This window comes from Microcebus murinus, chromosome 8 (assembly GCF_040939455.1).
Source record: "Microcebus murinus isolate Inina chromosome 8, M.murinus_Inina_mat1.0, whole genome shotgun sequence".
NCBI lineage: Eukaryota > Metazoa > Chordata > Mammalia > Primates > Cheirogaleidae > Microcebus > Microcebus murinus.
The window spans coordinates 55,433,869-55,504,934 of NC_134111.1; the positions used below are offsets into that span (position 1 = coordinate 55,433,869).

A 71,066-nucleotide genomic window follows, 5' to 3' on the forward strand; every position below is an offset into this window, starting at 1 on the left:
AAAATATATAAATGATTCTCCACCAATCCTTTTTATTGTGAAAGCACAAACATCACAGTCTCCAATATCTGTGAGAAGACAGGCAAGGAAGCACTTGGGAGACTCCAAGTGCTTGGAGTCTCCACTGACTTATTTTTTCTGGGGACACTTCTCAACCAGGATTTTCCTACCCATAAAATGGGGCTATGTAGTTTGCTCGCCAAAGAACCACAGCGCTGAATGGGACCACCGCTGTTGTCTGGCTCCCTCCACGTAGGCAGCCAAACATCAGCATGGTACAGAGGAAGGCCTGGGGACAATGCAGTTTAAGGACTCTCAGCTCTGGTTTTCTAATTGTGCAACCTGGAGCAAATCATTTAAAATTGCTGAACTGCTTTTATTTCTTTTCTTTTTTAAATTTTTGTCTCTAAAATGAGAGTTTGAATAAAATAATTTTTAAGGTCTCTTTGCTTTTTATGATTTTCTTACATTCAGAGCACATGGTTCTTATAAATAAGACTCTTATATAGCCTTTCTCTTTGACAAGCTCAATGTGCATCATACCTGAAGACCTGTGACTTCATTGTTATATTCTTCCAATAAAACTGCATTTCCTACTGATTGCTCAGCAGTGCCATTCTAGCATATTGAATGACATCATTTCTACAATTAACCCAATGATATCCCTTTGCTTTGAACTCTCCTCTTTCTAAGTAGTGGGAATAGCCAATTCACTGTTTGGAAAACAAGATGATGAGCCAGGAAAAAGAAGAGGAAAGAACAATGACTTCCCAGTTCCACTATTAACTTCCTGCTGGGCAAGACAGACCACAGTTACCACATCTATAGAGAAAAATTTACCAATTATCTTCCCTACATCATAAGACTATTGAGAGCATCATATAAGTTAATATATGTGTGAAGAATAAACTCTGCAAAAATGTAAATTTTGATGTTACAATAATGAGTGATGCTTCCAACAGCTTCTAAAAGAGTACATGTGACAAGCCATATACCTGGCATATATATATTCTACAATCTCCCAGTTGACTGTCTAAACATAGCCCCAGACCCATGAGGTCTATGCACTGGATGAGCTCCCTGCCTTTAGTGTCCATAATGAGTATGGTACAAACATTTCACATCATTGAACCATGAAGGGCACAGAGTACTTTTCCGAAGTTTTTTTCTAGGAATAATTGTGAAGGATCATCTTCCAGGTGAATAGCTGTGACCTTGTATTTCCAGCACAAATATAACTGTATTTTATATACTGTTGCTAGTGAAGATGTAATTTCAAGGAGAACGACTTATTACTCTGTGCATGGTTGGGGGAACAATAGCCCCTGCTTGACCCAATGATCTGTGTATAATCTGCCCCTGGGCAACAATTTGAAGACAAAAAAGTAAGAAGCAATTTGGCTTCCCATTTTCTTTTACCTAAGAAATCCATGCTGCAGACCAGAAATTTGCCATAATTTGTACAGTTTTGTTGTTTTTAACTGGCTGGCTCTGTACAGTGTAAAACAATGGAAACATCCACGGCAATAAGCCACAGCATCAGGATCAAATCTTAAAACAGTGGACTCTTCTAGATCTAGAGCAAAATGTATTTTCAATCTCATAGAGACAATAATGCCTGTCACCCTGTTTCACAGATTAAAAGAATAGGAACAGTAAAACTTCCATCATGTCCTATGACTATGCTAATCATGATGGCATCATGTCAAACTACTAACCTGAGATTTTAAAGTAAATTTTAAAAGGGTCAATGGACACTTACAGGTTCATCCAACAGAGGAGAATAATTGAAGGCTTATTTTGATGCCTGATTCTGGGTTTGGAAATTGAAGGTAGAACAATATACCTAGAATAAATTTGTATACACTAAACCACAAGTACCATTGAGATGTAATGACAAACAAAACTGGTATCAGCATTAAAAGCTTCAAAAAATTAATCAGAAACATATTTTAAGCAAAAAAGAAAGAAAACAGATATGGATAGGTTTTTGGAAATGAAGTTTACCAAATGATCAAGCACTGAAGATGCAGGGCTTGATGCTATGATGCTACTAAATGCTATTAAACACTGGGTGGCGCCTTTAAAGAATAGGTATTGATTTCCTACAGTCACTTATCATACACCATAGACAGCGATTATTACAAAACACCAAACATGCTTTTCAGATGGATGAAGCACACTCCAGTCTTCTGATGGTGTCAATTAATTCTTGTGAGGAATCATTTTAAATTCTCTCCAGTGAGAGAGCTTTGTTATTGTGTTTTAGTTTTATTCAAACCCCCTTTCAAAAACTGTGTCTAATAGACTTTCAAAGCATCTCTGGGTAGCTCTAACTTACATAACCTCATTTTTCAAAACTGTTCATTACTTTCTCCCCCTCTTAACACGCTCTGACTCCAGCTCGGGCCTTCCCTTGGGGGACCTCGCTTTCTGCATTGGTAATATAGTAGTGCCTACCTTTGAGACTTTTTCTCAATTCTAAATGGAGAGTGCAGAATATGAAAGGGGTGGGGAAATACTCCTTTGTTGAGTGGCAATGGAATCAGAATCTGCCAGTGAAAATAGCCTACAATCATATCTAGCCAGGATATTATCCAGGCCACATGTGGGTGTATTAAAAGAAAATAATGGCAAATTACAAAAAGAAATGGTTTCATTTCTACCTCCAATACAGGAAAAAAGAAAAGGAAAAAATAAATATCCAAGTCTATTTTTTAATTTTATATGTTCTTAAAAATAGAAATTACAAATTATGTCACAAAGTTATCTTATATTTGAAAATTCTCCAACAAGAAATACAATGCAGCTTCGTTTACACAGCATACTCCATAATTTTGCTAAACACAGAAAAAACCCTTTAAGCAGGCTGCAGGGTAATTTATACCGGAACACTTCATTTTACCACCTAGTACAAATGAACACTATTTGCAAATTCTGACTTGAGGCACAATGTTTTAAAGCAAAAGAAGCACCAAAGTTAGACTGATCCTCACCTCCTTTTTATCCTCAGGAAGTAAAAATATACATAAACAACCATAAATTTAAAAATGTTTTGTCAGTAAAAACAAGAAATGGAATAAAATAAAAATATTAAATTATCTACCTCATAGTTGTATATGTACAAAGCCATCATTGTTTATTAATGATTCCTAACTCTTTTATCTGTTGGCTATTTTTAATTGTTCCTACAGGCATAAAGCTCAAGCTTGGTAGATTCTTTTATTTGTATAAATGTAGGGGGTTTATGTACAGTTTTGCTACATGTATATATTGTGTAATTGTGAAGTCTGGGCTTTTAGTGTAACTGTCACCTGAATGGTATACATTGTACCCTTTGTACCCATTAAGTAATTTCTCATCCTTCACCCCACACACCATCCCACCCTTCTGTGTCTCCAGTGTCTATTATACCATATTCTATGTTCTTATGTACACTTAAAAGTGAGAACACGCAGTATTTGACTTTCTGAGTTTGAGTTACTTCACTTAAGATAATGATCTTCAGTTCCACCCATGTTGCTGCAAAAAGCATGATTTCATCCTTTTTTATAGGTCACAGATATTTATGGAAGGCTGAAATGGTACTAGGCAATGTCATTTAGAAATATGATGTTTTACTTAGTCACTTATTACTCCCCCCAAAATGGATTAAGCATGTAGAATCTCAAACTTTATTTAACCATCTATACATGTGCATCAGGTACAGCATGATCTAAGTGTTCATGAGCCCCTGAAGTGAAGACACACAACAAGAGGAAATAATGAAAATCCATCAAGTGTGCCCATGTGCCATGTCAGTACAGACAGGTGCAGACGATTTCTGGCTCTGCCTGTACAAGCTGAGTGATCCAAACACATTCTTAAAATCTCTCACATTCTGTTTTCCAGTCCATAAAATGAGAATGATAATAATTTCCACAAGCTTGTTGTGGGGATTAAATGAGATGATGTATGCAAAGAGCCTATCACAGAGTATACACTTAATAAATGTTTCCATTATTTTCTCATTTAAGAAGGAAAACAAACACTGAGAGATATGGCATGCTGTTTTGATGCCTATGATTTGCTTTAAATTCTTTAGCAAAAACAATGTGAAATTATGAGTGTGTGTGCAGGTGGGTAGGTTTAATATGCCCCTTGGTTGCCCTACCAAGATTTATACTCCAGGGGTAATCAGAAAGCTACACTCCAAATGTGGCTACTACAAGTGCTCCAGAGATCTTTATTTGCCTTCAAAAGCATGGGGCTTTGCTAATGTTAGAAATGGATTTCATTGGTGAAATTAATAGCTTGTTAATCAGCACAATGGATACTAGATATTGACTCTAATTACTGTAATTGGTGGTATTCAAGATATAAGTATTAGTTATAATATTCTAGAGATACCCTCCACACCCTTGCATTAATAGAATACAAAAATGTAGCAAGTTCCAAACTTGTATCCGTAGAGATGGACCCTTGGGCTGGGTCAAAGGATGCCCACACCAGAACAACCAGATCCTGCTTCTGAAATATTGCAAGCAGTGCTTAGATGACCTCAAACAAAAGAGCTTAGATTTCACAAAGCTTACTGAACAGAGTGTATGAATTGTTTGACCCAACTTGCTAATAATACATTTTTCTTTTAGTGAAAGTTTATGTGTGGCAGGATTTGGTCTGAGATCTACTTTTGTTAAAACCAAATAAGAAGGTTATAGGAAAGTAGCCAACTCTCATCTAATTCAAATTATTGGCAGCTATTATGATGTACCTAGGAGATATTGTGAATAACCTTGAAGCTATGTGACCAAATTGGCTTAGGTCGATCTGCATCATGCTAGTCTTTTTTCTAATTGAAAAATTATATTGGTTATAAAAAATTACATTGAAAATTACACCAATGGTTGATTAATTCCCTGTGGAATTCATGCATACACAGAATAAATCAAATGGGTGTAAATAAAGTAAAATTAAAAATAGAGGGAGTGCAATTTTTAAAAATTACAATATTGAAGCTGACAAAAGTTCCATGAGTTGATAATGTTGCTATTGGCATTGTAAATTCATACAATTTTCTGGAGAGGAAAATGGTGACATTTATCAAGAGCCTTAAAAACAAATGTTCCACCAATAAGCTCATGGAAAGATGATCAATATCATCATTCATCAGAGTAAGACAAATCAAAACCACATAAGATACTCATACTTTTGATAAGATAATCAAAACTCATAAGATACCACTGTATACCCACTAGAATGGCTATAATAAGAAAAGCAGACAATAACAAGTATTGCCAAAGGAAATGGAGAAATTGGAACCCTCATGCACTGCTGGTGGGAATTTAAAATAGTGCAGCTGTTTTGCAAAACAGTGTGGCAGTTCCTCAAAAGGTTAAACATTAGAGTTACTATGTGACTTAGCAATTCCACTCTTAGGTATATATCCAAGAGAAATGAAAGCATACATTGACACAAAAAGTTGTACATGGATGTTTGTAGCAGCATTATTCATAGTAGTCAAGAAGTGGAAACAACAAATTCCCATCAACTGATAAATGGATAAACAAAATGTTGTCTGTTCATACAATGTAATATTATTCATACAGTGGAATATTATTTGACCATAAAAAGAAATGAAGGGCTGATACATGCTACAAAAATGCATGAATCTTGAAAACAATTATGTTAAGTGAAAGAAGCCAGTCACCAAGGATCACATATTGTATGAATGTATTTATATGAATTGTCCCAAATAGGTATATGCATAGAGACAGAAAGTAGACTGGTGGTTGTCTAGGACTAGGAAACTGGGGGAAATGGGGAGTGACTGCTAATAAGGTGTCTTTTGGGGTGATGAAAATGTTCTAAAATTGAGTGTGGTAACAGTTACACAGCTCTGCAAATATATTTAAACCTATTGAATTATAAATGGGTGAATTGTATGGCATGTGAATTATATCCCAATAAAACTGTTAAAAAATTAATGTTTAAATCTCTTGACCCAGTAATCCTAAGCATTAGTTTAAACCATATGAAATTATAAATTTTGGATGATTTTTCATCTGCAAAACAGCAATTTAATAGTTCAACCTAATAGCTATCCTAAGATGTGGTCCAAGATTTATTTATAAAGATGTTCATTAATTATAATCTTATAATAACATGATTTTGGAAACAACCTAAATGCTAAGAAACAAAATGATTTTAAAAACTATTATATGATTACATGGTAGCAAATAATGCAAACATATAAATTGTATCTTTGAAGAATTGTTTAAAACATGATAACATTCATGATGCAAATTTTGCAAACATATCTCTATAGATAAAAATAAATATGGGTAAATATACCAAGAATTTTAATAGCATTATCTCTGAAAGTTAGGATTATGGGTGACATTACTTTTTCCTTTTTTATACTTTTCACATTTTCTATAATAAACTCATATTACCTTTATAATTAGGAAGTAATCTTATGATCAAAGGAAAGGAGAAAAAATCCAAGAAAAACAGATATATCCAATTAAAAGATAGCCAAATATATTCTACTTTTTGTCAAAAAAAGAATTCGATTTAAGTTTTCAAAATTCTAATTCATTCAGCATTCTATGATGAAAAGAAACAACCTTGATATTTTATTCAGATAATAACACTAAGCTACTTATTCAAAGAAGATAGTTATGTCTTAATTTGAAATCTCCAGTAAATAAGAATCCACCACACTGTTCTCCTTCTTTAATAACAGTTCTTCCAGCCACCAAGTTTATTTGTTTCTAATCACAATTGCAAATCATCCTCTCTTGTGTGAGCCCTACATAAATCAGAGATAGAGTTTATAATAGACAGTTCTTTGTCATTTTGCACTTTTAGAAGTGGCTTCACTAAAAGACTATTTTTTTTATTTTGGCATATTATGGGGGTACAGATTTTAAGGTTTCAATAAATGCCCTTTCCCCCTCTTCCCCCACAAGTCTGAGTCTCCAGCATGACTATTTTGAGTCCTGCCAGCTATTAAGAGCCATGGATGCATCAGTCCCTTAATATCAGAAGACACTGAATTCTCCTCACCCCGTGATCATTTCCTCCCTGGCATGCAGAGTCCTGTCTGTTAAGCACTATAATGCATATCTACAGCTTGGCCATGTCAGGTTAGGATCATCCAATCTCAAATTCCCCAATCCAGGCAATGATAAATTGATATTGTTATTATAACTTAATACTCATAAGAAGATACAACACAAAGATACTTGGGGTAAACATAATAATAAAGACAACACTTTCTTATGCTTCAAGTTTATTACATAAAGCAGCCTAGGGGGACCCACACCTTATATGAACACCTGGAGTAAGAGGACAAAAGAAAGAGATTCTGTGGATGAGTCAGACACGATTTATCATAGTTATTAATATTTGAGTGAGAGCTCAGGATCAAATCTTGCTTCCTAGTGAAAGATCCTATTTTACTGTAAGCCCTTTTGGTATTATCTAGATCTAATTAAGCACACCCATACAAATAAAAGCTATAGAAAACAAGTGAATTATATAAGTTATAAAAATTATGTATCTAATCACTATTTGAAACTATTTTCTATACTTACATGGTTACTTTGTTTATTGTCTGTCTTTACCACTAGAATGTAAGCTCTGAGAGGGCAGGAATTTTTGTCTGTCCAATTCATCAGTTTAACCTCAGTACTTGGACCCATGCCTCAAATATAGCAGTGTCTACTAGGTGGAAATTCAATAAACAGTTAGTGAATGAATGGTTCTTCCACACAATGGAACACTATATAGCCACTAAAAATGATGTACAGATCAATGACACTCAAAATTTTCCACATTTAGCACCATAATGGTTACAGCTCTGTAACTGATTGAGGTCATTTATTTTATGTTTCTGATCTACCTTACTAGATCCTGCATAGTATATGGAAAGAGATGGAAAGAAGGATATCGCACCTGAGCACTTATTGTTTCCTTGGTAACTCTTAGAAACATAAAAATAGAAGCTGGGGAGGCAGGAAATTACAAATGCCAGTATATTAGCCATCAGAGGACATCAGAATTTTTGCAAGGAGCCTGTAAATCTATATGCATACCAAGCATTATCTGCATCTGGAATAAAAAAATACATTATGTAAGTATTGGTCTTCATTTTGTTCAATTATTGTGTTATTAATTTTTTTAATTCCTGAATATTTGATCATTATGTATTTTCTCAATGAATAGTCATTTGGGGACATCTGAAAAAAAAAGGTTGAACTATAAAATATTAGGAAATACTGTTAAGGACAAACAATAATCAGTTTTGGAATAATTCCTACTTAGGTCTGAGATCACAGAATTTGACTTAAGCCTTGAAAGAAGGGTGAAGAGGAGAAGAGTTCTATGCAATTAGATAAGGACACAAGCAAAGGTCTGGGGATGATTAGCCCAAGACAAAAGTATGGGCAGAGTAGACCAGTTTTTGCTGAGTGTTAAGTCCTAATCGGGACCCTAGCAAACAGACTTGCCTTCTTATGCCAAAGTTAGACTCTGCCTGAAGAAAAGGCAGAGAATACAGCCAAGAGTCCACAACAATACTGATCCAACAGAAAAAAAAAAATTCTCTGAAGCCTAACCTGAGTTCTGACAGGTACTGTGTTGGTAATAGCTTTCTCAAAATTCCTCATTGTTTTTGAACCTCTCAGTCACATATAGCCCAGTGAACACATAGAATATGAACAAATTTGTCTCTGAAACTCTTGTAGTTTCACAGTGACTATATGGAATGTGAGTAATAGCTATTAAAAGGCAAATAGTGCAGTGACTAGATCATTTAAATATAGACAAAATATTGTAATTAATGAGTTATGGGATTCGATCCAAATTTTTCCAGGACAGAAATCTTATTGATCAAATATAATTTGAAATCTTGAGCCATCTGCCGACTTTTAACATCGTTTTGCTAAACACTGATTTTTAATTATAATGTTATTCCAACAGGTTTGAAACTCTAATTTAGTTGAAATATAGGCAGAAAAGAAAAAAAAATTAAATGAGAACACAAAGGGCATTTCTTAAGTTAATTCACTTCTCTCTTAGCATTTGAGTATCTTAAAGACAGTGGAGTATTAATAGAAAACACATAGACTTGTCTGGCACAATTGTAACACTACTATCCATGTATATAACAAGATTTTAAAAAATCATAATTTTGAAAAGTGCCTTTTGTAGAAACTAGCTATTCATAAGATGACAGAAGAAATTTGTCTATCTTTGCTTCCATTAAGTTGATTATTTTAAACTGACTAGTTGTTTAGGGGTTGGCTATCATGTGGAAGTGCAGCTTGCAGCCATGTCTAAAGGCATTCAATTTTAAAAAATTAATCCTATGCCAGTCAAATCCTATGCAAGTCACACGAGTGCGAGCTGCATTCAGTCTTCTGGGGCCACCAATTTGTGACCCCTATCAGCAACCCCCTTCCTTACTCACTACAGTGAACTTTAATACCTTTTGCACTCTTGACATCTCATGAATCCTAAACATTAGCCGCAGGAAATCAGAAACAGTTTAGAAATGTAAGCCCAAGAGCTTATGAAATCCTCTCTGCTATCTGGCTTAGAGTCAGCCTGTTGCTGATAAGAAAACTCCAGCTTCTGCAGAGACTTGTTAGCATCATCTGTGCACCATCCTCAACACCAGTTGGCAGGGCAGCGTCACCAGTAACAAGCTCATGGAACACAGCCAGTCCCCTGGCAGCCAAGCTCGGCTGGCTGCATCCCAGCTCTACAGGGTGGTTGAACACGTCGGCACGAAGGAGAGCAGCAGGGTGGCCCAACTCCAAATTATGAGCTGAAGAGAGGTGACCAAGGCTAAAGAAGCCTGTAGAGATTAGCCAAAGCAGAAGTTCAAGCCACACTGCTTATATGTTGGCTGGGCTGTTGGAAAGTAACTGCAATAGACATGCTGTACTTTATGCAACACCAATTTATGAAATGGCACCTTTGGGGCCGAGATATAGGCAACCTGGCAGGGAGGATAAGAGCCTGTGCTTGTTTCCATTTCCCAGGTTTCACACTGGTGTGCCTATACATCTTAATAGATCATAAACGTCTGTTCCTATCCAGGTCTCATGATTTTATTCTGCAAAGTAATACCTCCCTTTACTCGCCCAGTAATAACAAAGTAATGAATTAATTTGTAATGCAAAGAGTCTAGTTATACCACCCAAGTCAACCAGCTTATACGTATCACTGAAAAACAGGAACATTTGTTTGAAACCCATGAAGTAAACCAGAAAACTCTAATCATCTTTCCTGCATGGTCTGCCTTTGTGTGTAGTTCCAACGTGAATTACCAAACCAGTGATTTGTCAGTATGGAACTTAAATTATTAATATGTGCATATGGCAGCCTATATTTCACACAAAACCCTCACCACTGCTGATAAAATTTTTGCTAACTATCCAAGAACTTTAAAAAACATGATGATTTAAAGTCATAAAAGGGAAGTTTTCGGGCAGAGGCTGAATGATTATCTGTCAGGATTCCTGCACTGGATAAGGGTAGGGGTGTTGGGAAATGGATTTGATGATCCTTCTTGTCTCTTCTATTACATGATATATATACATATATATTACATGATATATTACAGCTGTTACATGATATAAACAGACATTACAATCATCACAGGATATAGCACAGCCAGCGAATTATAAGTACAGAATTTTCAAGAAACGCAGTACGATCCTATGCACAATTATGTTAGATACATAAAGAGCCCAGAAATGAATATATCACATTTAATTTTTAATTTATTCAGACAAATAATTTACTGATTTTCATATTGCAAAATGTCTTGAAATTATACCAAAGCTAATTTATAGTCTCCAGAAGTTGACATTTTAAGATATCAGGACATACAAATCATATTATGCTAATGTGCAATAAATTTACCACTACCCATATGAATGATGACATGGCAGTTATGTGCATAAAGCAAAATAACAAATAAGGCTCCGATTACTTTAGTCTGGCTTTGAAATATATGGTGAGATTTCATGAGGCTCATTTGTTGATAATAAGTGCTACCCTAAGCACTTTACATCTATTCTCTATTTTACTCCTCATAATTACACTATGATTATGATGGAGATTCTGGGGCTTAGAGAGAATCAGCAACTTGCTCAAGGTCACTCAGCTAAAAAAGCAGCAATTACTCAAATCTGCCTAGGAGGCTTTCTGACTCCAGAGCCTCTCATCTAATACACAGGATATGGCTTCCTTTGGTTTCCTTCTTTCCTTACTTGTAGGCAACATTGAAATTACTTCTGTTACTGGAGTTATTTATTTATTGTTGTTACTGGAGTTTATACTGTTGCATGGGGAGAAAGTTGTCCGAAGTCTGCCTGGCTGAGTGAGGAAAACAAATTTGAGCTTTAAAATGTGAATTGAAAAAAGTTGGCAGAGCTCTGAGGAAATAGGTATACGTATGCTGCTACCATTGTAGGTGGGTTCAATATTTTCAAAACCTATCTGGTAATATGGAATGAGAGCTATAAAACTTTTCTTGCACTTTGATTTGGTAATTCCAGTCTGTGGAATACACCCCAAGGTAATAACAAAAAAGAAAAAGGTAATTTGTTCAAGATTTTCATTCAGAGGCTATTTGTATTAGTAAAAAAAACTGGGAAAAAACAAATTCGCAGTAATATGACAATGACTGAGCAAATCGGGCTATGTAGGAAAAGGAAAAGAAAAGAAAAAAACTTTATAATCCCCCCAAATGGCAAATGTAGAATACATTCACACGTGGACATATATGTAAGAAATAATTTTATGTTAAGTAGGATACAAATTAGTACGTAAGAGGATAATCTTATACAATCAAGTATACAGTAGGTTCATTAGTAATAATGCAAGACAATTATGAATTTATAAAGAAGTATATCCCACTTTTCACTGGTAAAACCCAACACTGGAAGAGTACCTGGCCTATAGATTGTGTTTAATAAAAACCTTTTTTTTAAATGAGGACTAACAGAGGCTATTTCTTCAGATCTTGTTATAACAAAGAAGTCGGCCATTATCACTTGCATTTGGCAGACTCAAAGAGGAGTGGGCAAGTTTTATGGTGAAAAAAACAGAAGACTTTAGATACGCTCTGACTGGAGGCTTTGGCTTGAGGAAGCTGAAGGCAGACTAATTAGAAGTAGGGCATCTTAGGTAATTAGTTTAGGGAACATGTTTGACTTTCTCTGGTTGGCCCTGAGTTGAAAGCATGCAAGGGTGGCAGGCAGGGTAGGGGCAAAAAAAATAGGGAAGTGGCAGTCATTGACCAAATCCTGACTATTCTGGGCTGGTTGCTGCAGAGATTGTGACTTGGCTTTCGGGGCTGGCTGCTGAAGAGAATGTGGGTGTGGGTGAGAGCTCTATTAATATCATCATGTATGGTCTAGTCACCATCCATTTGTAGATCCAATCACTCACTATGGTTACCAGTTTACTATAAAAGGTTATAACTCAGGAACAACTAGATAGAGGATGCATAGGGCAAGGTATGGGGGAGGGGTGCAGAGCTTCTGTTCCCTCTCTGGATGTACCACCCTTTTAAAACCACCACCATGTACTCATTCAGCAACCCAGAAACTCCACTTAATAAAAACTTATGGACTACCTGCCTAGTTTCTTATATTTTGCAAAGTTTTTTTGTTTGTGATCTTATTTAATTCTCCTTCCATTTAATGATGGATAATTTAATCGACAAGTGAGGGAACTTTGAGTCAGAGATTAAGTGGTGCACACAAAGCAGCTGCTTGGCTCAGGCACTCAGTCCCAGGCTCTGTTTCTCATAGAGCTAAACATGGATTCTGCTCAAGAAAGGAACAAAGCCTTGTGCAAACCTTCCCTCTAAATCATTCAGAACTCATGAAACCCTATCTCGTAAGTATAAATCCATTGAGAAAAGTCCAGAAAACAAGTCTAACATAAATGGAACCAAAGATGAGAACTAAATATGTAAAGAGATCCCTTTAAACGAAGGCAGCAGAGCAAAGGCAGGACTACCGTCAGTGTATAAACTAAACTGTTTGGGGGATGCCAAGGGTATGTAGTGGTTACATTTGGAAAGACACAAAACCCAAATCCTTCTATCTAAATCCTTATTAAAAGGCACATTATCTCAAGACTCTCATCTTGTGACACAAAATGCACAAAGTCAAACTTTTGCTTTATCTGTACATTCCATGGAAATATTCTTACAGTGAATGAGGTGGCCTACACTTACATTCATTACTAAACTTCCTCTCCTTCTCACCTGGTTCAGTCTGATGAAAGCCTATACTCGCATCAGAGATCGGATCAAATACCACCTCAAATACCACCTCTTTCAAGAAGCTTCTTCATGCCAAGTGAGAATCACCCTTTCTTTCTCAGGCCCTCATAGCATGTCTTGGAACAACATTTTTTTTATTACTTCATATTATGGGGGTACAAATATTGTTAGGGTTATATATCTTGTCCCTGCCCTTCCTCCCCTCCCCACTATGTCAGAGCTTCTAGTGTGTCCAGCATCTTGATGATTCCTGCCTCCTGCTTTGTGTAGCTCCTAGATGGCATAAATCACAAGTGTGATTTATCTTTGTGCTTCCTATGATCTCAACATGCACTGTAATAGCTTGTTGAATTGGTAAGAGATCATCTGAGGTCCTGTCATGCTCTATGAGTTTATAAACTTTTACTGAGATTTGGGCTGTTCCAATTCACTGTAGAAATGACCTCAATCAAGGACTCTCTTCACTTAAAAACCTTCTTGTTTCCTTACAATCATATTTTATGTTGACCTTCTGTACCAGAACATTTGCATTAATTTAATGCATTAGTAATTAGTATTGGCAAATAGCAAACCAACATTCAGAAGGTTAAATTATGAAGTGTTTTTTTAATCAAATAGGAATATGAGAGTCATCAAACTTAAACTAATTTGAGATTTGCTTTTACCACCAAGTTTATAAATATTCAACCAGATTTTATCCAATATGAAGGTAAGAGCTTCAAAGCCAAACTTCAATCCTTTGTGTACTCTCTTTTTTAATATAAGCTGGTGAATAAACTACTGGTGAAAGAACTTAAATTTTCAGAGCAAAAAGTACATTACTTCTACCGAGGTCAACTGCTCTTCAGAGACAAAAGTAATGCTCTTTTTATTAGCAATTTGGAATAACAATTAAATAACATTTAGTTTATTGAGATTTTTATATAAGAACTGAGAAAACAATTCTTCATTGAAGTTATAAAAGCACAAGAGAAAGTGCTGAGTTTCTGAAACGCAGTAATCTTTCTATATTCCCTATCTTCCCTTAGGCCATGTATGGTGGTGGTGTGATCGTCAATTAAAAAGCTTACTTATAAGGGAGATAAAGACCAGGGAATAACAAGAATACCACTGAGGCTTGTAATGAAAAGCAAGCTAAGAAAGAGATGAAGTAATTATTTTAAATTACACTACATTCTATGAAATATCAAAAAACTCCAATTACATCTTGTATAACACGAGAAAAAGCTCTTTGATCCGTGAATGGGCTAATCCAGCAGCTATTCACATAATTCCTGTCTTCAGGGAGAATAGCAATCAATGATCAAGAAGGAAAGTACAACTCACAAAAGGCATGAAATCTTACTTTTTCATCATCTTCAGTGAATGGAGCACCTTCAGGAATCTTATTTATCGCTTGGGCCACGCCAATAATCTCACCATCACTGCTTCGGATGGGCATGCACAATAATGATTTTGTCTTGTATCCAGTGAGCTTGTCAATTTCATCATTGAATCTTCGATCCTAAAAATAAGCAAACAGAGCATTAACTACATGTGAATTGTTGTCAGGGAGAAGGAGAGAGAGAAGTGTATTTTTGTGTATGATACTTTATCACTGGGAACTTTCCCCATGAATTGTTAATCACAATAACAAGTTTGAATTCATGTTTAATTCACTAAAAGAACATAAATGATAATAAATCACCACCATTGTTGTTAGCCACGATCAATGAAGGGAGAGACTTTAAACCCAACTACAACATATCAAAACTGGCGAAAGGGCAAATGTGTTTAAGGAAAGCCCACTGTGAGCTGTTTACTAAAATATGTTATTTCACAAAGACAACTGGATATGAAATATCACATAAGAAAAATACATAAGAGATATGTATTAAACACTGTGGGAAAATATTCAGAAAAGAACTACTTTATTTCTGGTCAAAATGATCCCATGACAAAAGAATCTATGAGTTTATTGTGATGTTTCAAAATACTCCCAAAAAGGGCAGAAAGAGGAGATAAAAGGCTTCTCTATAGAATTCCAGCTAAAAAAAAGTGATAAAATATGGAATGATAATAATACAGAATGATAAAATTATATAACATGTATTTTGCAACTACCAATATAATTATGTTTACAAGGAAGGGTCATCAGTGGATGCTAATACCACTGGGTGGAATGTTGTTGCTAAACAGAATATTCACATAGTCTCAAAGTGCCACCCCCACAGATTCCTTATTACAAAGGTAAAGGTGTCTTTGTAATGAAGAGACCTGGTGGACACCACCTTAACCAAGTAATCAAACTCAGCATCACCATTAATAAGACAAAATAACATCGTGTGTGATGCAATTGGAAGGACATATCACCAAGAACATGGACTGTTTTTGTCCAATATGTAACATGAATCTAATCATTCAGGAAAAGAAGATTAAGAAACATACAGATTATTGGTCATTTTGTCAGAAACTTAACCTGGTCTCTTCATAAATGTCAATATTGTGAGAGACAAAAATATTTTAAATAAAAATAAAATCAAGCTATAAGAGTTGCACTGGCTTAAAGAAGACTTAAAGATACCATCTATATAATACTACCAATATTTAAAAATAATACTAAATATTATTTATGGATTCAAATATGTAGTAAAAGTATAAAAGCATGCACGGGATACTAAACACTAAATTTATTACCTGTGGACAGGAAAGGAGGAAATGGCTCAGGGAGAAGTATAGAGGAGGCTTCAACTCTAACAATAAAGTTTTACTCCTTTAAAAAGAAAACAACTAAGGAGTGAGATGGCAGTTCTCTGGAGGCTGAGTGTCTCACAGTGCCCAGAGAGGCTGATCTCTGCTGCTCTGAACCCCAATGGTCACACCTGCCCATATCTCAGCATTTCTCCAGGCCTGGCCCACCCCAGGACGGTATGCAATGCCACACATTCACCTGCCACCCAGCTGCCGTTCTGCTTCCAAGGCTGCCTCACTCTGCTAGATGAGTAAGAAAGTTGTCAGTATTTTGCTCCTGGGCCTGCTGTGATAGACTACACCCTGACTACAGCCCTCACTCTCTGTAGTCAGGGGCCTTGAACAAGTTGTTACAGACTACGTCCATGGACACTCACCATAGAAACAGCCAGTGCAGGCGAATTTGGCACTCTTGGCTTTAACCTTAACTGGGCTTTGTTATTTCAACTACCATGGTGAGGGCATCTGCAAAGCTGCTGCCATGCTATGGAAACTCTGAGTTTCTAGACTTACTACCTTAAGAACCGGTCATACACCTCTTTGCCTCTGCTCTGCCATGCTATTCAATTGACCATGAGGAGGAAATAAGATATGTTCATTGTTAAGATAAACCTCTTCTAATCCCATAATTACTCTCAGAACTTAATCTTTAAGGAAATGTTTGAGAGGAGCTGTATCCAAGAAATAGTGAGACTGAATTCCATTTTCTTATAAGTTAATGGGATTGTCTCCCAGCCTCTCACAAGACTCACAGTATAACTAAACATTATAGATGAGCTCTTGCCTTTTAATTTCCCAATCTCTTAAAGAGAATTCAGCTTTATTCTCTTGATACATGATCAAATGTCTTCTATATTTGTCCTGGTAATGATGGACAAAGACAGAGACTGTTAACTCTTAAGTAATGATTTTGGGCTGGGCAAGATGGATCCTTATAATCCCAGGGCTTTGGGAGGCCAAGGTGGGAGGATTATTTTTCAGCATATTATGGGGGTACAACTGTTTAGGTTACATATATTGCCTTTGCCCCACCTGAGTCACAGCTTCAACCGTGTCCATCCCCCAGACGGTGCGCACCGCACCCATTAGGTGTGAATATACCTATCCCCAAATCCCCCCTCCCACCTGCCCAACACCCAAAGAATGTTACTACTATATGTGCACTTAAGTGTTGATCAGTTAATATCAATTTGATCGCGAGTACATGTAGTACTTGTTTTTCCATTCTTGTGATACTTCATTTAGTAGAATGGGCTCCAGCTTTATCCAGGATAATCAAGGGGTGCTAGATCACCACTGGTTTTTGTGGCTGAGTAGAACTCCATAGTATACATACACCACATTTTATTAATCCACTCATGTATTTATGGGCACTTGAGTTGTTTCCACATTTTTGTAATTGTGAATTGTGCTGTTATAAACATTCTAGTGCAGATGTCTTTTTTATAGAATGTCTTTTTGCATTTGGGTAGATGCCCAGTAATAGAATTGTAGATCAAATGGTAGCTCTATTGTAGCTCTTTGAGATATCACCATAATACTTTCCACAGAGGTTGCACTAGTTTTCAGTCCCACTAGTAGTGTATGAGTGTTCCTATCTCCCTGCATCCATGCCAACATTTATTGTTTTGGGACTTCATGATAAAGGCCATTCTCACTGGAGGTATTGTTTGAGGCCAGGAGTTTAGGGCCAACCTGGGTAACATAGCAAGACCTCATTTCTACAGATAATAAAAACTTTAAAAAATTAGCCAGGCATGAAGGCATGGACCAGTAGTCCTAGCTACTCAGGAGACTAAGGTGGGAAGATCCACCGAGCCCAGGAGTTCCAGCCTGGGTGACAGAGTGAGACCTTTCTCTAAAAAAATAAAAATAAAAATTTAAATAAAAAGACTTTGCAGAAAATTAGACAGTGTTTAAATTTTTTTTAATTTGCCTTTCTGTTCAGTTGATACCAGCTACTGAAGGGTCCATGTCCTAGGGAAACTTTAAAATTAGAAAACATTCATATTTCACATTACTAATTTCTAAATCCTAGGAAGAAGAGCTTGGAAAGCTTCTGAATATAGAGAAGTTCCGTTTAGGGAAGAGGTACTCCTTATAGAAGCATCAAAATATTATAAATTCGAAACTGAGACTTAAACCTCAAATACGATTATTTTATTTGTCTTAAAATAATCTGTCTACAAATATAAAAGTGTAAAAATTTTTTTATTGTGAGAATCTCTAACATAAAAATGTAGTCTATGAAAATAAATTTTTTAAAAATTGAAATGCTAGTTAATAAAAATGGTATAAGTCATGAGGATGTTCTGGGATAACAAAAAGGCAATGGAGGTAAAGAGAAGAGGATAAATATGTTGGAAATTGTGTCTACAGTACTTCCTGATGAATTGGTTGGAGAAGGGAGAATAGACAAAGAAGAATGAGCCTCAGATTTTAATGTGAGAAACTGTGGATGGGAATACTGGGCATGGAAGAGATTGAGATGGAAGGGAAAAATCTATCAATGAAGAGAATGAAGAGGGTTGATAAATCAATTAATTTAACAAGGTGAGGTGCATACTTTGACCAAAATCAGTGATTCTCCACCTTGACTGCATGTAAGAATTACCTGAGAAAGTTTTCAAAATTACCAATGCCTGCTGCCCCACCCCAACTTGAATCAATCAATACTAGACATTGGTGTTTTTAAAATGCTCCTATGTAATTCTCACAGGAGAATCATTGTCCTAAATGTTAAAGAGGTGAGTCACTAGTGAGAGCAATAAAATTCTTAAAATGGGAACAAAAAAGGAGTGCGGCATGTAATCTGGGGGTTGCATGTCAGTGGTGTGGACCATGATGGACTGGACCTGAAAATCCACTCTAGAGTTGGCATGGTCTGTCTCTTTTTATCTTTGTGATAATCTGTATCTCCGGAGAAGGATCTCATCCACCAAAAGCCAACTTAGAGTAGACCAACCACCAAGCCTGTAGTGTATTTATTGTTACAGTATCCAAAGTCACATGAGAACAAAGACACTGGGATGCTTTAACATAACCAAGAGTCACAAAAATGCTATAAACTCTCACCTACCATCTCTCCAACTCTCTAGCTCCACCTGATAATTTGTAACTTAAGGAGAAAAAATAATTGTATTGATATATGGGGTAAGTTTTAATCTTCTAATTTAAAAGCTAGGAAGAAAGATTTATTCCATTAAGTCTTAATGGTTTTTAAAATGTAATGCATCTTACAGCATGCTTTGTCCATGTCTTCATTATGCTACTTATAGGATAATTCTCACAAATTAACTCAAAACTTGATATAATCAAGTTAATCTAATCTAATGGAAGGTTAGGAAAGCTGATACAATTGCACACTTTCCTAATATATATAAATCTCTAGATTAATCTTCCAATTTAAAAAAACTGAGAAAGCTGAGTTCCACATTGAGGCATAAATTAATTGTAGGAGATGAAGAAAATTAGGGAAATAATTAGATAAAGGAACATATTACCCTGATGTTATAGAGGAAAGAAAAGTTTCATAACAGATGATATTAAAAAATAGATATTACCAGCCAAGTAATAACCACAAATGAGTGTGATAGTAGAAGAAACATAGCAGGGTGCCACATCTTAATCTAAGTTCAGAGAATATCTCCCCAAAAAAGTGAACGGTTTAAGCTGACACCCAAAGGATCAGCAGAGATTATCCAGAAAAAGGAGAGAAGGGGTGGGGAGGGATGAGCAAAATGTCCCAGAAAAAGGAAATAATATTGTATAAAGCTTGGAGGAAATAAAAATCTAGTCAATTTGAGGAACAGAAAGAAGGTGAAGATGGCTCATGTGGGAAGAGTCAGATATGCTGCAGGAAAGACCAGCTGGAGGCTGATGAAGGAGTGCCGAGTGACCAGGTGCAGAATCCGATTTATCACAGAGGAAGGGGGGCAGTCACTGGAGGGTTTTAAGAAGGTGGGTGGGAGTGATCTGACTGAGTCTTCATTTTAGAAAGACTGCTCTGGCCACATGTGAAGAACGGATTGGAGGCCAGAGATCCTGGAGAGAGATGAACCATCTCTGGACTGGGATAGTGGCTAGTGGCAGCAGGAGTGGTGGAAAACAGGAGATATTTATTTATTACTTTTTATTTTTTGAGACAGAGTTTCACTCTGTTGCCCCGGCTAGAGTGCCGTGGCGTCAGCCTAGCTCACAGCAACCTCAAATTCCTGGGCTCAAGTGATCCTTCTGCCTCAGCCTTCCGAGTAGCTGGAACTACAGGCATGTGCCACCATGCCCGGCTAATGTTTTTTTTAATATATTTTTAGCTGTCCAAGTAATTTCTTTCTATTTTTAGTAGAGATGGGGTCTTGCTCTTGTTAAGGCTGGTCTCGAACTGCTGAGCTCAAACAATCCGCCAGCCTCAGCCTCCCAGAGTGCTAGGATTACAGGCATGAGCCACAAAGCCCAACCTGACTACGGAGATATTCAGAAGGTAGAATCAATAAAACTAGTTAATTAATTTGATGAAAAGTTGTGAAAGTTAGAGAAGTCAAAAGTAACTCCATATTTTTTGTACAGCTACCTGGGTGGGTGGTGGGGTGATTCACTGAGTGAGGGAGGAGCAGGAGGGGAGGAGTGTGAGTTTCACTGTGGACATTTTGAAATTTAGTTGACTGTGGGTCATCCACATGGTGGTGAAGCGGAAAAAGGAGTTAGATAGATATAGATATAGATTTTTTTTTTAATTTCAGGAAAAGGACTTGGAATAGAAAGCAAAGATTGTTTTAGGTAAGGATGGGAACTTTGCCTGATAACTTTTAGGCTGAGGGTCTTCAGAAGTTCACCACATTCACCAGCAGAGCTTTACAGAAGGCCATAAAGGAGAAAACAGGACTAATAAGAGAGAAACATTGTGTTTATTTGTTTTTGAATAGGAAACAGACAAATGCCTCTAGGACTATAACGAAACATCACACAGAGAATAGTGCCCAATTTTGCCCAATTTTTATTCATCTCGCTTAGGACAAAAGAACAAGGAATGATCTACAACAGGAAAGATTTCTAATAAATTAAGGTAAGGTAAGGTTGTTAAAACTCTGGAATGAGTTTCTTATGATCGTAGTAGACTCTTCTTGCTCTGAGTATTTTTATGTCATAATATTTTTTCTAGGTCAGATATTTTAAGTATAACTGCTCTTGAGAAGTGCAGGGATCTTCTCAGTGCCTTTTGTGCAGACCCATTGTTTTGCATGTGACTCTCAGCTGTGATTTTTAATGTTTAAAAAGACAAAGTCATAAGGCCAAAAGCAATTTTTACTTTTCAACCAAGAGTCTGTGCCTCCTACATAGGGAACAGTACTTGGATACATTTCTGACCCAGGAGTTTGCAGTTGCAGCCTCATCTGCAAGTTTCTGAGTTGAATGTGGTGCCACAGAGCACATCCAGAAAACAGCTCCCTACCCTCAGATCCACTAAGGCTGCAGAAAACCAATCTCTGCAGTCCGAGCATTTATGTCCTTGAGAAAAGAGCTATATTCACTCTGCTGGAAAATCCCAGCCAGCCCCAAAGAGACATATTTTAGAGGCACTTTAAGAAACCTCAAAGCAAAAAGAAATCCATCTCCTGTATCCACTTTCTCAAAGAAAGCACTCAAGGCTCCCTAAGCAGGAGCCACCGGAGTAAAGAATCTTATCCAGGTCTCAAACTCATGGCAAAGATGGATCGCCTAAGATCTCTTTTATGCCTCTGTCTTATGCCCTCTAGATTTATAGTAAAAATTTCCACGATTAAGCCAAGAACTAGTCTTGACCACTATTTGACCTATAACGATATTTTTGTTTGTTTGTTTTTTGTTTTTGTTTGTTTTAAGAGAGAAAGACAGAGTTCACTCTGCTGTCCAGGCTGATGTGCAGTAGCTCAATCATAGCTCACTGCAACCTTGAACTCCTGGGCCCAAGCCCTCCTACTGCCCCAGCCTCCTGAGTATGTGGGACTACAGGCACGTGCCACCATACCCAGCTAATTTTTTTTTTTTAATTTTTGCGGAGACAAGGTCTCACTGTGTTACCCAGGTTGGTCTCCAACTCCTGGCCTCAAGAGATCTTCCCCCTCAGCCTCCCAAAGCACTAAGATTATAGGTATGAGCCACCATGCCTCCCAAGGATGATTTCTTTTTTTTAGCCAGAATCTCAAATCTACCTTGGGTACTTCATAGCCAAGATGCTCAAACCCTTTAAGTCTAAGAATGTCTACATGATGGTAGTAATGCTTCCAGAACACACAGATGAAGAAACATATAATGACAAAAGCCCCTTAATTCTATGACACTTTCAAATGAACGTTTATTCTATCTAGCTATAAATTATAACTCAAAAATTATAAATTACAATCATGAACTATAGAGAAAATTATAGAGAAGAATTATAAAGACATTACAGAGAAAAAGTGATACAAGATATGCATGTATATATGGTATTTCTTCATTTCTTCAGTCTACAGACATTCAGAAGTGCACAGGAGTAGAAGAGTGGTTGGCAACCCTTGCTAACTCTGAATCACAATGGGGAGCTTAAGGAAAGTGATGCTTTAGCCCCACCCCACACCAATTAAGTAGTATTTGGTAAGGGGAAGGGTCTGCAGGGGACTTTATTTCTAGCTATTGGTCAGGGTTAAGAACCACTGAATTAGAGGGTCACTTAATAAATCTAAGGCCTCTGGAGTCTGAAGAGAACAGATTGTAAACCATGCTTTAGAGCTTTCAGAACAAGTTTATTAGTTTTTGTTTTGTTTTATTTTGTTATATTTTCCAAACACTTTCCCCAAAGACTTAATGAACTGGGCCGACACACCTTTCTCCACACCCCACTAGCCTATTCCCCCAAAGAAAGGTTTGGAGACTAAGTTCAGTCCCACATTTTATCTGCATCCTCTTGCAAATGCCTTATGGAGTTGCCATGTAGAGGAGCTAATGGAAATATGAAATGAATAATCTACTGAAATTCAAACCAATACATTGCCAAACTCTCCAAAGCTCAAAAGTAAATTGCTCTTATTGCTACATCAATTAGTAATACACATTTAATTCTAATTCATAAAAGCATCTCCATACACTTATGACTTATCACTAGACAACACTTATTTTCCAGAAAATGGTTGGGAGGCTAAGCTCTTGAAACTTTTGATTAGGGTCTAATGACTTGAATGTATTATTCTGCCTTTCTTCATAGAAGGAACAACCAATTATTGTGAATTAATGGAAGGCTTGAGCTTATATTACATAGGAATATGTAATATTATGTGTATTATTATGTTAAAAAGTAATTTTTTAAAGTTCTAAAACATTTTTAGAGATATTTTAAAATGAAATATGTTTTGTAAAATGTCTTAAATCATTCTTTCTTGTGAGAACATGATAATAAAAATACAGTGACTACCTGATATTAAAATATATTTTAAAGCAACAATAATTAAAACAGTAAGTTGTTGTTCTAAAAATAGAAAAATTGGTGAAAGAAAATAGAAAGCCACATATATTCCTATATATACGAAAAAATATCTATAGATATAAAACTGTTTAGTTAATTTTAAGAGTATTATTTCAGATCAGTCAGAAAAATAATAGATTATCCAACTACTGACATATTTGGGAAGAATAAGTTAGATCCATATCTCACATCATACATCAAAATTAATTTTAAGCACAGTAAGGAGTTAAATATACTCATCTCTTTTTTCTTTTTCTTTTTTTTTTTTTTTTTTTGAGACAGAGTCTCGCTTTGTTGCCCAGGCTAGAGTGAGTGCCCTGGTGTCAGCCTAGCTCACAGCAACCTCAAACTCCTGGGCTCAAGCAATCCTGCTGCCTCAGCCTCCCAAATAGCTGGGACTACAGGCATGCGCCACCATGCCTGGCTAATTTTTTCTATATATATTAGTTGGCCAATTAATTTCCTTCTATTTATAGTAGAGATGGGGTCTCACTCTTGCTCAGGCTGGTTTTGAACGCCTGACCTCGAGCAATACCACCCGCCTTGGCCTCCCAGAGTGCTAGGATTACAGGCGTGAGCCACCGCGCCCAGCCTATACTCATCTCTTGATACATTGCAAAAGTAAAACAAAATTTACTCAAACTCTGCCAAGATATATTTCCTATTTTAGTATGAAATATTATGAGAAAAAATTTTAATATTATGTATTATAGACAATATTGTGAGAATGTATAAATACCACATATTATGAGGTGAATTCTAAATTCCCACCCAGAAAAGCCAATGGCCTCTGTTAAAATGTTGGTCTTGGCCTTCTTTTCCACCTAATATTTAAACAAAGTAGACAATGAAAGTAAGATTAATTCCATTTCTTTTATTGTCTATTTCAGTTGAGATTCTTATCAGAAGTGCAAATGGAAAAAGGTTTTGATAGAAGAATACCAGCAAGATAAACAATAAACTAAACTATCATTTACTTTAATTGTAAATGATATTAACATATTTTGATTTAAAAAATTAAATGTCAAAAATAAAATAATAAAATAATGGAAAAATTATAAGCAAACATTTGTCTGATCTCACAATGGTGAAAGCCTTATTAGGCATTAAGACCAGAAAGAAGGAAGCATAAAGAAAAAACCTAATAGATTTGACCACATAAAAGCTTTTAATTTAAGAACCTCAAAAATAATGTAAACAGAATTAAAAGTAAAACTTGGAAAAATATTTTAAAACACATGTGGCTGACAAAGTGTTAAATCCTTAACATACAATATTCTTACAAATCAATGACAAGAAGTGAGCAATGTATAGAAATAAAAAATAAACAAGAGAAAAAAATTTCAATAGGACAGGAGTATGTGAAAATTACAAAACTACAATAATAATTATGGGTTTCTCTATAAATTGATAAAAAATTTAAAATATAAGATGTAAATATCTAGCTTTATTGAAAGTTTTAGTAAAATGTCTGCTTTTATACATTCCTGGTGAGAACACAAATTAGTGCAATATATATGAAGGACAATTTGGCAATAAGTAACAAAAAGCTTTTAAAATTTGTGTACTTTTCAATATAGTAATTTCATTTCTAGGGATTTATAATAAGGAAAAATTGAAAAATACCTAATATTAAGCAGGAAATTGATTATATTATGGTATATCCACACTACCACCAAAAAAATGTGTTATAGGTTATTATTTTATATAAGTGGTTTTATTATGGACATGAGAAAACAACATGAGGAAAAGAAGTTTAGAAAGTAGCAAAATTAGCATAGTTTCCTAAGGGTGATGGGATTACCATCCGGGACAGCACTATAGGATCAAAAGTGCCCTCTAAAAAGACAGAAGTCATTATGCTACTGGATTGCCAGTAAAAAACAGGCAAGATATGCCAGATGACAGCCGACAAGATGAAGGTGGGTCAATATTCATAAATAATATAAATAACATATATATGAAAAACAGACACCATAGCACTCTGTACTCTTAGCAGGATTTAAGTAGATCTAAGCTAGTAGCAGTCTAAATGGCCCTGCTATTTTTTTCAAGCCATTATCATCCTGGCTAGAAAAATCTTTATTATAAAAGTTAGGCCCAGTTGAATTGCTACACAGAATGCCAAGGAATCTTGATGGTATTATCTGATATCACAGAGAACGAACAATGGAAAGATTGCCAAAAAACTATAGCTGAGCAATGTGCTAATATGTGAATGGATGGACTTTTCAACTCTTTCACACTCTGACCCTCTCCATATTTAATTGTTAAGCATCACAACCTCTCATGTAGCATAGCATATATCATGTTGGAAAACATTCTGATTTTCCAAGAGGATGAATACTGGCAACTAAAAGCAAGTTGTCTGATATTGATTTCTGAAAAAAAATTCTCAACAAACTATTAAACGAGTAGACATAATTCTGGAAGAGAATGATATAAACAAGTCCTTCGGCCACAGCAATGTGTTCAACCACTGAAAGGCCAGGTTAGAAAAACTCAGGCGTCTTCCAGTGGGAAAAGGACTCAGAGGCAGCATGACACTGTTTCCTGCTGACCTTCCAGGTGGATCCCTGGCTGGTTGGTTCCACACACATTCCCTTCCCCACTATAAGTCCCTGTGTCCCAGAAGCCTTTCTTCCCCACTCTGAGGCTACGCTTTCCATTTCACTGGTGTTCACTCTATCTCAGGCTGCAAATAAGCAACAGTGCTTAGAGTACCTGGACTCCCTGCAGAAGTTATATGGCCACATGTTCCATAAAAAAAATGGGACATGAATCTCTATCCTTCCAATAGTGGGAGTGGCATTTCAAACCAAAGATGTCAACATGTGGTTAGGTCATTCAGAGGATGGATCACATTGGCAGGAATTATGTGCAGATAGTCCGGATGGACACAGTGTGTGCTCAGCACCCATGGTGGATTTTCCTTAAATAAAGCACGAAGGTACTTTCTTAGAAATGCTTGTGAGTAGGAGCCCTCTAGCCAGATACACTGGAACACTGAGTCGGTGTGTTTTGTGGCAGCCTCATCTAAGTCATTCCACCTCGAATAGAGTTGGCTGGCCCCTCTTGGAACTGTTCTGCCTGCTGCCTTGTTCCAGAGCATTTCCTTGGCCAGCTGGCAGAATGCTGCTGTGGCCTTTTTATGAACTAGATCAAGCACTTGGAATGGCTAGCTAATTAAAGCATCATCACTTTTGCTGGGTTAGAAAGATTTGACATATCCACTAGCACTGACTCTCATGGAAGTAACAGGGTCAGGAACCACTCTATAAATTTCAATTCATTTCTGAAAGGCTTCAGTAAAATGAACAATCAATTTAACCAACTGGAATTCTTCTTCAGTTTAGGATATGCATAGTATGGAACAACAGAAAGCAGTAGAAACTGCAACAAGTCCTGAGTTACCCAAATCTACAAGATTCCCACATACTCCTTCAGATAGAGTAACGATAGACTTCCAATATCTACTGAAACTCAAACTTTAAAAACTTCATTATGTCCTAGTCCTTCTGCTTTAGTTAAGACATATTTGCTTATGGGCATCACTGGGTATTGGCATCCCCATCCCCACCATAACTCACCCACCCACATGCTCACATACAAGTACATTTCACACTTCTGGCTCGCTGCACCCAACAGTAGGAGACTTCATATAATTGGTTCCATGGTTGACATGGAACATTTATGAAATTGACCAAAAGCTAGGTCACCAAGCTAGCAAATTTAAAATCACCATGTCAAATAATTAATATCATGTAGCAAATAATGCTTAACCCAATGCACGTTAGTTAGAAGCAGCAATAAAATGATTACTAGTGAAACCAAATATTTGAAAATTTAGAATACATTTCTGAATAACCTATCAATCAAACAATTAAAATGGAATTTATAAAATATTTTAAATATTTATAAAAATATCAGATGATTAGATATGTATATCAAAACTGTTGGACAGTTAAAAAAGTTCTTAAAAGTTCAGTCTTAAATGATTATACTAGAAAAGAAAGAAAAGCTCAACTTAATGAAATGATTATCCAACTATAAGGAGTTAGAAAAAAATAACGGCAAAATAAATTCAAGAAAATTGGAAAAAATAATAAAAATAAGAGCAAAAGTTAATGGAAAAGGAAGCAAACATATAATAAACAGAATTGCTAGGGTTTAAATGTTTGTTCCCTCCAAAATTCATATTAAAATTTAATCACCATTATGATGGTGTTGTGAGGTGGGACTTTTAAGAGGTGTTTAGGTCATGAGGGTTCTGCCCCCATGAAAGGACTAATGCCTTTATCACAAGGGTTCATTATTGTGGGATTGGGTTTACCCTTTTTCCTTTCCCACTGTGATGGCTTCCACCATGTTATGATGCAGTAAGAAGACCCTCACCAGATGACAGTACCTTGATCTTGGACTCTCCACCTCCAGAACTGCAAGCCAATAAATTTCTGTTTATTATAAGTTTTTCAGTTTGTATTCTGTTATAGCAGCACAAAATGGACCAAGATAAGAATCAAAAAAATTCAAAAAAGTCACAAAACGTAAAAATCTCTAGAGAGAATAATTAAGAAGGAAAAAAGAGTGACGTGTTAAATTTTTAAAAATCAGCAATAAAAGGGGTAAGACTATAGTTGCTATAGAGAAGATGTTGTGAACAACTTTGTGTCAATAAATTTGAAAAGTTAGATGAAATAAAGAGATACATACAAACTACCCAGAAAACATCTTTTTGAGAACATGAATAGTCCTACAAACTTTAAAGAAATTAGATCAGTAGTTTAAAATATTCCCATTAAATACACAAACACACACACAATCTAGATCCAGATAGATTTCCAGGAAATTCTACCAAACATCCAAGCACTGGGTGATTCTAAATTATACAAACTATTCCACAGAATAGAAATAGAAGGACTATTCCTCCAATCCATTTGTGATATAACTTTGCTTTTAAAATCAGACAAGGATATTAAAAGAAAAAGGAATATATAAAAAGAATATATAAATATATTAAATATGTATAAATTATATATATATATCCTCAAAGCAAACATTTTTATGAAACAAATCAGATAATGTATAAAAATAATAACTTATTATGACCAAGTTGGTGTTTCCTAGAAATTCAAGATTGGTTTAATATGAGAAGATCAATTAAAGTAATTCACCACATTAACAATGTAACATGAAAAAAACTCATATCTTAATAGAGGCCAAAAAATTTGATTAAATTCTGTATACATTTGTGATTTTAAAAATAATATCAACAACTCCCTTAGGAAACTAGGGATAGAAGGGGACTTTCTTCCAATAAAAGGCATTTCAAAAAACCCACAGAAACCTCATACCTAATGATTAAATCTTGAAAGCATTTTCTATAAGATCAGCTGCAAGATAAGGATGCTTGCTATCATCAATCTTATTCTACATTGCACTGGAGCCCTTGCACAGCAAAGAGGCAAGAAAAAGAAATAAAACATAAAAGATTGTAAAGAAAGAAACAAAACCTTCATTATTGGCATATGATGATTGTTTACATAGAAAATCTTAAGGTATGGATAAAAAAAAGTTTAAATGAGTTAGATGCCAAATCAATTCACAAAAGTAAATTGCATTTCTGGATACCCACAACAATTGACTAAAAATGTAATTTAAAACAATACACTAAAATATCAATAACATTTTTAAATATCTATAATAAGATATAACAAGCAATGTGTAAGATTTTATAATGGAAAAAGTGTACTGAAGGATATTAAAGAAGATTAAATAAAAAGAAAATGTATCATATTATTGGGTAGGAAGACTGAATATCATAAATCAGTTCATTGTCTCCAATGTGACCTATACTTCAGTGCAATTCCAACTGAAATACTTCAAGCATGGGGATTAGGAAGAATAAGCTACAGAAATCAAGGCAGCGTAGTAGTCATACAGGTATAGAATAATATACCGGTAGAATACTGGCCTGTAACAAACCCATACATATATGGAAAACGGATTTATGACAAAGCAAGCATTACAGATCATGAGAAAAGGCGAACTATTCAATACATGACCCAAGATCAATTATTTACCCAAATAGAAAGAAAGGAATTGTATTCATATCATACACCCTAACACAAAAATGAATTATAATTAAATTAAATAATATGAAATCAAAATTGTAAAATTTTCCAAAGACAATATAGGAGAATATTTTCCTTTTTACCCTAAGTGTTTCTTCAATAAGAACAAAAAAATGCACATTTTAAGATCAATAAATTAAGTTGTATCAAAATTAAAAACTTGAGTTTGCCATTAAGAGTGAAAAGCAAACAATACAGAAGAAAGATATTTGCAATAAATATAACCAACAAAGAGGTTAGTGTTCTGAACATATATAAAGATCTCAAAGAAATCAATAAGAAAAAAGCAAATTCAATAGGAAAAATGTGCAAATGACATGGGCCAGTAGTTCACAAGAAGAGGAAACAAACACAGAAAAATAGAGAGAGGACTTAGTAGGGAAAGCCAGGGTTTGTGCCCTGATGGCCATGGTAGTGCTGGCCCTGTACACACCTTGAAGAGGAAGATGCAACAGAACAAGATCATCAAGATGAACACTGCATAACTAAGAAATGACTAGTTAAGAGTTTGCAGTCATGTAAATATGATGCTAAAATTCCAGGAGATGTGTAACATTTTGTACACAGCAGCATTATTGATAACAGCAAAAAAAAAAAAAAAAAAAAAACTAGAAACAACCCAAAAGTCTATCTATAGTAGAATGAATAAATTGTGATATATTTATGCAAAGGAACATTATACAGCATTGGAAATTATTGTTACACATTTCAACGTGAATTGTTAATCTCAAAAACATAATGTTGGTCAGAAAAAGAAACAGAGGGATACATGTAGAATGACTGCATTTATACAAAGTTTAAAAGCAGACAAAATGAAATTGCATATTATGTAGAAAAACATACACAAGTGGCAAAGCCATAGGGGGTGGGAAACAAGGGAACCCCACAATACTCACCATGGCAATAAAAGGGAGGAAGGATAATATTATTGTGAAGGGGCAGCAGAAGACTTTAGTGGCAATGGCAATGTCTCATGTTTTAATCTGGTGCAGACAGAAGGAAGTCCATTTTATTCTTCTTTATGCTGTGCATAGATATTCTATTGTCCCATTTGGATATATGATACATTTTACAATTTTTAAACGGTGATGGACAGTACAATGAAAACTGAAGGATCAAAGCTCTTGTCATTACCAATATGTTCGGCACACATTATGTCTTTAATTTGCAGATTTCTAAGGGGTGTGCTTTAGCAACACACATGAGCAGTTAACAACCCAACTCTCATTATGTTAATAGGAACACTGTGGCCAAACCACTAAACTAAAAATTTACTCCATGGAGTTATTGGTACTAAAACTGAATATCTCTTCAGAGAACTACACACCTCAATTTGTTTACTTTTCTTGCTCTTGTACTCTGTGTTGACATTACAATAATCTACTAAATAGAACTGCCTTCCTTTTCAACAGTTCTTTCTACATTGTTTTGTCCAGGTAATTTTTTATGATTTTGATACTATTATCTGACATGTAATTTTAAGTCAGCAAATATATATTTATAAAAATGAGGAATTGGAATATTTTTTAAAAGAACCTTGTCATTTCTCCAAAGAAGGCATAACAGTATTAACCTTTAACTGGATAAAATTTACAATGAATTATTTTCACACACACATAAAATTTTTTTTCAAAAATAGCAGAAGCCAATATTTATTTTAAGTCTGCATGGCAAATTTTCCTGTTTTTCCATAATACTTTGTATGACAGATGTCACTGCCACAGTATCAAAAGCACTAAATTCCCCTTTTGAAGTAATATCTGTCCAGTTTCACAGCTGCCCTGTATTTTTTTCACCACAAAAAGACAATATTTCAAGCATCATCTCCCTAGAACTTATAAAACAGATCAATCTGCCTGAAAACTAAAAGACTACCTTGAGCATACATTTCTGATAAGACCCATATTAATCATATGGCCAAAACTTTAGATTATCACATGAAAGTAATTTTCCCACATAAAAGATTTTCACTGTCTTTTCAAAAAAGCTTAAGAAAGTACACAAGTATTACTATTCCTTTTCTCCGTTTCTACAGGGGTCTAGGTGGTTAGCATGCTTTCTTGTGTGAGGAAAGGGGGCAATTAGTAAATGAGGCAATTTTCTTATACAGCCCCAGCTGCTTCACACGTCACATTAATGGTTTCTATTCAACAGCTCTAAAGATACAGATAATTAAATAAAATCCATCCTAGTTACTTATTTTATCCTTTTCATATTTAAAAGGTGTAACACAGAACTTTCACTTTATATATACAATTTTAAGGAGTAGGTGGTTACTCAAAATCAATAAACTGGCATACATATTAGAAAGTATTTAATATGTGGCTAATTAATTTTACATGATAGACCTTCCATTCTCTCCCTTGGGCCTCATATGTGATTTTGTCAGTAACATTCAGAATGCTACACTAAATTTTAAAATGTTGAAAGTATGAAAGATATTCTCCCATGAAGTCTCTAAAATTATTATTATGTTGCATAAAAAAAAACTACAGTTAGGAGCAAGAGGGCTTAACCAACACATTTCTTACTGCTGCAAAACTGCTCTGTATTAACCTCATACTGAGTCATTGTAGAGACTGGTGGGAGGCAACATCTTGAGCAATTTCCTGAGATGAGGGGCTGCTGGTCCCTTTTGGCATGGGTGGTGAGACACCCATTTAAGATGCTAAAGATTTTATAGGTTTTTTTTTTCCTTTCACAAGATAAAAATGAATCAATAGCCTTTGGATATAGTCTCCAACTAATATTGTTTCAAAGACAATGTCTGATTGTGATTGTGATTCATGCAACGTGGCCTTACTCTATTATTATAATACAATCATATCTGGCTAGTATTAGGTACTCAGTGCCTAATGGAAGTTAAGGGATGGTATGTTTTTTGATGGAAAAAGAATGCTATTTCCCTCACAGACAGTGTCTATCATGGGCAGATGATTCACACTGATGCTTTATAAATAGCATGAATTCCTCAGGAAATTTCTCCACTGGGCCCTCCTTTCACATTAAATTCAAGATATTAGCCAAATTCTGCTAAGCATATATATTTGACCATCCAGTAAAGACAGGTCAAGATTCTTCTGACACTAAAACTTGCTTTGAAGAGAGAGAACAACATAATCTGGCTTTGGAGCAACAGACGGTTGGTGACTCTGGCTTTCCATCTTGATCTTCCAAGCCAGTAACCAGCAGAGACATAAGCATCATACCAATTACTCTAGCACCGGATATGACAAACTATCCTGGAAAATGCACATTTAATGAGGCTTGTGATCAGTTCAAATCATAAAGAAATTGAGGTAATCACAGGACTTATTGATTCTTCAGATAATAGCAATGACGGCTGTCACTTACGAAGAGCTTACTGTGTAATCAGGTTTCTGTGCCAGTGTTTTACATACATAGAATATTCATGACAACCATGCAAGGTGGATATTGTTGACCCCATACACACACAAGGAACCTGAGGCTAAGAGAAGTTAAGCAATTTATCTAATGTAAGTAATTTACCAATAACTGAGCCAGATGCTAACTCAGAGATGCTTAAGTCTAAAGCTTGGTCTCTTTCCACCACACTACGCTACTTGGAAGAATTAGCAATTTGTGCTCAGGGCCTCTGCCCATGTTGGCATTAAATACAGCTTCAAAACCATAAGAAGACATGTCAGTGGCAACAAACTGTAGTTTATGTTGCACTAATGCACTATGGAACAAAGTCAGAAGTTAATACTGTTTGTCATTTTTCTTATTGGCCAGTTCAACACCAGGTCACTTTGTTTTTTCCAGTCAATTATTAGATATATTAGCAAAGATTGACTTCTGCAAAAGGGAAACACAGAATAAATCAAGTATTCCCCTCTACAAGTTTAAAGCTCTTGCTTTACAAAGAGAAAGCACATTATGAATTACAAATATCTTTCCCCAGGGGCAGTCCATTTCATAGAAATGATGTAATGACAAAAGAAAGTGAATAATCCTGATTTTTTACCATATTTTCCAAAAACAGAAAGTTGACATATGTAAGTACAATGTATGATTTCTCAATATAAACCCTTGAGTTAAACCTCTCATGATCGTGGTCACATAGGAAGTCCTTAGGAAGTACAAAGGACATTGCATGTGATACCAGAAGTCCTAAATCCCCTGCACCAACTCTGCTACTCTTTGGTTCCAAAACTCTGGGCCATTTAACTTCTCTAAGCCTCAGTTTCTTCACCCTCTAAATGGGGATAATAATTTTACCTTTCTCAGCAAGGATGAATTGGACAGTATATGCTAAAGCATTTTATAAATGATAAAGTGCTATACAAATATACCAGCACATTCAGAACAGGAATCTGACTAGAAACATTAGAAACTCCCCATTTCCCAAAACATGACCCCACAGGCTTAACTTACTTCCTGGTTAGAGTTCTGTGAGATTTCCCTAGACGCTATTCCTGGGACGTTATCCCCCACTGCACTTATTATTTTTGATTGCTTCAGTGGGTGTCTATCCCTAGCAATCAAACCAAGCCATGATGAAGGCAACAAATGCCCCCAAAGGACACTCCCAGTAGCCAACAGCAAAGAGCTGTTGGACCAATAGATCGCGGATATAGCTATAACTTCAGTTCCCTGCTCACAGTTCACCTGTAGTTTCCAAAAAGTTTCACAGTAAAGAGAAATGTACACTTTATTCTAGAATAAGTTGCTTGATCATATACACCAGAGCTAGAGGTTTTTTCTAAGAGACAAATAAATGTACATCTCTTGCTTTGGATATATGCAATTATCCAAAGCAGTTGTGATGAAAAATGAAAGCTTTTCATATTTAAAGGAACTATCTGTGTTGCACACTCACAACATAGCTTCCAGAAATATTAATTGTTTAGTTCTTGTCAAAGTTGTCTGACAACTTAGGTAAAGGACATTGTGAAACAATGTTGCTGAATAGACTGTTATTCACTGTTTATACACCATAATAGGGACAGTAGGTCATGGTGCTTAAGAACCATAAGGCTCCAACAATCTGGGTTCAAACCCTGGCTCTCCAACTTAATACCTGTGTGACCTTGGGGAAGTTACTTAGCTTCTCTGTGCCTCAGTTTCTTCAAGTTTATAACGCCTTAATAATAACAGACCTTCCTCATAAGATTGCTATGAGGAATAAATGAGTTAATATGCATGCTTAAGACAATACCTGGAACATAGTAAGCTCTTTGTAAGTGCTATCTATTACTACTGTTATGCTTTTTGCCTTCATATGCATTAATGGTTATATTGCAAGCCGTGAATTTTCCTGAGGCAACTTGTCCCAAACTCTCCAATCATGATACAATTGCTGGGATCTTTGCATGTAAATAATCAATATTACCTGAGGTCAATGGATGTGAATTGCTAAAATAGCTTCTGGAAGGCATTCTAGCAGATTTTTAAACTTCATATTCTGTCAAGGAGTCTTCTTCTTTCCTGGACAGGAATATGGCCTTAAATGTGTGAGAAGAACCTGAATGAAGTCCTTAATATCTTCTATAGTGGTAAAACTGTGGACTTCAAACACCATCAGACAACTTGGGTTTGCGTTCAGGCTCTGCCCCTTACTAGCTTTGTAAGTTTGTGCAAGTTACTGAGCCTATTGAAGTCCAGTTTCCTCACATGTAGTGTGTGTGTGTGTGTGTGTGTGTGTGTGTGTGTGTGTGTGTGTGTGTGTGTAAAGTAATGGTATCTATCTCAAAGAGCCTTGTGAGGATTAAATGAAATAACTAAATCTAAGCATAGTACCCAGAACACAGCATATACTCAACAAATGTTAGCCATTACTATTAATCTTTCTTTGGCTTGGTTGATCTTTATAGGAGCTCTTTGCCAGTGTGTTAATTGAAAAAAAAAAATGTAAAGATGAAGTCTTATCAACAGAATTCTTTTCTCATGCCACTGTAATGTTGAATTTAGTTCACTTGTGAGGTATTTTTGGAAGAATTTATTATAAACTTTACAATATGGAAAATATCCTGGAGTAGACTAAGAAATTCATAGAAATACAACATTGAGAAGGTGGTTGATCTCTGTAATATAACCATCAACACTTCCTTTCTACTTTGGTTTCTTATTTGTTCTTATACTTCAAGAATTGGGGTCAGAACTTCAGAATGTTCAAAGCTTGGGTTTGGAAGGTTAGGTGATATTTAGTCAAGGAAGGCTGTGGGCTGCCCCTTTCGAGTCAGGCAGACCTGACCTAAGTATGGTTTGCTTTTGGCAAGGCTGACCTGGTCAGTCTTTGGTTCCCTCAGCTTTCCTTTACTCCTCTCAGTGAAACTATCCTTGGTCACATTATTGCTTTATTCAAGCAATCAATTTATTTCTGTTAATGTTAACTGCTAATTAACTTGTTCACTGCTGATGGGCTCTAAGAGATGTCTGGAGATTCTTACTGTTGAAAAAGCCAGAAATATTGAGTGAAATTAAAGTATAATAGTAGAATTAAAGGTTGTGAAGTTGTTAATTTGGGGCTGATATCTTTTGCCCACTATTCCTATGTCAAGAGCCTAACTTGTTCCTGTAGACTTATTAGGTTCTTAGATTGAAATAATTGTGCAGAAAAACATTTACTGATTTTTGACTTAGAGACAGAGATTCAGATCCTAGGATGTGATGTTTGGCTATATCCTCTATTGCAGTTGATGGGGAGACACAAAAGCAAACTAGAGGCGGGGCACGATGCCTCACGCCTGTAATCCTAGCACTCTGGGAGTGGCTCACGCCTGTAATCCTAGCACTCTTGGAGGCCAAGGCTGGTGGATCGTTTGAGCTCAGGAGTTCAAGACCAGCCTGAGCAAGAGCGAGACCCTGTCTCTACTAAAAATAGAAAGAAAATAGCTGGACAATTAAAATATATATAGAGAAAAAATTAGCTGGGCATAGTGGCGCATGCCTATAGTCCCAGCTACTCAGGAGGCTGAGGAAGGAAGATTGCTTGAGCCCAAGAGCTGGAGGTTGCTGTGAGCTAGGCTGGCTGATGCCACGGCATGCTAGCCTGGGCAACAGAGAAAGATTCTGTCTCAAAAAAAAAAAAGCAAACTAGAACCCAAATCATTTTTTTTCTGAAGGACATCACCCAATGGTAGCACCCAGGAATAGCTTTTCCCCAGCTACTCCAAAGATATATAAAGACAACATGCTGCAATGCAAATAGAGCTTTATTCCAAGTTACGTTCTTTGCACTTTCAGTCAGATGGCAACCCTGAGTCCCTTTGGTAACACTGTGGGGCAGCCGCTGGTGACACCTCTAGTAGATCAGACATGCTGCTCATTCAACACCAAGCATAACTTGCTACCAAAGTTTCTAATTAAAATTTCTTGGGCAGAATTATTTTGTAAAATTTTTCCTCTGTGCTTTCATAATTAACATGGAATTTCAGAGCTGGAGGAAGCTTAGAAATCATTTTCCTAGCCCTCCTATGTACATACGAAGATCCTGAGGTCCAGAGAGCAGGTCATCGCCCACATTTCCATAGGTGATGGGTGCGGGTGGCCCAGATCTGTGCCCTCTCCTGCTTATAGGCCTTCCACAGTTCATTGTGTTCAAAATGAAGGTGTCTAAGATAACAAACCCCTTGAATAATCTGGCTCCACCTTCCTATCCCCTGTTACCCAGGATGAGTTCCTTGTTGCCTCATAAACATTCGATGTGAGAAATGCTCCAAGTGGAAATAGACCCGGCAGGAGGCAGTTTCAGTCATCTAGGTGAAAGACAATGGTGGCTTGGACCAAAGTTGGTGGCAATGGAAATGGAGAAAAGTGAACAGATTTGAGGTCTGTTTTAAACAGTCAACCAAGAAACTTTCCGATGGATCCAATATGATGGGTGAATCAAAGGAAAGAATCAAAGATGATACCTAGGTTTCTGGCTTGGGCAACTGAGGATAAAGAAGACAGGGCAGGGGCAGGAGAGTGCTGGGGGTGTGTGTGAAAGAAAGTTCTCTCAACATTCCAGGTATAACAATCTATTTGAGAGGGGACACAGCATATGTGAGAGGAGAGACAACACTTCCCTTTCTCTGTTTCCATGAGGAGAGATTTCTCTTAACCTCTCCAGCCTTGGGTCCCACTCCCTGCTCCTCCCGTGGAGGTGGGTGAGTTACCTGATCAGGGGCTGGGGAGACCAACTGGACATACAGAGCCCAGCCCCCTTCTCCCCTTATTCTTTGTCAGGCTGCCCACAGGAAGCATGCCTTCTGCTCTGCTCCGCACTTCAAAGGGATAGGCCCCTCACGCGGGGAGGGCCGTGGCAGCCAGCATTGTCAGTGCCTGGGAAGGTAGGTCTATCTAATCCTGGGATTGAGTATTATAAATGCCGATAAATATAAGCCCATACTCTAATATCTGCTTGGTAAGTTATAAGTGTGGTATTTTGATGTCCCATATGTATTCTTCTTTTGTCTTATGTCTCACCTCAATTGGGTCAGGGCAGGGAAGAGAGAAGATATTTATTGGGTCTTCTCAAAGCCCAAAAGTGGAAGGAACAGTGGGAGGAACACAAAGTCCTTTCTCTAACACTATGGCCCTGTGGCCTGAGGAAAAGGACCTAACTTCTGGATGCTTTATTCCTAAAATATACAAGGAAAAGGATAATACCCACTCTACCTTTCTCACCAGGTTATTATGAAGGTCACATGATATAATTCTGTAAAAGCCCCAGCCTCAAAGTAATATTCAAAGATTGGAAACATTACTTTTAGTTCCAAATGCACTGACTAAGGAATTTATAGTTGGAATTTCTGCAAAAAAAAACATTGAAAATGGACAAACTAGTATTTCTATTTTAATAATAATTACTATTATCATGATTATTTTACTTTACATGTCTCCGTAGGCAAATAGTGGTTTATCAAAGGTGACAGCCCTGCAGGAAAAGAAAGGAAAAAAAAGAGAAGTCGGATGCTCATTTATTCAAGTGTTTCTATTTCAAATACAAATGGCCTGTTCTTTAGCTTTGTACATTTATAGAGAATTTGGGAAATACAAATGTATTCATAATAAATGGATTCTCTTATCAAGGAAGGAAAAAATTATCTTTCATAAAGCCTGGGTGATTAAAAAAAAAAGAAGTACTTCCACACACAGGCCTCAGGATTACATTCTGTTAAAAAATAATGAAGATGCAGATGTTAAGGTTCTGTGTAGTTTTTAGTCAAGAAAAAATGTCAGCTCTCAAAAACGTAGCTGCACAGCGTATACAGTTTAGTTGACTTTCCTTGTGATGGATTGTCACAGAAGGGCAGTAGCAAGTCCTGTGGCTGAATTTTACAAATGACTAAGCAAGTTTTGGAGCGTTAATACATTGGGGGAGAATAAATATAATAACAGAGGTGATTAAATCCCACATGCTTCCTGGTAGATTCAGGAAGACGGAAAATATTTCTTTTCTGTGTACAAAAGGGAAAAAATAGAGAGCCCTGCGGGGGACATACACCATCAGGAACTTTAGGTTAACAGAGACAAGACCTCAAACAATCAGTGAGCATGAGAATTGCTGGCATGGGAACTTCTGTGTGGCTGTTGCTAAGAGGTCCTGGTGGATACCAGGCTATGAGATATGCCAAAGAAAGAATATTTAGCATTGTCCTCATTTTAATAAAAGCCTGGGTGTTGGATACTAAATGTATAAATACCGATTTCCCTGCCACTTGTTCTACTTAGAATGTACTTGAGGGGCAAGGTCCTTTTTATATTGCAAGGCATTGACCCACAGGAAATAAATTACAACCAAGGCCACGTGGGTAACTGTTTAAAATGTAATTAAACTCTGTGTATTTTAAAAGAAAAACAAATAGTTCACGTATCTAATTTTAAAATGGAAGGAAAGGATATAATCCCAGGCAGCATGGAAGTAACAAAGAAATTCAGTTGTTTTCTGAAGGAGGCCTATGAGATTTTAAAATTTGATTTTGCAACAAAAAACTGGGAAAAAATATTTATTCTCATGTTATATCAGTTTTATATTAAAGTCAATAAGGTCAGAGAAGGCAAGAAGAAGGTGAGGAAAAGAGAAAAGAGAATGAGGAAAAGGGAGGCAAGATGCCGGATGGGAGGTGGGGGAAGGGGGCCTTGGGGCAGGGCCAGAGGAAGCCACTAGACACAAGAGGACAGGTGTGGAATATCGGAAAAGAAGAAATGGAAAGCATGAAAGAAAGAAATGGAGAGAGTAGGGGAAGCAGAGGAAGCCAAGGGGAAGAGGAGAGCTGCGTAGGTGAGCGAGCAGCAGGGGCGGGGGAGCTGCAGGGGGATGTTGGGTAAACACTGTTACTTAGAGCTTTGGAGCCTGAACTGTTGTGATCTCTGTCTTTGGAAACGTCATTTAGCTGCTTAACAAAATGAATTGTGGATGACTTTAAAAGAATTGCACACTTCTCACAGGACTGAATCTTTTTTATTTTATTTATTTATTTATTTATTTTTGAGTCAGGGTCTCACTCTGTGTCTCCCAGGCTGGAGTGCAGTGGCTCAAACCATAGCTATGATCCTCCTGCCTCAAGCAATCCTTCTGCCTTGGCCTCCCCAGTAGTTGGGACTACAGGTGCATGACTCCATGCCCAGCTAATTTTTCTGGGTTTTTTTTGTTTGTTTGTTTTTGTTTTGTAGAGACCCGGTCTCACTATATTGCTCAGGCTGGTCTCAAACTCCTTGCCTCAAGTGATCCTCCTGCCTCAGCCACCCAAAGTGCTAGGATACAGGCATGAGCCACCGTACCGGCCCAGGATTGAATAATTTCTAGAGTAATGGTAGGTGATTCAAAGAAAAATATCTTGAGTCCAAATAAGAATCTGACAACCTCGGAGGATGTTTCCTGGAAACAAACACAGCTGCGCAGGCTAGAGAAACATAAACACGCTGCGCTCTTGGTTGTTGGAGGGAAAGGGGGAGTGGTGGTGGGCGGCGCATTTGCTTTCCTCCAAGGCTTGGCACTGGCTCTCTATATACATTAATTTCTTTAAGTTACAACCTCGACATCAGTCAGCTCCCAGTCTCATCTTTTATATGCTCTCCAGAGAATCATTCTGCCCTGCCTAAAGGGTGTCATCAATGTCATTTAAATAAACATATGAAAAGCAGAATACATCTCCTTTACTCTAACACTGCCAATATTAACTACACCGTCGCTGTTGGAGTCATCGTTCATATCTTTCCCACTTCCTTTCATCCTCCCAACCCTGTTAATTCCTCTTCTCCCCTGGTCATAGATGAATTGCTTGGTCCCCTGCACCTTCATTTCTCTGACATTCACAGCCTGGACCACTATAGCCCTGTACCTGACCACTTGACCAGGGAACACATCTTACCCCTGTGAATGAGAAAATGAAAGTCCCTTAGACTGTAAGTGGCCTACTCCACCATCATGAGCTAAACCCTGGTCCCAGTCGGACCTTGTAGCCTAGTGATAGTACTGAGGACACCTGCTCTTGTGACCGAATTCTCAATTACATTCCTTTTCCTCATTTATTCATACAACATATAACATAGTTATTGAGTACCTACCTACTATGTGCCAGGTGCTATGCCACACACAAGGAGTGCTACAAAGCCAAGAAAAAGTCATCACATCTGGCCTCAAAGAGTTTAATGGAGAGAAAGACAAATGAGCTAAAATCAAAATGACCAAAAGTGGAACAAATAACAAGAGTCACATTAACCAAGTAGTACGAGAGGAAGCGGAAAAAAGAACGAGCTTCCATGAAGAGTTTGCCATTCTCATTATTTACTGTTATAGTTAAAGTCATAGTCTAGGCCCTTCCCAGGCTGGCTTTACAAGCCTGCATCCAGCTCAGTCCCACGGGGCCCCATGCCAAGAAGAGCCCCCACCGAACCTTGAAGTTGAATGCTCTACAGTCATTGTCTTGAAATTCTTAATCATTTTCTCTCTGTGTTGTGTCCATGAAGTCCAATGAAGCATGCCTCAGGGATTCACACTCAGTGTGGCCTCCTGATGGGTTCTCCAGCCCCAGAGGGGTCCTGGGCATGGGTATGGGGAGTACACGGAGTCCTTCAGTGTCTCAGAGTAAGGCAAGGCCCTGGCCGTTCCCACCCCAGACTGGCAGCAACACGACACGTTCAGTAATCAACTCTGTGGGGACTTTCGCCCACCCCAATCCAGGTAACAACAAGCTCATTCTGGTGCAGAAGCAATCTTTGGAGATTGCCCACTTATCATGGGTTGGGGTGGCTTGCCTGTAGGGGAAGGGGAGATTGACTTTCCTGTCCCTAGAAGGCCCCCATTTTCATTTTTCACTGGGTTCAACAAATTATGTAGCCCAGCCTGGTCCCAACTCGTGACCTTGTAAACATTCAGATCTTTGAGCTTAGAGGCAACAATCTCCTTAGCAATTTTCCTACCTCCACAGTCCTATTCTCCAGAGTCCTATTCTCCAATCCATTCTCACCAGTGGAAAATAAAACAGTAAGAATTGTCTCCCCAGGTCTTTCTGATCCCTTTCCCAAAGCACAACTGATTTTCCCTCTCAGATCTTGTTATGGGTGATTAATTGTGCACATGAGCGCAGGCCTGTGAAACTGTGCAGACCCGCTGGGGAGGAAAGCTGACCACGTGAAGGCCTGACTGTGACCTGGCTGGGGCTGGGGCTGGGGTCTGCTTTGGGGCAGGATGAAGCTACATTTGCCAGCCTCCCTGCAGATAGCTGTGGCCACATGCCTGGGATCTACAGTCTAGAAAGACAATGAGGTGTGCGTGGGAAATGTGTGCCACTTCCTGACCTGACTCATAGAAAACTCCCACCTCATTTTCCCATTTCTCGCTCTCTGTTCTCTCGTCTGCTGAGGGATGTGCACGCCAGGAGCAGCCTGGGAAGCCCTGTGTTGAAGGTGTAAGAATCCTCTCTTGGAGGAGGGCCACTCATTCATCAGGAAGACCTGTGCTGAGCTTCAGAAGAGTGAGAAACAAGCTTCTGTTGTGTGACTACTATGTGCCACTGAGCTTTGGAGGTGTAACTGTGAAAGCAACTACAGTTTCTTTTTAGCTACTAATTAATACATATTTGGAAATTTTGGAAAAATTCAAAAAAAAAAGCACAAAAAAGAAAAGAAAAATTACTCTTAAGCCTATCACTGAGATGACCTCTATTAATGTTTTGGCGTATCAACTTCCAGCCATTCACCATGTACTATTCTCATTACCTTTCACTGAGTCCTTACAAAGTGACGGGCAGCACGTTAAGCACTTTTCACATATAATTTCATTTAATCCTGATGACAACCTTTTAAGATAGAAATCATTGTCCCCATTTTAGGCTTGCAGAAACTAACAACTGGAGTGGTAAAATATGATGCAACCTTTGGATAAAGGGACTGGGAATCAAATCCAGCCGGTCTGATTCCAAAACTGGTGCCCTTAACCACTTCCGTTAGGCTTTTGTTGTTATTGTCAAGAAAATTGAGATTCTATAGTTTCCTAATATGCTTTGTTTACTTAATAGTATTTTGTGAGCAATTTCCTCTGATTAAATATTCCATTTCATAATGCAACATAATCTATTTATCCTCTAGTTGGATGTTGATAATTGTTGGATGTTGATAATTTTATAAATAACATTACAATGAGTATTCATATAGACAAATCTTTGCACACATGCATAAAAATTTCCTTAGGATGACCTGGAATTGTTAGATAAGAAGTTATTAACATAAATATTCTTAAGGTAGTATATGATTATTGCTAAATTGTTAGTTGTTCCCAAAAAAGGAGGTGATTTTGTCCCCAGGGGGCATTTGACAATGTCTGGAGATTTTTTTACTTGTGGAAACTAGGCATGCATCTCATGGGTGGAGACTGGGGATGCTATTAAACATCTGAAAATGCACAGGTCAGCCCCTCCTCCACCCCATCAACAGCAAAGAATTAATTATCTGGTCCAAAATGTCAGTAGTACCACAGTTGAGAAACCTAACCTATATAATGGTCCCATCAGTGTGTGTTAGTCTTAAGACAAAATAAAGGCTATAATAAAGGCTCTTCTACTAATTCAAATATGATTTTCTAAGTACATACTATATGCCAGACACCATGGTAGGTGTTAAATTAGCATTCAAGGAAGAGAGTCAGATTAACAGGGAAAAGTAGAGACAGGAGGTGTCTTGAGAATAAAGTTTGGCATCATTTGCTAGTGAGAAATCATATGTATTTCATTTTATGCCTTCATATCTTTCCATATAGTTTTCTGTTAAATTATTTTCATACAATTCTGCATTAAATATAGAAGTGAATAGTATTGCTGTATTGCTACATGCATGAGCACTTGATCCTGATTCAGTTGAGAGTATTTCTAAAGAATAAAATTGGTTCTTTCTTCAACAGAAATCCAAGGTCTTAAGTATGAAAGTATTCTTATGATGACAGTGGCTCCTCTTTCCCTAGCTGACCTTTTTGTTCTTTAATTTAACATAGCAGATAGTCTCAATTTGGTTAATTCAGAGGTGGAAAACTGTTTTCCTGCCCCTTATATTTTAAATTAGTAGGCACTCATTGAATGCAAGTTCCTTTCTGTCTGTTCACAGTAGTCATGAATAAAAGGAAGGACCAAATAAGAAGCCATTCCTCCTGTTTATTCATTTAAAAAATAGATGGCAAAGGAGAGAGAGGAGGGATGCCTCAGCTCCCAGCTGTACTGTCAGCCTCCTGTCCCTGCTTGGTTGATGCCTGGCATACTCGCTGCCACTGACTCTTCTCCTCTTTGCTTCTCTGCGTGATAATCTCAGGGTGATGATAAAAAAGAGATGCTATGGCTGTCCTGGGCTTTCAAAGCCAGTGCTCCAAGAGAGGAAGTGAGAGTAGAATCTGACTCCAGTCTCACATACCTGAAGACAGGGGGGAAAAGGGCCACACTTAACAGCTGCACAGAGTCCAGACCCTCTGCCTTAGTGGTTCTCTGGAAGCAGAAGGAGGAAGAGGAGGCTAACAGGAAAATGTGGGTACTCCATAAAAGTGGCCATTAGAGAGCAGGGATGAGAGCTTCACTTTTCCAGAGGGCCTTACGCAGAAAAGAATGAAAATCTAGACTGGTTTCCTTAGCAACCCTGGGATAATCTTTCCCACAATGTCCCAAGCCTACAGTTCTTAATTCCATTACAACCATTATTAAAACTTTAAATATGTAATCATGCATATTAAGTTGCCAAATACCCATAAAAACTGTTAGTTCATTAAGCTGTGCACAGCCATTTAAATGAAAAAGGAGTACCATCTAACTTTTTTTAATTGAAAAAAGTAAAGGTTAAAACATTCTGGTGGCCGGGCGCGGTGGCTCACGCCTGTAATCCTAGCTCTCTGGGAGGCCGAGGCGGGCGGATTGCTCGAGGTCAGGAGTTCGAAACCAGCCTGAGCAAGAGCGAGACCCCGTCTCTACTATAAAATAGAAAGAAATTAATTGGCCAACTAATATATATACAAAAAAAAAAATTAGCCGGGCATGGTGGCGAATGCCTGTAGTCCCAGCTACTTGGGAGGCTGAGGCAGGAGGATTGCTTGAGCCAGGAGTTTGAGGTTGCTATGAGCTAGGCTGACGCCATGGCACTCACTCTAGCCTGGGCAACAAAGTGAGACTCTGTCTCAAAAAAAAAAAAAAAAAAAAAAACATTCTGGTAATCTGATAAAATAGTACATACAGCATAAACACAAAAAGGATAATGCTAGTATTAAAAGTAACATCATTTCCAACAGAAACACATAAAGAAAACCTATCTTTTATTAAATGAATAGTCAACACATTTGAAATAAAATTGTGGCATACATTTCACCGAGCCTAATAAATTATTACATCTTAATTATAAGCATGAGATTTACTGTTCATTTATCTTTTAATGTCAGCTGCTAGAATTTAGTTTACAAGTGATTGATCCAAATACCATCATTTTTAAAAATTCTTAAGATTTCAACAATAAAACTATATATCATCAATCTGGAGACTTCATAGGATTCATAGCATAGAGATCCAATGTATACTTTTAAAATTACTTACTATACTAAAATTATATACTATACTAAAAAAATAGGGATATTGATCAACTGTAAAAAGAAATTTAACATACCTGTGTTTGTCAAAGATGGAACATGTAGTATGGCCACTAAATCCTAACAGTCTAATGTTCATTTAAAGCATTTTATTATATTTAAAAATAATCATTATGTATATGTCATACTGTGTGAAAATGTACTTAGGATTTGTTTTAATCAGATATATGGTAAGACAGTAGACACGGAAATGACTGCCATGGAGGAAGAAGTTCATACTCGCAGACCCTAGAAACAGGAGGCACAGCATGGCACGCAGAGCCACATAGGAAGGACCAGGATTGGTCAGGAGGTAGAAGAAGGAGGGCAAGGTGCAGCCCAGGGTCTTTACTGGGGTCTCCATGGAAGGAATGGGTAAGGCAGGGTAGGTACCTGAGTAAGCTTAGGATTAGCTCGTTTGAACAATTTCCATGGGCCCTGGGCTTTATATAGGAATGGTCTCTAGTTGTCAGGTACCTGGCCCTCAGGTGATTTAGGTGGAATCACCTAAATTTAGGTGGAATCACGTGGAATATTGGCTGGTGTGTGAGAGTTTGATAAAGATGATAGATAGTTGAGGGTGAGGGCTCTGGACTGGTTGGTTTGTACATCAAAGGGGTTTCCTTTGCTCACTATAGGAAAGAGCTAGCCTTGGAAGGGACAGTCTCTCCAGGGTCCAGGCCCCAAATGCCTGAACATGAAGACTATAGAAAATAAGAAAATATACTCAATACAGGTACTACCATGTTTTAAATCAAAAGTCTCCTCTTTTCTTATGTTCAAAGTCCTTTCCAGAGCCAGCTCTGTGAATAAAGTCTGCTAGACTGTGTATTTTAAAACATTAATAAAGTCTTATATTTCTGACTTTATCCTTTTGAAAATGCCTCTCCATTATCTCATTATAATCTCAATATTACATTTAATGATTAGAGCTTTAGAAAATACTATGGGGTAGACATGTCTGGACATATCATACCTATATTATAGCTAAAAAACAAAAAAAACTAAGGCAGAACTGGGAATAGAATCCATGATTCTTGATTCTAAGTCTAGAGCATATTCTATTACATTCTGATGTCTTTTACAGTTTAACAACATGATTAGTAACCTCAGAATTTGAATGTCAAACAAATAGGTTTAGGGAAAAGGTTCCATAAACTAGATCAAAGTCATCTCTTCCCTGTAGATGTGTTTGTCCCAGGTTACCTCCCATGGAGTTTCTCTGGGAATATAGAGTATTGAGAATAAACAGAATTACTCGGAGAGGATAAGGAAGTCAAATATCATCATGGCATTTCTAAACTCGCTTTCAACAGATTTCGGTCCCCAGGCTCTTTCTATATGCTGATGAAAGGTAGTGTTCAATTCGAAGGTGGCTATTGCTACCTGACTTGGTCTCTACACACACACCTCTGGTGAGCAAACTAATATGCACAGCTGTGCTAGACAGTCCCCATTTTACTCTCTAGATGCACTTGCCACCTTTCACTGCTCTGTTCTATGCCAGGAGGCTGATTCCTGAGACCTCTTGGCCTCCTGGTGTGGCCAACCAATGAGGGACCCTGGCAGGAGACAGAGGTGTGAGGAAGGTAGTGTGGCCTTGGCTGCCTCTCTTCCAGCGCCTGGTTTGCCAGCGGCTGAGTTCCTCTTGCCTAGGCCCCAGCTCAGGCCAGGTGGCGTCTCTCCCACAGCTGTAGCTGTCTCAGGGTAGGGGTAGTTGCAGCCTCCTCTTCAGATCTAGACAGGGGCAGTTTGGGGAGGGAGGAAGAGGAGAAGTGTAGCACCCAGCCCAATTTATTGACGATAATTTTAAGGAACAAAAGGGAAAGACATGGCTTTCAGTTGGACATGCCCCCTGAACATCTAATAACTGCACCTTGGAAAGCAGAGTTCGTAAATGCAACCAACTCAGAAGTTTGAATTTCTGTGAGACCTTTTGAGACTATGTGAAACATAAGATTTGTAATCAATAAACTTGGAAGTGCAATGTTCCTGAAAAATAAAATATTACAAGGCTGCCCAATATAATCTCCCACATCTGAAAGGATTTTCAAAGAGAAAATTCTAATGTCTGCAAGGTCTTATGCTGGAAGGGGTGTTCTACTCCTTCAAGAAGTTATACTGTATGAATGAGGTAATTGTGAGAAAACTAGCGAATTCAGCTATCCAGAGCAGTCATGCTCCAACCTTTGCTCTCCCTAGAAGAAGGTGGCAGTGGGCTGGTGCTTGTTGTTAGTATTTGGTTGGTGTCAATCTGCTGTCTCTATCACATGGTCTCCACATGGAACGAAGTAAAAGAAACAAACAAAAACAAAAAAGCCATGGAGGGAAGAGATACAGCAATTACCTGGAAGACCTGATTAATGCAGACAAGCAATTCAGATAATTTGCCAGTTTTCTGGGCTTCATAAGTTCTATTCTTTAAAAAATCTTCAAATTAAGGTGCAAAGAGTTAAACGATGTGGTCAAGGGATGGATTTCTTGATTTATCGCTCCACATTGCCTGAGTAAGCTGAACTTTCTGCTTAGACGTATTTGAAGTGACCCAGGGAGGTATCGGTGATAATTAATCAGTTGAACAGAAAATCTCGTACTAAGCCCTATGCCAAGCCACTGCAGCATATGCGAAATGAGGCAGTCACGACCTTGATCTCTAAAAGTTCACTGTCAAGAAATCATTTAAGACAAGTCCCCAAATGGTTACAATGCTAAGTGGGAAGAAGTACACTAAAGCATTAGAGAAGTTCAAAGGAGAGAGAGATCATGCCCAGCCTGAGTAGGATGGGGCAGGGATTAGCAAGAGTTTCATGAAGATAGGTTTTGAAGTGTGAGAAGATTTGGACTGGCTCAGGGACAGCTGTGAGCGTGCACACAATAGTTAATGGTCAGGAGAAGCCACTCTGGGAGTGGCTGAGCATGAAGCTTCCACAGGCCACAGATTTCAGCTTCCCCACTTACTAGCTGAGTCACTTTGAGCAAATTAACCCCTCCAAGCCCCAATTTCTCCTTCTGTAAAATGGGGGTGGTAAAAGTTATTACCTCAGGGTATTGTTAAGAGGATTACAAGAGACAATGCTTGCTAATGATCCTGGGTCATCGTAAGTACTACATAAATGGAATTATTATTAATCAACATTAATAGAAGGTAAAGCTTCCCTTTACCTCCTATCACTATGTTAAAAAGAAAAAAAGACATCTCACCAGGCACAGTGGTGCATACCTGTAGTCTCAGCATGTTGGGAAGCTGAGGCTGGAAGATCACCTGAGCTCACAAGTTAGAGCCCACCCTGGGCAACATAGCAAGACCTCATCACTAAAAAAAAAAATAGTTACCTTAAAGAGGTATCTCATAGGTTTACCAATTTTTTTCATTCATGTGAAAAAGATTTCTTATCCTAAATTTGCAACAGCCTAAAGCTACATTTTATGATAGGAAATGTAATTTATCATTAAAGTGTGAAACCACTGTTCAGTCAAAATCATTCAACTAATAAGAAATCTTGGGAATTATAGAAAATACACTTTTTTTTAATGCCAGGAAGCCTTCTTTACTATTTTAATCCTAAAAATAAATAAATAAAACCTCAATGCCTATAAATGAACCAAAGTTTCTCCTAAAATATTAAAAACTGAACCCTCTTTTTTTTATGAATAAAAAGCCTTTTTTATGACTCAAATTCCACTTTCCAAAAGAATGTGGTCAAATTGCAAAATACTACCCTTAAAATAAGTGACTAAAGTAGCAAGCAGTGTACCTCAAGGATCTTGTTGACTTTCCTATAAAACAACTCAAAGCTATTTCAGAGGAAAGCTTCATGTAACTCTTCAACACTATATTAAACATGAAACACTAACTTCCAAATTAAGCCAGCCTTGTAAATAAACAGGTGACCCAAACCTCAGGAACCAAAATAAATTGGTCAGATTAGTAAACATTTAGCTTATGGGCTGGGAGAAAATTAAGTTAACCTTAAATTACCTCTTCATGATTGTGTAGGAACTGTACTTTTCTGTAATCTATCCTCATGTACAAAGCAGCAAATGCAATTTGTCACCATGTTTATCATGATCATGTGTCTGTCAGGAAGAGGAGTTGATATAGCAAATGTTTCCTGCTTCAAGAACAAAATCAGTTCAGGTTCTGGGCTGGTGAATATGTTCGTGGGCTTGGGGGAATTTTTAAAACACTATATGCAAAACTGAAATAAGATTTCATGAAACGCCCTTATAATACTAGTGTTGGATCGGAGTAGGATCAACATCTGCCTTTTTAAGCAAATCTCAGCAACTCACTCACAGGACTGTGGACCATGTCTGCCAGCACTGGCTCATGAGGGAAAGAAGAGAAAAATTCATCAGTGAATTTTCTAGGGTTAATTCTAAAATTAATTATTTCTGAAGCAAACACTTTACAGGTAGTTATTTCAATGGAGATAATTCTAAAATTAAATTTAATTAAAATGAAGTATTAAATATCATCAGTTATATTCTTACCTAATATACATAATAAATATATCAGTATAGTACAATGTATTCTGAAATACAACTTTATGTATAACTTTTTTGTTTTGTTTTCCAATTTCTCTCTTCAAGAATAAGCAATCAGGTCTCCCTTCTCAAATCATGAGAAGGCAAAGCAGGATCAGAATGAGCAAAGATGGAGAAAGAGTAGTCCTGGCAGAAAGCATGCAAAGCACAGAAATAGAAAAGCGCTACCCAGGCATTGAAAATGGCAAGTAATTTAATTAGGATGGAGCTGAGGCCATGAAAAGGGCTGTGTAGACAGTAGGCTGAAATAAAATTGACCTTCAACTTAGACTCAATATGACTCAGAATCATGTCCCACTTTATGAGCATGTCACTGATACAGTTGTGTGAGGGCCCCCTGATTGAGATTTAATGCTGTGTTAAGTGAAATTCTTACCACGTTTATCTTTGAACTTGTGTTTTGTGAAGGTTGTCCAGTGGGACAATGGAGTACGAGCTCGGAGCTTGGAGCCTTGCAGCCTTGGCTCACAGGCAGTCCCCTTCCCACTTCTTGCCCAGAACTGGTTCTTGGCCCTCTCATCCCTGCTCCCTGGTGTCCCAGACCCCATCCAGCCTTCCAGTCTCACCCCTGCCCCAAGATCAGGAGCAGCAAGCAGGTCACATGGATTAGGGGAGAGGCCCATGAGCTACATCTTCCCTTGCCCTCTGATCTTGGGTGGGGTCCCTGGATGGGCCATGGGGAGGGTCAGGTGCATGCCCCATACCATCTAAGAGAGGAGCAATGGTCATCCTTACCCAGAGCTGGCAGCACCAAGACACATTCCACGGGCAGCTCAGTGGGGGCTTCTCACTCATCTCCCTAATTCATATATGGAGAATTTCCCAGCCTGGAGGTTGCAATCCTTTAGAATTCCCAGTCTGGAAGTTGCTGTGGTTTGGGGGGCAGACCCTGCTGGCCAGGGTCCTGCAAATTATGTAGCTGGCCGTACTAAGAATCTTTCCCGTTAACCCAGCTTCTCTCCCTGTTTTTGATAAAGGCATTACCCTTCCCCAAATCTCCCCAGTGTGGAATCTCTGAGTCATCACCATCTTCCCTCCTTCCTCACCCAAATCCACTCCTGCAGGCCATCTCCCATCTGTCCCCGGCTGCCCAATCCCACTGTTCCGCTTGAGTTTAGTTGTTCATCATGGCTCCACCAGACCACCATAATAGGCTCCTAATTGTCTTCATAGTTTTGAGCCTCCCCTGTTCAATCCATTCAGCCACTGCCACCAGGTCACCCAAGACACCATCATGTCAAGATGGTTAATGGCTCCCTGAGGCCTACTGTTAAAGAACTTCAAACTCTTTAGCCAGACATTCAAACTCCTTCCCTCTTTTGCCCTCACCTTACTTTTGCATATTCATTCTATAGCACATACTATACTTTGGCACATGCTATACTTTGCACATGTTATATTTTGGGCAAATTAAACCACCTACTGTCCCCTATATATATTTTGGGCTTGATCATCACTTTGTCTCTGCTGAAGCCAGTTTGCTATACCTGAATCACCTGCCCCTACCCAACAACCATCTCCAATTGGGATTAGATTTCCCTGTTTAATAGCTTGAAGAGCACCTCCTCCAGGAGTCTTCCATCACTGAGCCCAGTTACAAAGTGACTCCATTTTCCTCCAAGACAATACCACCATTTGGTTTTTGCCATTTATTAAGTACAGCTTGATACTAGTTTGTTGTTTGTGTTGCATGCAGCCCTCGACTGTAAGCACTTGGAAAGTAAGAAGCATGTCCTCTCCCCTTTGTCCACCCATAGGCCCCCTACCCAAGGCCTTAGGTTTAACAAGCTCTTGGTGCATGTTTGTTGGAACTAATGAATAAATGAATCTGCTGTGTAAACAGATCAGGTCTTCTGAAAGCCTGGCACACCTGTAACCCTTCTGCGTCATCCCCTTTCCTCTTCTCAGTTCACCTAACAAAACATCCTGCTGCTTTTCAGACCCAAGCCCATCAAACACCTGTATCATCATTATCAACACTAACAAAAATTCATCTCGCACTTTTATTAATGTTTAAAGTGTTATATTCTGAATGCTTAGAATAATCTCAAAGAGAACACCTGTTACTTGAGTGCTCTTATTTTCAAACTCTTGAGGGCAATTTTTTCATTACTATATTAAAGTGGGCTGTTTAATAACTTATAACTGTTAGAGAAAAAAGGTAAATTGCAGTCACCATGATCCATATTGGATACCTAAAATGAATGGAGGTTTTTTTTTACCCCCACTTGCAATTCTTTATTTTTCTCCTAATTTCAAGTCTGTTTTTTAGAACAAATTGCAGAAAATAATGTAAAATAATGAAATAAAATGATGGTTTTTGCTAACAAAATTTTTATTCAACTTTACCATTTCATTAAATATTCTACCCTTGGCCCCCAAATGCCATGCTTATCATAATTTCAAAAGGGTCTTCAATGCCTTTCTCTTGCCCACATTCCAATCCTCCAAGAGGATCAGCAATATAATTATCAAATTATCAAAATTTGAAGCTCTGTATGATGAAACTTCATCTCCTAAAGAAAAAAAGTACACTAGCTGAATGTGAGCAAGAAATGCCTTAAAAATATAGTAGTTAATAAAGAATCAAGAAGGATGGTTATATTTTTATATAGAAACTCCAAGACATTTCTTTATGTATGATAAAAATTGAAACAATATCATGATAAAAGAACATGCTTTGGGAAGGTTATCATTTTTAATTAAGATAAATCTGTAATAGCTAGAAATGGAAAGGATGGGGGAAATGCTAGAATTACGGAAGGATGTAACATTAATAGAAGCCTATAAAAAGTTTATATTGAAGAGTTGTTACTAATAGGAACAAAGTGTCAAATATTTGGTAGGCTAGGATATGGTTAGGTGTTACCAACCACATTTAAGGGAATTTTAAGGAAAGAGTGAAAGCATAGATATTTCTATATTCCTTGAATGTAAAGCTGGGTTCTAAAATACTTAATTTAAGGATAAAGCACGGCTCAGCAAAAGATTAGGCTGGTCAAACAAGTTGAGTTCACATCTCAGTCCCAGATAATGAGAAAAACAATTGAAAATAAGGTAACAAGAAAGAAACAGAATACTAGCAAACTAGATATCATTGTCATCATAAACTGTTACCATATACTGGGTGACTGCAACATGTCAGGTATTGTTTTAGGGCCTTTAATGCAATATCTCATTTTATTTTCACAACAATAATCTTTGCGAGGTAGGTATTATTATACCCATTTTACGGGTGAGGAAATTGAGACTATACAAGATTAAGAAATTCTCCCAAGGTCACACTAATGGTGACTGTGGTGTATTATAATAAAGGAAAAAATAGTTTTATCAAAGAAGAATAGCATAAATAAGACAAAGAAAACAAACCAAGTTAAAAACACAGAAACATATAGTAGAAACCAATGGAGAAAGACAAGAGAAACTTTCTAACCAGATAGAAATGAAAGCAAAGTAAACCAAGATCTTAAACTCCCAACCTGTATAGCATCCCTCCCCCATCTGCCTTTTGTCAGTGCTTCCAACAACCCCGTCTTTTTTACAGCCATCCTTACTACCCTGGGAGGAAAAAAACTCCCTTTTCCCAATGTCAGCTTCCAAATGTTAAAAGACAACTTTGCTTTATACTCTGTCTGCAGACTAAGGGGCGAGCCCACCTGAAGCAGCAGCTGCTGAAAACCTGATTTTCTATGCCTGTGTTAACACCTATAGCCACAATTCTAGGCAGCAGGAAGACAAATTAACTGCTGAAGAGGCAGAGAATTATGCTCTTGAAGAAAGGACAGTATATGAACAGTACTAAATAAAAATTAGGAGCTAAAAGAGGACAGTAAGAAATAAAAGCTATAGAAATGGGAGAAAATCAATTGGAGATGAATAAAAAAAGTAAAGGCAATAAAGAAAAAAGACTGCAATTCCAGGCTATAATAAGTATCATCCAACTAGCAAGGAATTTTTTTTAGCCCAAGCACACAATAAGGATATGGAAATAATAAGAAAGAAAAGAGTTTGTGATTGTTCATTAATTTTTTACAGAATCTTCAACATAGGAATTATTAAATTCTTTTATTTATTGTAGAGAAAGAGACACTTGTTGAAAACCATTAATTGGTTGCTTGACCTAAACCTATAAAAGTCTTTAGGAAGGCTATAGTGAACAATATAACAAAAGGTTAACAAAAACAGTATTTTGACAGGCAACCTTTAATAGTAAAGTGTTCTGTTGACAGACATCTCACAAAAATATGAAACTTGGTTTTAGTACAAGCTAGTCAGTTTTCTATGTAAAATTGTCAACTTTCAGAGAAAATTTTACCTTTAGTGCCTTCCTACCACTTTGCTATTCTGATCAACAACCACCAAACTCTAGTAAAACATGTTGCTCCATGAGACCATGGAAGAAGTACTCATCTAATGACTATAAAACTTTCATAACCAAGTATAAGAACTTTCAATTCTTATGAACCCTGAAGTCTCATGGAAAGTGACATCCAGTTTCATCACATTCAGTGAATAAATACTGAAGAAATTAGAACTGACTGGTTTTCAGATCCAGTATCTAATATCAAGTTCAAATCGCTATGAAAATGAAAGGCTTAGAAAAACCAGACAACAGCATGTCAGGTTTCCTTTTCACCTTGAAACTAGCATGTTTACCCTGCTAATAGGCTTTAAAGCTGCCAAAAATTTATCAGTTTTTAAAACTTTTTGTTTTTCCAAAAACTGAAATGCTCCCAAATATCATTTTTGCTTCTTTCACTAACTAAAAACCTACTTCCTCAGTCCTGTCAAAAGTTAACTGCAGATAATGCTGTATTCCAGCCTAAAGCTAACTAGCTCCTCTGGTTGTTCAACCTGTCTAACCTCAACAACAGAAACAGTTAAAATAAGTGCTGAGAAGGCACAAACTGGTCAGAGCCCCATCCTTCCTCTGACATTCCTCTCCCCTTCCTCGTTTTCCCTGCCTTGGAACTCATGAAACTTTAAGCTAGAGAAGAGGATAGGGAAGCAGTTAGGCATTCTGTTCCCTTTCCAACTTTGAACCAGACAATGAAAACGCATTATGGTCCTACATCAGAAACACCAAAATGCCCATTTTCTTCAGACTAACATTGGAATTCTGGGGGAGACATCGTTTTTTAACAACTCACAATGCATACTAAAACCATACACTGATATTAAAGACAGAGTATCTTGACAGAGAAACACGTGATATTATTGGGTGATATGACTTTTCCATAAGCCACTGTGTATTAAGAAAAGATCGTTACATCAAAGAGGGTGTAGTGTAAACTCCAGAAGGAATTTAAATAGCAAGATTTGTATTTGTAAAGAGCCCCAATTAATGTGTTTCTGGATGCCAAAGGGTAACCAACCCAGGGCTTGGCTCCCAAGCCGGTGGGCTCTGGGAGAAGAGGAGGATGCAAAGTCCTACCTGGTAGGCATCAGGAATGTTGACCGTTTCTCCATGCTCCCCGACATAGCCAATGATACCTTTGCCCCAGGGGACCTGCACCTCATTTGAGTTCTCTGTGCTGCTGCTGGGCAGCAGCGGGGTTCCTGCATGCACATCAAAGAATTTGGAGACCAAGCTCTTCTTGCCAGCAGCTGCCCCTTCCACCAGGAAGAGAGAACAGCGGTCAGCGTCCACCATGAGGCAGACAAAGATGAGGATCTTGTAGCTTAGGCTGGTGAGGTCAAGGTCATTGGAGATATCCTTGACCAATTCCAGGAAGAACTGACGCTCATTGTGCTTTTTGAGGTGGCACTTGTAGTCGATGGCCGTAGTGGGATACTGAGGCAGGTTCACCCTTGACTCCAGCAGCGCACTGAGAATGTGGGCTGTGGTGGGGGGCAGGGAGCTGGCCTTCCGGAGAAGCGCTCTCCGCCGTACACTGCTCAGGGGCTCTTGGGCCCGGGAGGTCACCTGTTCGTCGTAGGTCCTGTTCACATGGATGGCCTTGGAGCGGGCAAAACTCTTCCTCAGCTCTTTCTGAGAAGCTTTCCGCTGCAGGCTCCCGTCGCCCCGGCCGCCACTGGCCCAGCTGGGACTCAGGGGGACCCCACCACAGTCCCCGCCACCAGGAGCGGGCTGGCTGTTGGCAGAGCCATTTGGTCCAGTGCCACCACCAACGCTGCCGCCATCTCTGCGGGTGCCGTGAGCCAAGCTGCTGGTGCGGGCCGGAGCGGCCCCGGGGCCTAAAGCCCCCTGCCCCTGACTGTTCCTCTGCAGCCACTTCTCCACCATCTCCTGCTTCCCCTTCCGCATCAGGTAGTCTTCAAACAACTCTGGGTGCCTGTCCAGGAAAGTTTCCACCTCCCCAAAGTCCAGGCCAGAGGCTGTCATTGTCCCAGACACAGCTGTCCTTGCTTCTTTACACTTGGACGGAATGGTTTACCTGCCCGGAGGCCTCTAGCTGTCCCTGCACATGGTCACCCACCAGTATTCCCAGCTCGGTGCCACCTCCCCGGCCGGCCAGCCGGAGATTATTCCCAGCAGTGGAATCCCAGCTGGGAGGCGCCCCTTCCTCCTCCGGCTGAGTGGCTGGCACCGCCCCACCCCTGGTCCCGCTACTCCTGCGCCGCTCAGGTGACGGGCGCTGCGCCGCCGCCGCGCTCCTGTCCTGGAGCCGGGGAGCTGTCGCCGCTCTCGCTCTGCCGCCGCCGCCGCCGGTGCTGCTGTCGCCGGATGAGTGGACCACTGTGACAGGGAGGTAGGGCAGGACACGCCCCTGAGTGAGGCGCGGAGCCCGGAGGGAGGAGAGAGGCGGGAGGAGGGCGCGGCGGACGCCGAGCAGCCAAAGTCCGCGCCCGGGATGCCGGGCGGTTCCTGGAAGAGTCTCCGGCCGGCCGGAACCCGCGCCTGGGAACGCGGCCGAGTCCTGCTTGGAACGCGATTAGAAGAGGGACACGCACCTTGTTCCTCCCCCTCCTTCCTTCCTCACCTCCCAGCGCTCCCTACTCCCCGCCCTTAAGCGTTAGCGCTTCTGGGAGGCCCGGCGGGAGCCCGGCCGGAGCCCTGGTAAGAAGAAGAGTTGGGTCTCGCGGGCCGAACCCAGAAGCGGGCTCCGAGGAAATCGGGATGCTCGGAGACAGGCGGGGTTGTGTTTCTGGGATGTGACCGCAGAGTGTGGGTTCCCAGGATTCCTGGGATTGCCCACTAACACTGCCCAGCACCCTGTGGGCGTTCAGTAAATATTAACGGAATTGAATTTCCCTGAAATTAGCAAACGAAGTTCCCAGTCTGAGCAATTCATGACTCTAAGCAAGTTCACGGACCCAGGGCGGGGAAGGTTACCTGGAGGAAGGGTGCAAGACACAGAACACGCCTCCCTCGGTAGCGGAGGGGATTGGTTCTAGGCCCCCTGCGTATATCAAAATCCAAGTCCCTAATATAAAACGGTGTAGTATTTGCATATAACCTACACACACCCTCCCCTATACTTTAAAGCATCTCTAGTTTACTTATAATACCTAATACAATGTATGATAAGTGGTATGTAAATAGTCTTTATGTTGTATTATTTAGGGAACAATGACAAGAAAAAATGTCTGCACATGTTCAGTACCCATTCAATCATCCATTTTTATTTTCCAAATATTTTCAATCAGACGTTGGTCAAATCCACAGGTGAAGAACCCACGGACACAGAGACAGACTGTACTTGGATTAAGGAGACCCTGTCTAGCAGGGGCTTATAGCAAAGTGGACCTGAGGGGCTGAGGGGACTTCTTTCCAGCTGGCCCTGCCCACTGTGGGGGGGGTCTCCTTTCCTGATAACTTGCTGTCTCCTCCTTCTTCCTCCACTCAATCCCATAAGACCACGAAGCTTCCTTTATGTCAGTGTCCTGGGGCTTGTGTATAACAATGCCACCTCTGTGGGGGGCTTTTCTTTCTTCTGTCCTGGGTATGCTCTGGATCTAGCTGGTCTCTGCTAGTCAGCCAGAGAATCACATCAGGCTTCCCTTGGGATTTGTCAGGAAAGAGGGGCAGGCTGAGAACACTTTCTTGAAGTCCAGGAAAACAGGCAGAGAAACAAAAGCAGGTGGAGAACCTGGGACAACAGGACAATACATAACTACTCCTGCAGATTTACAGAATACCAGTGATGAGGGTCATAGAAAGAGCTGCAGAAGGGGGCAGTGGAGAGTTTTACAGGGCTTCCATGTGGCAGACGAACACAGGTGACTTACACAGTAAGGCAGGCTCACTCCAGGAAGGTGTTCTCAGAGCTAAGAACACAGGTGTATGGAGCACTTGCTATGTGTTGATAATTTTAAGTTCATATATTAATTTAATCCTTACAACAGACCTATAAGATGGGGACTTATCCCATTTTAAAGATGGGGAAACTCTGAGAAACTAAGTAACTTATCCCAGGCACACAGTCAGATCTCTCCAAGCCGGGGTACCGATCTATTTAGTTTGGCTTCAGGGTGAGACTCACTCTTAGCTACATCACTGGATTGTCTCCCAACTATGTTAGCTGAATCCATCTGTGTTAGGATGTGAGCCAGTAACAGCAATGCAGGGACTGGGGTAGACTGTCCTCTAAACATTCCTCTGACAGCACCAGGAGGAGCTCAGAGGGGGAAGAGAGGCACTTGTTCCAAACTTCCCAGCTTAGTCAGCATGGCTAAGAGCATGGCCTTGGCACTGGATGAGAGTGTGAACAAAACAAAGACTCTGCCTTCAAGACAGCCAGCAAACAAATAAGAAAATAAATTTATGAAGTACAAGAAAGTTAGTGATAAGTGCCATGAAGAAAAATAAAGCTTGGTAACAGACTGGATAAAGGGATGGGTGGTAGGAAAGCCTTTCTAAGGAGGAGAGGACAGCTGAGTAGAAATCTGGTGGAAATGAGTCAATAAGCTGTGTTGATATCTGGAAAAAGAATGTACCAAGTAGAGGAAGCAAGTGCTAGAGTTGTGAGATATGATGTGTTTGAAGTATTTAAGAAACAGCAGGGAGACCAGCTAGAGACAGTAAACCAAGCATAGTATACTGGTAGTTTGGAACTTCCAGCAGCCAAAAAGGTGAGTGGTGGTCACGAATTAAATACAGAAAAAGTGCTTAGCACAGTGCCTGGCACATAGAAAGTGTTCAAGAAATATTAGCTGTTGTATTACTTCTATTATTAACATGATTATTATCCTAAAGTAATATTGTATGGAAATTTCACTGCAGGTGGCCACATCTCTGGTCACTTGAGTGATCAGATGGTTAGTGGTACATTGGACTCACAAAAGCCTATTTTAGTATCTCTTTCCAGTTCTGCATTTAGTCACATTATGTAGCTTGCAATCAGCCATGATGGAAACATGTACACCATGGATATCAGCAAATGTTACGAGTCAGGTTTTTTTTGTTATAGATTGCTAATTGTTAAAAATTTATGCATATTCAGTGGAAACAATCCAAATGTCCATATACTAATGAGTGGATAATGTGATATAACCACGCAATGGGATATTACTTGGCCATAAAATGGGAGGAAGCACTAGTACATGCGACTACTTGAATGAACCCTAAAAACATTATGCAAAGTAAAAGTAGCCACTCACAAAGGACCACATATTATATAATTTTATTTATATTAAATCTAAATAGGCAAATCCATAGACAGAAAGTATATTACTTTCTAGATGGAGAGAAAGGTGGGTGACTGCTAATGTGTATGAGTTTTTAGGGGATGGGGAATAATAAAAATGTTCTAAAATTGATTGTGGTGATGGTTGTACAATCTGTGAATATGTTGAAATTCAGTGAATTGTACACTTTAAATGGGTGAATTATATGGTATGTGAATTCTATCTCAGTAAAGCTGTTACAAAACAATAACAACAACAATAAAAACAATTTACTAGCACAAGACTGGTGACAATACAGCAGCAGAGTTGTACATGGAGCCAGGAAATGAGGCAATGAGCTGTCCCCTCATCCTCAGGGAAGGGAGCAAAGTAGACCAGCCCTGGGCTGCCTAGAAGGTTTAATAAATAGACATTTACTTAATGCTATCTCCCATGTATTCACTATACATGCAGTTATTTAGCACTTATCACGTTCCAGGCTCTAAGAACAAAAGAAGGCCAAGACAAAACCTCGATCTCATAGTCTACAGCGCCAGCAGTGAGAGTAGAGAAGAATACCAGGAAGGATGGGAAAATAATAGAAGAGAGATCTGGGGAAACAAATTCAACATTTCTGGCTTGGTTTTGAATTGGCTGTAGCCATGTTCCCTGCTTGGTACATGAAGTCGCTAAAGGCTGGGGAAGAATGGTTAATGGTTGGAGAAGAGAGTGAGCAGGTGACAGAGAGCACACATAATCGGGTGCAGAAGGCTGTGATGGAGGGCTGCAAAGTAAGATGTGTGTGGAATGTGGCCCCAATTGCCATTTTCTCCTCACTCTCAATCTGTAGAATGGTATGTATATTAGTGATAGTCCCAGTAGGAAACACAGCACACTCAAATTAAATTCTAAGAGGGTTAATTTACAAAGGGACTAATATTACAAAGTTGGAGTATGGATAACTGCATGGATACTGAAGAAAGCTGGAACTCATAGCAGCAGAGAATCACCTCCCCTAGACCTAAGGGGAAGAGGCAGGGAAAGGTTACCAGGAATCAAAAGGAGAGAGGATTTTTAGTGACATCTGCCTTAAGGGGAGCAGTGACTCGTTGAACAATATGGACAGCTCAAGCTGACCTCAAAGGAGGGATATCAGGAATAAATACCTTGAATTCATTCTTCTGCCTCCCTCCTATCAGTGACCAGACCCAACCAGAAGCTGGAAGGTGTTGGAACCTATTGATGGAATCTATATCTTCCCTGGGCAGAGAGCAAGGGGGACAAAGGAGGATCTGTAAGATCTAGAGGGGCAAATGGAAGATACTTGGCCCAATATGGAATCTTGAAGAAGTCCCCCTAGGAAATAATGGCCCAATATGGAACTTTTAAGAGGTCCCTTTAGGAAATAAAATTTATTCTCATTCCCTCATTAAATTCTCGTTCCCTCATTAAATATAGCTCCAAAGAATTTTCTGTGTAATTCTGCCCTCTTCTGCTCATCTGCTAATTCCATCAAAACTATCTAGAATACAATCTACAACATTTGCAGTTTATAAAACCCCCTTGGGCACAAACTATCATACCTCAAAAGATACGATATGGTGAAGATAGATCAGTCAGCTCAAGGAAGAGGCTCTGCAGACTCCCTCCCCATCTACGCTTCCCTCTTTCCACCAAGCTGGATATGTTGTCCAAGTAGCCTTCATTGGAGAAGATAAATGGATCTTCCTATCTGTAGTTTGCAAGAATTCAGGGATTCCTTTTTGATCTAAGTATCTATTTCTTTATCATTGCCTTTGCCAATTAGCATTTGAGTACTTTTAATGTATAAAACACTGGGTGACATGCAAGATAACTTTTGTTATTCCAAAGGGAACCCAGCATTTTGGGGACCTTATGGACCATCTAATATCACACTTTCCACATTTTACACACGTGGAAATTTAGAACTAGAGCAGAAACATACTTTTTTTTCAAAGTTACCTGTCAAGCCAATCTTGATCTGCTCCTGGTTCCATCTCACACTTACCAACATTCTACAACTTAGTACCAACCTCTTGAAGCCCAAGGAACCTCTGTCTCGTAAGTGTGCCTGCTAATCATTCCCTCTCCTAAAACAGAGATCACTGATTCTCATTGTGTACCAGCAAACATCACCAGATATGTAAAGGGAGGCTGATGTATAACAAACCACCTCAAAATTCAGTTGCCTACCACAGCAATTTTTCTACTTCTCACAATTCTGTAGATTAACTCAAAGGTCCCCAACCTTCTTGGCACCAGGAACTGGTGTCATGGAAGACAATTTTTCAATGGATTGGGCAGGGTGGGGCAGGGGGGTGCCATGGGGAAGAGGGTTGGTGTGGAGCTCAGGCAGTGATGTGTGGCCCATTTTCTAACAGGCCACAGACCAGTACTGGGCTGTAGCCTGGGGGTTGAGGACCACAGGATTAACCAATGGTTCCTCTGTTTCACTTGGTAATAGCTAGAGTCACCCATGTGGCTGCATTCGGCTGGCAGCTATACTGTGCTGGAAGGTCAGAGAAAGCCTCTGGCACGTATTCAGGGCATCAGTGCTGACTGTGGCTTAAGCTGCTCAGTTCTCCAGGAGGCCTGTTTCCATGTGGCATCTCATTCTCCAGGTTTTCTTTACATGGTTCCTCTCTCCAGTAGGACAGCCTGGCCTTCCTTACGGTATGGCAGCTGGGTTCCAAGAGGGACTTTCAGGAAGATAAGCCCAATGTGCAAGAGCTTATCAATCCTGCATAATGCTTGTTAATGTCCCATTGACCAAAGTCAACCACATAGCCAAGCGCTGAGTCAGTCGAGAGAGGGAAGAGGATGTGAATACTCACAGGTGTGGCTCACTGGGAGCCACTCATCTAACAGCTGACCATACAAGCTCTCTTCTGAAGCCCAGACCCCCATTTCCAATTGCCACAAGACATTCACTCCCAAATGTCTCACAGACATCTCACGTTTATCATTGTCAAGATCACTCTCACTCTTACCCACCTTAAATCACTCAGCCCTGTATAGTGTACCTCAGAAATTTCTCTTTGAATCCAGCCGTCTTCTCCAAACCCACTTCCCTTAATTCAAGCCTTCATTATCTGTTCATTCTCTACCAGTATTGTCTTCCACATAACAAGTGTAATAATAGCAGAACCATGCTTATAAACTCTTTTAAGGCTATCTATAAATCTTTGACAAAAGATACGTATTTGGTTGAATTTTAGCTCCACAAAAGATATGTCCATCCAGAATCTGTAAATGTGACCTTACTTAGAAGAGGGTCTTTGCAGCTAAGGATAAGATCATACTGGATTTAGGGTAGGCCCTAAAGCCAATACTTTTCCTTAGCATATGTACATAAGAGAAGATACAAAGACACAGAGGAGTAGCTGATATGAAGACAGAGATAGAGATTGGAATGATGGGTCTACAAGCCAAGGCATGTCAAGAATTGCTGGCAGCCACCCCACACTGGAAGACAGGCATAGAACAGATTCTCTCTCAGACCCTTTAGAAAAAAAAAAAATCAATCTTTTCAACACTTTGATTTTGGAGTTCTGGCCTCCAGACCTATCAGAGGATAAATTTCTGTTATTTCAAGTCTCCAAGTTTGTGGTAGTTTATTACAGCAGCACTTGCTAATTAGTGCAAGACGTCTCATCATTGCACCTTTCTATAGTTTGGATTTTAATCCTCCAAAACTCATGCTGATATTTGATCCCCAGTGTTGAAGGGGGTGCCTAGTAGGAGGTATTTGGGTCATAAGAGTGGATCCCTCATGAACAGCTTAATGCCATCCTCATGATAATGAATGAGTTATCACTCTGTCAGTTCCTACAAGAGCTGGTAGTTAAAAAGAGCCTTGTGCCTCCTTCCCCTCTTTCTTGCTTCCTCTCTTGCCATATGATCTGTACACAAAGATGCCCCTTCACCTTCTGCCATGAGTAGAGATAGCCTGAAACCCTCATGAGAAGCAAAGGCGGTGCCATGCTTCTTGTACAGCCTGCAGAACTGTGAGCCAAATAAACCTATTTTCTTTATAAATTACCCACCCCACAGGGTATTCCTTTATAGCAACATAAATGGACTAAGACATACCTTTATGTTCCATCTCTATTCTCATCTCCTTCCATACCTTCTTCAATCATTCTCCCCTTCTCTCTTCTGGGCTTCCTCCTAAAATGTCCTTCTTCCCTCCTTAACCTCTCAAACTTCTCTCTTCCATTAAGAACTATTTGAAATGTCACATCCAATATGAAGTGTTACCTGCTTCCCCAACAAAAAGCTGTTCTCTGTCCTATGTGTGCTGTCCTGATTCCACACATTTGGTCAAATATCTACTGTAAATCATTTAACATTTAGTATGTATTCAACACAACACATTCGATTATCCATTTAAAAAAATTGTTTTGGCAAGACACTGTGGCTCATACCTGTAATCTTCACACTTTGGGAGGCCAAGGCAGGAGGATCTCTTGAGGCTAGGATTTCAAGACCAATCTAAGCAACATAGTGAGACCCTGTCTCTACAAAACAAAAAAACAACAAAAAAATAGAAATATCAGCTGTGTGTGGTGGCGCATACCTGTAGTCCCAGCTATTTGGGAGACTGAGGCAGGAAGAACACTTGAAGCCAAGAGTTTGAGGTTGCAGTGAGCTAGGATGAGTCCACAGCACTCTAGCTCAGGCAACAGAGTGAGACCCTATCTCAAAACAAAAAAACAAACAACAACAAAAATTTTTTACATTAAAACACATTTTACTATTCTTTTATCTCTTCTTTGTTCTATTTAGAAATTGAAACCACCCTGAGCAATAAACTCATGAGCATTCATAACTGTATTAAAGATCAATAAGTACCTACACGGTGTTTTGTTTTTTTTTTAATTTCTAAGATACTTAGGTGAACAATAATGACCCATAAAGTTACAGAAAAATGCTGGGTGCAGTGGCTCACACCTGTAATCCCAGTGACTTGGGAGGCAGAGGCAGGAGGATCACTTGAGCCCAGGAGTCCAAGACCAGCCTGGGCAACACAGTGAGACCTGTCTCTAAAAAAAAATAAGAAAAATTAGCTGGCTGTGGTGGCATGGGCCTCTAGTCCCAGCTACTTGGGAGGCTGAAAAAGGATAAGTGTTTGCTCACGCCACTGCACTCCAGCCTGGGTGACAGAGCAAGACCCCATCTCTAAAAAGTAAGAATAGTAATAATAAAGGAAAATAAGCATCAATATCGTGCCATAAATATTTTCAATATTTCTTCTTAAAATCAACAGAGTATTTTATCTCATCAGAAAAATCACCAATAATTAAAGCATCTTGCTGAAAAATGATTTGTTGATTAAATAAATTGATTGGCTTTTAATTGTCCAAAATATTTTCTATATATTTGGAGATGCAAACAGTAGAATATAGATAAATTCATTATTTAAAATATTTAAAATATTCCTTGAATCTTCATATAGGTAACTTTGATAAAAATATCTTAAACAATCAACACAGTTGAGTTAGACATTGAAGATATAAAATAGAGCAAGAATCATCTTTTTCCTCAAAGAACATATACAGTCTAGCTAGGGAAGTAGATGATTTACATTAAAGTATTAATATAACTAACAACACAAGATACCATTGATAGAGTAAGACAGTCAAGGAAATCTATAAAAGAAATCACAAGTATCCTTAAATGTCATATGATATTGTTTATATTTAATAGTAATCCATAACTAGTATTAATATTGAGGGTGCAGACCTACTAATATCAGAACAAAAGGAGAAAAAATTGGAGAGAAAAATTCCAATTTTAATTTAGATTTTAATTTAGGGAACTAATTTAGAAGAAGGGTGGAAATAAATTTTAAATACTGATGCCTTTCTTCTTAATTGCCATGCCTTCATTCACAAATAATTAATCATTCCAGGCACTACTTTAAATGTCTTACAGGAAAAATTTCTATAAGAATAGAATATAAATGCCTTATCATTTAAAAGACAGTCTCCATTTGTCTTATCTTTATTTATGGCTTGATTCAAAGATGAAATATTACTCCCAAGAGTAACTTTCACAGCAATAATATCAAAAAACAAACATGTCAACTCTCAGTTATTTATTTTATTTTGTGAGTGATCATGATAAATGAAACACTAGAGCAAGGCCAAGAAGCATTTTTTAAAATATACTACACAAGCTATTCATAAAACATTTGCAATGCCTTAATGTCAGAATTTACCTATCCAAAATAAGTACGTCAAAATTAAAGACAGTCTGAACTATGAAAAACCAGGAATCTGTTGCCAAATTAATTTACTAATAAGAAATATAATGTGAAATAGTAGCTAACATAATTAGTTATCATTCTGTGAACTAATTACATCACTGACATATGTTCTAAAAATGGCTAATGACATATGTTCTAAAAATGGCCCTGTGTATTGCAGAACCAGTCAATCCAAGATAGAACCTGATACTGTGTATTCCTGAAGGGTAGCCTCTGAAATTTTTTCTCACTTGTGTATATATGTTTCCGTATATAACTTGTTTTTTTATGAGACACCTGTATATAGGAAATTTTCTTTATCCCCTATTTTACCACTAAGAAATAGACCAATTTAAATTTCTTACCAGGTATCAACATTATATAGACAAAAAGAAAAAAACCAATAAATTGGGCAAATTATTAAATCTATGCTATACTATAATATTCATCATAAGATAAAGAATTTGCTTAATTTCAGTCTCTCATCTAAATGTTCTTTTGAGCACAGTAGAATGTGTCTCTTGTTAACAATGACCAAAACAGCATCTTTCTCCGCCTGCCTGCCTTTTCCTACACTCTTTCACCCATCTCTTCAGATTGGGCCTCACCAAATTTTCCCTTATTAAAAAGGCTTCACCTTCCCAGGATATCCTGACACAGACCTTAGAAGGAGTTTTAAGCATTTGGTTTGTTTGTGGTAGTGACTCCACTGCATGACTTTTAGTCTAGTCTTTTTTTCTTTAACTGGGAAAAATTCTGATGATTTTCCTTCAACGTTTTCGTGACTGATTTTTTAAAAATTATTAAAAGTCATCGTTTCCACATTTATTTTGCCAACTGTTACTCACAAAAGGACACCAAGATGGAAGCTCATTTGCATTTCTACAATAATAAAACTCATGCTTTAAATATGTATCAGAGACTATCCAATACCTTTTAGGTTGACTCTTCTCATTTAGAAGATTTCCTAATAAAATGGGAGTGGTGTTATCTATCACCTGGTCACAGGGAAGGCCATTGTGGGGGAGCCTCAGGCACAATGTCATCTCTGTCACCACTCTTAAAGATTTTAAATTGATCTCCATTTCCCCATTTTTCATATTCTCACTAGTTTCAAGCCATGGTGGGGCAAGTTACTTCACTTCTCTATGCCTCAGTTCCTACATCTGTAAAATGTAAATCGCTTCCCTAATAAAATTGTGAATCTTAAATGAGTTCATATGTGTACTGCATTTAGCATTTGGCATATATTAACTGTCAATAAATGTTAGGCATTCTATTGTTGTTGTTGTGATCATTATTTTAAGCACCAATCCATATGTTCAAAGAAATATAATTTTTAAAATACTTACACTCATTTTTTGTAAGGAAAGTAAATGCTAACATGAATAATTATTTTAAAAATCATAATTCTGCTAGTTAGGGGTAATTGAAAAATCACTATAGAGAAAAATGGAACTCAGCAGAACCAAATGTTTGAAGGAACACAACTGTGGCAGGAAATTGAACCAATTTGAGAAGCTAAAAGACAAAAAACAAAATACAAAACAAATAATACTGCTTGGAAAACTGATATACTTGCTTTTCAAAAGAACTGACTAGGCTGGTTTCCATAGACTGGCCAAGAAAGTGGTGAGCAGGGGAGTTATACAGCACAAAGAGCCCTACCAGAAAGTGTCAGCATTACTCCCCGCTGTTACAGCTGCTCAGCATGCCTTTTGACAGGCTGTGTAACTAGTAACACTACATTCCCCAAATACATTCAAAACAAGTTTTCCAATAACTCGGTATGCATAAAAATGTTCCTCTTTCTGGATTTTCATAAAATAATATGAAATTTAGAGAAAAGGTTTCACAGATTTTGCTTTTGCATCTGACAAAATTTTAGTGACTTTGAGCTATACTTTTAATTTTTCTTCTTTTATGAAAAGGATAATATATGTTTGTAAAAATTTAAACATAAGCTTATATAAAGGAAAAACAAAATCTTCCATCTCTATTCCCTAGGAACACATACTTACCAGGGTGGTATGCATCAACAGACAATAGCTATCTAGCTACCTTTATATATACACATTTATACATATTTTTGTATATGTATAGAAAAAGCTCTATATAAAATTGAACCATTCCATAAGATTCATCAGAATTTGTTTTCTTTACTCAACAGTGTCTTATAGACATCCTTCCATGTCAGAACAAATAAAACCTTTAAAAGCATAAAAATCCAAAAAGGGCTTTTTATCTTCAAGTAAAATTAACACTCCAAGAAGAAAGACCATGTTTATTCTATCCAGATTTATAAGAGAAATAATTTTCTTGCTAAATCAGAATTCAACCTCATGACAAATTATCTCCTTGAGTAGTTAGTTCACTGAGGTTCTCGGGTATAATTGTGAAATACAATCTTTTAGTCCGAGCTACCAAAGAATCTCAGTTGCCTAATTTTTTCATGCTTCAAGTAAAATTGTACAATAATTTGATCATTATCCTATAGTCGATCTAAAATTGGATTTTACAAAGGCTTGATTTTTTTTTCTCACATATCAGAATTGGAGAAGTAGTAGGAAAGCAGAGATAGTGAGAAAGAGCTGACGATGTCACAAGCCAGAATGTAGACACAAGCAAGTCTGACATGGGAGCAGGCAGGCTGCAAGCAAGTACAGAAAACAGAAACAACAATAAAGCAAAGTTGACATCGAGGGTGTGACTGCTCAGAGTAACAGGCAAATCAAAGAGCAATGAGACTTAGTTCAACAGAGGGATTGTATGAAATGAAAATATCAACATAGGAAATGTGTATACATGTTTACAGTAGATAGCATTTTGTTTACAATTATTCTCTACCCTCGTCCCTCTAAAAGGAAGACAAAAACTACTGTCATGTGACTTGTCATTCCTCTTGAGGGGGGAATATACCTCCTCACTTCACTGGCATTGGCCTTGGCCACTTAACATGTTTTGGCCAATGACATGTGAGCACACATAATGTAGGCCACATCTGAGGAGAAGTTTTGTGAAGCATCAGGGGTTTCTTCCAGGGCTCTTCAATTTTCCCTCTGCCACAAGAATGGGAATGTCCACACAGGTACTCCTTTAACTATGGTTCCAGAATGAGAAGATAATTGTAGCAGCACCACATCTGACCACAGCCAACATGCCTCTTGAATAAGAAATAAACATTGTTGTTGCAAGCTCCTGAGGTTCTGTTACTGTAACAAAGTTGACTAATACAAAAATTGGCACCTACAAGTAGGGTGCTGCTATAACTAAAATATATGGCCCTATCTTTAGCACCTGACAGAGAGTTGCATGGAAATTATTATCAGGAGTTGGAAAAATGGTGACCCATGTTATGCAAGGATAAAATATTTGGTGAAATTGTCACCTGTAATAACTTGAATGACAGGTAATAAATCTAATGAACCTATGGCTTCAGGTGAAGAGACTGAATAACAAAATACTGCTAGTGTGCCTTGGTCATTACTAGCTGTCCAAAAAGGGACAGCTAAAAGATCAGAGCAAAGCCACTAAGACCACAAAGTGGAGCTGGTAAAGACGATTATGCATAGAAGGTTATTAATAGTAAAGAAAAATTATTCTGACAATTGTTAAAGATAAAAGGAAGATTTTATTGAAGAAAGAACTACTGCAATGAGAGTTTTGCAGTAGAGGAGAGAGACAGAATCCAACTATGAATACAACATGGACAAGTGGGGTTCATAGTCAAGGAGCAGGGTGAAAGGGCAGTGGATGGAAAAGTACTAAGAGGAAATACTAAAAGGGGGATTCTGGCTAAACCAACTTGACAGGATACTTTCTGTAGGCAGGCCAGGGTGATCAGATACCTCAGGTGAGGGATGAGAAATTTATCAGATACCAAGGGTGGGGGATTTTTGCTAAACTGATCTAGCAGGATTCTTACTAAAACTGGACTCCGTGGGCCAAGGACAGAGCCCAAAGTTGGGGGCTAGTTGAAAAGGGGGCTTAGAGGAGCCTGACTCAAGTTTGGCCAAAAGAGAGAGTCTTTGCATCCAGTATTGGGCCTAAAGTTGTAGTTCAGCAGGGCAAGGTGTTGGGAAGAAAAGCTGCAAGCAAAACAGGGAGAGCAAAAACAAAGCTGTGAGGGCAAACTGGTGCCTGTATTATGTTTCTCACCATTTCAAACCTGGGTGATATGTTTGGGCCCTTGTCCCTCAACGCTGCACATTCCCTAGCCCAGGACTCAGAGAAGTCATAAGAGAAGATTTGGCAGGAGTTGGAAGAGCCATTGCTCCACCAAAAGAAGGCGAGCCAACAGATTAGTTAGTTACAACATGTGTAAATTGTACTTGGGGCCCTGAATTGACCTTCCAAATGTAGAGGTTTCTACCTGGCCCCACTGCCTTCCAAATCTCAGGCAAATTCAGTCCTGAGTACCATGTAGAGAGGAGAGTTCTGGAAAACGCAGTTCCAGCTAAGCTAGATTGGCATAGTATACAATCGCTACAGTATCCAGAAGTTCCTTTATGTAAATTGATCCTAAGATAGATTTGAGCCTCTCAGAGATAATATATATTCAATAAAGCCTATCACATATAGAATTTTAATTATTGCATTCATTTGCAAATTTTCCTTCAAATTTTCTTCTCTATCTAATATAGGAAACATTGCTAACAGCACAGATACTTTTCTCTAAGATAAACATAAATTTAAATCAATATTCAACATATTATCAATTTTTAGAATGGAAATCTACTTAATACCTTTCCATTTCTACCCACCTCCCTTCTATCATCTCAGCCCTCCTCATACTATCTTCTTTCTAATTCTGCTAAGTCAAAAATATTTAAACTCCAAACATGAGGCCCTCATATCCCTCCCTGCAATGTGGCATTTATCAATGCCACCAAGTCCATTCTTCCGGGTTATATAAATCTGAGCTGTAATTATGAATGTGAACTGAGTCCAAGTTTCTTTCTCACAGCCTCTGGCCCCATACAAATTAGGATATAAGGTATGTC

At 38.3% G+C, this 71,066-nt stretch overlaps 1 protein-coding gene across 1 annotated transcript; it reads right to left on the reverse strand.

The window, feature by feature from the left end:
- Positions 1-9,557: 9,557 nt before the first annotated feature.
- On the reverse strand, positions 9,558-56,744 carry LOC142872322 (dual 3',5'-cyclic-AMP and -GMP phosphodiesterase 11A-like). Its single transcript, XM_076005397.1, has 4 exons — positions 55,657-56,744; positions 14,643-14,801; positions 11,454-11,559; positions 9,558-9,847 (listed from the first exon to the last, which is right to left on the reverse strand). The coding sequence occupies exons 1-4, from the start codon at positions 56,566-56,568 to the stop codon at positions 9,558-9,560; spliced, it is 1,467 nt and encodes a 488-aa protein (XP_075861512.1). The 5' UTR covers positions 56,569-56,744.
- Between the last annotated feature and the right edge of the window lie 14,322 nt (positions 56,745-71,066).

Bases quoted from the DNA above. Each gene is read 5' to 3' on its own strand.
- LOC142872322 (XM_076005397.1), bottom strand. From the start codon at position 56,568: ATGACAGCCTCTGGCCTGGACTTTGGGGAGGTGGAAACTTTCCTGGAC. The intron at 11,560-14,642 runs GTAAGATTTCAT...TGTATTCCACAG, and splicing joins TCACTGAAGATGATGAAAAA to ACTGGAATTACCAAATCAAA. The intron at 9,848-11,453 runs GTATACCTATTT...TAATCTCTACAG, and splicing joins CTACAATGGTAGCAGCATAC to GCTTCTTTAGCCTTGGTCAC.